The 72,089-nt window shown below is 35.3% G+C and overlaps 3 protein-coding genes, 1 long non-coding RNA gene and 1 other non-coding gene across 6 annotated transcripts; all 5 read left to right on the top strand.

The window, feature by feature from the left end:
* Positions 1–8,056: 8,056 nt before the first annotated feature.
* Positions 8,057–10,719, top strand: LOC141675307 (protein ACCELERATED CELL DEATH 6-like). The gene is made up of 3 exons (XM_074482025.1): positions 8,057–9,006; positions 9,115–9,647; positions 9,860–10,719. The coding sequence occupies exons 1-3, from the start codon at positions 8,367–8,369 to the stop codon at positions 10,502–10,504; spliced, it is 1,818 nt and encodes a 605-aa protein (XP_074338126.1). The 5' UTR covers positions 8,057–8,366; the 3' UTR covers positions 10,505–10,719.
* An 8,195-nt stretch (positions 10,720–18,914) lies between these two features.
* Positions 18,915–21,577, top strand: LOC141670402 (protein ACCELERATED CELL DEATH 6-like). The gene is made up of 3 exons (XM_074476227.1): positions 18,915–19,864; positions 19,973–20,505; positions 20,718–21,577. The coding sequence occupies exons 1-3, from the start codon at positions 19,225–19,227 to the stop codon at positions 21,360–21,362; spliced, it is 1,818 nt and encodes a 605-aa protein (XP_074332328.1). The 5' UTR covers positions 18,915–19,224; the 3' UTR covers positions 21,363–21,577.
* An 8,192-nt stretch (positions 21,578–29,769) lies between these two features.
* Positions 29,770–32,337, top strand: LOC141670396 (protein ACCELERATED CELL DEATH 6-like). Its single transcript, XM_074476215.1, has 3 exons — positions 29,770–30,719; positions 30,828–31,360; positions 31,573–32,337. The coding sequence occupies exons 1-3, from the start codon at positions 30,080–30,082 to the stop codon at positions 32,215–32,217; spliced, it is 1,818 nt and encodes a 605-aa protein (XP_074332316.1). The 5' UTR covers positions 29,770–30,079; the 3' UTR covers positions 32,218–32,337.
* Positions 32,338–34,243: 1,906 nt separating this feature from the next.
* On the top strand, positions 34,244–36,738 carry LOC141672273 (uncharacterized). 2 transcript variants are annotated; one of them, XR_012555427.1, is made up of 3 exons: positions 34,244–35,460; positions 35,816–35,990; positions 36,382–36,738. It is a non-coding gene; the product is annotated as an uncharacterized LOC141672273 (long non-coding RNA). The 2 variants fall into 2 exon arrangements; XR_012555428.1 differs by having other exon boundaries at positions 35,816–35,907; positions 36,382–36,735.
* Positions 36,739–42,731: 5,993 nt separating this feature from the next.
* On the top strand, positions 42,732–42,838 carry LOC141675391 (small nucleolar RNA R71). The gene has a single exon (XR_012556047.1). It is a non-coding gene; the product is annotated as a small nucleolar RNA R71 (small nucleolar RNA).
* Positions 42,839–72,089: the final 29,251 nt, after the last annotated feature.

The raw sequence follows: 72,089 nt of genomic DNA on the forward strand, positions 1-72,089 counted from the left end.
CCAATCCAGGTGAAGACCACTGGAAAGCAGTGAAAAACATCCTTAAGTACTTGCGAAGGACTCGGGACATTTTTCTTGTTTTTGGTGGTGAATCTGAGTTGAAAATAGAGGGTTATACTGACTCTAGTTTTCAATCAGAAAGTGATAGCAAATCCATGTCAGGGTACGTGTTTACTCTGAATGGTGGTGCGATTAGTTGGAAGAGTTCCAAACAGTCTACAACGGCTGACTCCACAGCGGAAGCAGAATATATAGCTGCAAGTGAGGCTGCAAAAGAAGCCGTTTGGATGAGGAAATTTGTTTATGAGTTGGGAGTTGTTCCTAGCATTGAAGAGCCTATTGTGTTGTATTGTGATAACAACGCAGCAATAGCACAAGCCAAGAAACCTAGGTCTCATAAAAATTCCAAACATGTCCTGCGGCGCTTTCATCTGATTAGGGAGATTGTTGAAAGAGGAGATATCAACGTCGAGAGAGTTGACACACATAACAACATAGCAGACCCTTTAACAAAGCCACTTTCTCAAAGTCACTTTGATCGTCATAAAGACAAGATGGGTATTAGATACCAGAGTGATTGGCTTTAGTACAAGTGGGAGATTGAAAGAGATATGTCCTAAGTCCAATCATGTATGAGGATTTAGGAATAACTTTTATGTAATCTATTTTGATTTCATTGATATTAGTAAAAGGCTTGTTTTGTTTTTATTGCGGGCTCTATCTATTTTAAGTGTTTAAATAAGATATACCACAGTTTAAAGTAAAGCTTTTTATGGATTGTGATGAGATCATAATAATGAGACCTAAAAGATGATAACTCTAAACTTAAATAGTTCCTGGTCGTAGGATTACTAACTGGTAATTAATAATCCACAAAGATCGGTATATACTATGTTTGCTTCATTAAGAAGGATGTATGTTCTCATAGACATTTGTGTGGTGACACTATAGCTAGTATGTAGGTGCTTATTATAGAATAAGTTCACCGAACATGACTCACATAGCTGAACAACTGATGGAGTTCACTCACGTGTCAGCAGTTGTTCACATAGTGATAGTTGTACAAGTATCCTTAGACTTGAGGTCATCATAGTCATCTTGTGTACACCGAACTATACTTTGGTTTAGTTCTTAGTCTCCAGGGACAATTATAAGGGCTTTACTGGGTATAGGAATTTATACACGAAGATAGTGTATGATCAATAAAGGATCTACCCCTTCCAGTAAAGGAAGAGAATGTTCAATGTTGATCCACTTATGCTAGTTCAGGAATCTCTAGCCAGAGTGAATGAAATTAGAAAGGAGTTTCTAATTTACATTAAATCGAACTAAGCATAGTGAATGGGAAAGCAAGTGATTAAATAAGATAGACTTGACACAAGTTCCATGCCTTAAATTTAATCGTGACATTGCAGGGTAGAAGGAATTAATTGTACGGTAGTTATTCACTAAATAGGTTCTTGGTATTCTAAGCAGTGAATTCGTATTATCCGGATAGTCGCGATATGCTGAGAAGTATCCCTCACGATGTAGAATAAATATGATTAATTAATCATATTTAATGAATTAGAGAATTTATATAAATAATGATAAAATAGTTTTATTATTATTTATTTCTACTACCGGCTTAATATTGAAACTACTGGGTCACACCATAAAAGAGAATGATTTAATGGTGGAGGAATTAATTAATAATGGCTGATAATTATTTATTTATGAAATAAATAATTAATTGGCAAATTTAATAATTGATTAAATGAGATTTAATTGATTATAAATTAATTAAGAAAAGTTCTTAATATTATTAATTAAGAATTTAATTTTTGGAAATTAAATCAAGAGAGAGAATTATTTCTAAAGTATTTAGAAAAAGGATTAATAATTAAAAGGTGTTTTAATTATTAGTGAGAATAATAAAGTGTTAATAATAATAATATTTTATGGGAAAATTTTCAGCTGAAAATTTTGCCTATAAATATACTATTATAAACCCTATCTTTGCCTCAACCTAAAAATTTACAAATCCCTAATTCTCTCCACCTCCTCCTCCTCCATTACATCGATTTCTTGGTGGATACCGGTGGAGTGTTTCACACTTGAGGAGCAGCTGCTAAGGATCTCCGCTCGTAGTTCTTGGATCGCTTTTAAAGGTTAGAAACGATCCCTCGATTTAAATTATGATCTGTATGCGTATTATATGGATTTTATATCAACGAAAATGTTTTACCATGCTTCTGTGATAGATAAAATCCTACAATAGCAACCAAGCACATGATTAAAAAACTACATACAACTATTTTGTAATCATTCCTCTGAGAAAGATGCTTAGAAAGATGCTTTGCTCGGAAATGTTAAGAGAGATTATTTGGTGAGCCAGCGGAGACCCTTGAGAGCAAGAAGAAGAAGAAAAGGTTATCATCTTTCTGTAAAATATATGTTTACATTTAGTGTTCTTTTTCATCGATAAGATGTGCTAAATTGTGTCATGTCATGTATTTTTACACAGAAAATGCAATTATATATAAATCTGATAAATAATGAAGAAAATGCTGCGAGTACTTCAAAGATATGATCTTCAATTTTTTGATTAACATAACTTAAACAAATATATTGATTTTTAGTAGATTACTCACCAAATAAGTGGTTTTATTGATTTCATTAGACGTTGTGATTTGACTCGTTTTGTGTTTAACTTTGATCTATATTGAAAATTAAATTAATTGAGTGACAACAATAATAAGTACTTCACATTCTTCTCTATAATAAGTCCGTATATTGAGCTTTTGAGGACCGAGAATGCTAAATGCTCCCTACAGCCTCTTGGAGAGTCAATCTATTCTTAATAATCTTGATGGCCGTTTATAGCGTTTTGGGATATTTCTCGAAAAGTTCTTCAAGGAGCTGACTGTGTCGTGACCTATCGATGACAACTATGAGGTAATTAACAGCCAAAGGATCGGCGAAGTCTGTGATCTCGGCAATGTGAGCCCGGAAACAAGTTACATATGCTCTCAGATATTCGTTCGAACACTGATAGACGGTAATGAGTGAGGCTATTATTTTTTCGCCTCATTTTTTGCTAAAGAAACGGGTTCTGAATTTGCTTTTCAAAATAGCCCAATAATCAATCGAACAAGGTTAAAGATTGTTAAACCAATTTAGCGTTGTGCCTTTAATACAAGTAGAGAAGAATCGACATCGAGCTACCTCTAAGTGGCTAAAGAAGTCCATTCTTCCGTCAAATAAATTGATGAAGTCTGATGGGTTCATAGATCTATCGAAGGAGTCAATAGGCGGGACTTTTAAATCTGTTTTAATTTTGGCATTTTCGATCTTGATTGAGAGGGTGCTTTTATCCGCTACTTTGATACCTCCACTTAGAGTTTGAATATAGTTTTTTATGAAAGTTAAGTCATCTGCTAACTTCGAGAGCTTTGAGGTCTGATGACGTTTCGAGCTCGCGTATTGACTCTCTTCCACATCGGAAGCATTGCCCTCTTTCATTTTTTCTTGTTTTCTTTTTGAATAAAAGGATCCTGCTGATTCTTCATACTCAGAGAAGGTCGACTGCTTCGATGGGAGCCAAATGGAGTCATATTCTTCAGTTTGATATTCTAGAGACTTGCTATATTCTGAGACCTCGGACAACTCGCGATGTAAGCGCATTATTTCCCTTTTATGTTTGATTTTTTTGTTAGCAGCTTACGCTCTCTTTCTAGTAACTCGAGCTCTTCGTCGTCTTCTGGAACTACATCATCTTCTTCCTCTACATCTTTGCCTTTAGCTCGCTGTTTCTTATCGAGATACAAACACATATCGCTGGACAAAACTTTTTATCCTGTAGAGGCTTCGACAAGCATCCTTTCACGGCCCTTAGGTCATTTTTTCCTGTCGACGGGATCTGACTGAGTTGACCTTTCACCGAAAACGACGTCCTCCTGATCAAATAGTAAGGCCTGGGGTTGCATCACTATTTTCTTTTTTAGATCTGATTTTTTGATATACTTTTGACGTCTTTGGTAGTCGGGGCTTGAACCTCGGGCACGTTTTTCGACATCTCTGTTTGATGTTGGTGGCATGGACTATTTTCTTCCATTGGTTTGTTTGAAAGAAGCTCCCCTCCTTCTAATGCCACTGTTGACCCTAAATCCCCAGCTAATTAGTAGGATAAGTATACTATATCTAGTAGTTTAACGATTTAGCAATTTAGCGGATATATAACACTATTTCTTTAATAATAGGATAAGGTGTAGTTGTAGTTTAGTGTTAGGAGTTTTCCCACATCATTTGTGGGAGGGGCAGTTTGCTAGAATATAAGCAGCCAGATAACTCCAATCAGTATGAGGCCTTTTGGGAGGTGCCCAAAAATAAACCCGTGCGGGCTCGGCCCAAAGCGGACAATATCATACTAATGTGGAGTTGGCATGCTCAGCAAGCCCAACAAGTGGTATCAGAGCTTCAGGTTGTAACGGTCCAGAATTATCTCAATTGGGCTCCAGAAGTGACCTAGGAAAAGGCAGACGAGCCTTCCAGTATGGGCCTGGGGGAGCAGATAGCCAGATGGATTTCCAGTACGGGTCAAGGGGGAGTCTGGTCACACTGAAGGTGGCAGAATCGAGAGGTGTCGGGCCCGATGTGTGAAGGGGGAGATTGTTAGGAGTTGTCCCACATCGTTTGTGGGAGGGGAAGTTTGCTAGAATATAAGCAGCCAGATAACTCCAAGCAATATGAGGCCTTTTGGGAGGTGCCCAAAAATAAACCCGTGCGGGCTCGGCCCAAAGCGGACAATATCATACTAATGTGGAGTTGGCATGCTCAGCAAGCCCAACAAGTGGTATCAGAGCTTCAGGTTATAAACGGTCCAGAACAATCTCAGATGGCTTCGGAAGTGACCTAGGAGGAGGCAGATGGGTTACCTAGTATGGGCTCAAGGAAAAGGCGGACGGGCCTTCCAATATGGGCCTAGGGGGAGCAGATAGCCAGATGGACTTTCAGTATGGGTCGAGGGGGAGTCTGGTCACACTGAAGGTGGCAGAATCGACAGGTATCGGGCCCGATGTGTGAAGGGGGAGATTGTTAGGAGTTGTCCCACATCGTTTGTGGGTGGGGCAGTTTGCTAGAATATAAGCAGCCAGATAACTCCAATTAGTATGAGGCATTTTGGGAGGTGCCCAAAAATAAACCCGTGTGGGCTCGGCCCAAAGCGGACAATATCATACTAATGTGGAGTTGGCATGCTCAGCAAGCCCAACATTTAGTAGGATAAGTAGACTATGTGTAGTAGTTTAATAATTTAGTACTTTTACGGATATATAACACTTTATTTATTTATTTTTTCTTAATAACCAAAATTAAGAAATTACCGTTGAACCAAATTATACCCCATTCCGGTTATTAAAATATAGTATATATATATACTAGTATATAACCCGTGCGATGCACGGTTGTTTTTATCATATATATTATAAATTCTAATTTTGATTATACCTCTTAAAGAATACTATTTTTTTTATAATTTTAGGGCCCGTTTGGGGTTTCTTAAAAAATGTAACTTATAACTTAAAGTTGAAAAGTGACATATAAGTGATATGAAAATTGTAACTTAAAAGTTATTTAGGTGTTTGGATAATTTTACGTATAAGTAACTTATAAGTTGATATTGTGTTTGGTAAATCATAACTTATAAGTTATAATTTTTTTAAAAAAAAGTTTTAAAAATTATATAATAATTTTTATACAAGAATTTAAAATTTAAAATTACTTATTACAATGATTTAAATACATGGACTTCAACTAAAAAATAAATTTTAAAGCATAAATATTCTCAATAAACTAAAAGTTTGAAAAATATATTCTAACATTATAACAATACCGAAACATCTATATCAATAAAATGATAAAAAAAATACTAACGACAACAACCTGAGTGGCGGCTCTCCTGAAACATATAGTAAAAATAGAATAAACCTACCTAATTTAATTGTTGATAAATAAAAGCTAAAGTTTAAAAAGAAAACCAGGATTAAATGAGAATGAAATGAAGAAAGTACATGCCTCCCAACTTATAAATTATGATCAGAAATGGTGAAATGGAAGCTGAAAAATGAGATTGCCAAACAGTACCGAGTAAAATGAATTGGGCTTTTAGCCCATATATGATGCAAATATAATCCCCAAACAGGCACTTAATATGTTGGCGGTAGAATTTGAACCTTATACCTCTTAAATAATACAAATTTTTAATAATAAATCTAACGTTCAACAACGACCGACAACTAAATTTTCAATATTTCGTTTTTAATATAATAGTATAGATAGAAATATAATATAAGTTTTCTATTTTAAAAATAATAGAATTGGCAGACGATTAATTTTAGGTGTCCTATTTTAAATATAATATTAAGTGTCATAATATAAGTGTCCTATTTTAAATATAATAAAATTGATAGGCGAGTAATTTTAGGAGTCTTGTTTTAAATATAATATTAAGTGTCCTATTTTAAATATAATAGAACGACCAACAACCAAATTTTTAATGTTCCGTTTTTAATATTACTAGTATAAATCCCGTGCGATGCACGAGCTTTCATTAATATTTTAAATTTTTTATTTATCAAGTTATATTATATTTTTAAAATATTTATATAAATATATAATGATTATAAATTTATAATAAAAATAAAAGAATAACATGTGGTCGTAATTTAGTAGAATAAATAGACTATTTCTAGTATTTTAACAATTTAGTAGTTTAGCAAATATGTAACACTATTATTTATATTTTTTAATAATAGGATAAGTTGTATTCGTAGTTTAGTAGGATAAGTATACTATATTTAGTAGTGGTTTAATAATTTAGCAGTTTATTAGATATATAACACTATTTATCTATTTTTGTAATAATCAAAATTAGGAAATTATCGTTAAACCAAATTATCTCTATTTCAGCTATTATAATATAGTTGTATTCGGTGCCCAAAATGGCTGGGACGGAGGGGTAGGACTTGGGAGGAAACTTCTTTACTGCTTTCGTAGTCATAAAATTTACAAAGGTACAAAGGTTGGAGATGTGGACAAGTTTATCACCTGCCTGGAAAAATTTACTAAAATGAAAGATCTACCTTTGTTAACAACTTTCAGCCAGTTGACCGATCCTCATAGAGATACATTTCTTCATGTGGCAGCTAATTACGGGCACGAGGAGCTTACTGGTTTCATCGTTCACCATTTTCGTACTTTAATCACATGCAAGAACCACAAAGCTGATTCTGCATTACATTTGGCAGCCAGAGGGGGGCATTTAGGTGGTGTTGATATCATTTTAAGTTTTCACCAAGATAGTCTGTATCGTAACTCTAACTGGGACGATTGTAGGGTGCTGACCGATGAAGAACGTGTGGCCTTAGTTAAACAAAGGTTAGAGGAGAAGGTACTGGTGAATGATGAGGGCAATACGGCTTTACATGAAGCATTGCTTAATGATCATAAACATATTGCAGAGTACTTGATAAAGCAGAATGTGGAAGCAGCTTATTATGTAAATAAACAAGGAAAATCGCCATTATATATGGCCATTGCAGCTGGCAACACTGAGCATGTCAACAATATATTAAATGGAAGATCAGAACGTATGCATCTTCTACGTGAACAACTTGTCCATGGAAAATCTCTTCCACATGCCGCCATAATGGGAAGGAATATAGGTACGTCTTGTCACATTGATTTTACAGTGTACATATCCACAAAAATGTTGAATAGAGTTTCTAATTATATGTGGATCGTGTCCCTGTATCTGGTCTGACTGTAAATTTTGGTCACTCATGTTTTCGCTACCTAGTCGTACTATGTTAATTTTAGCCAGGCAGCCTAAACAATAGATGACTGTATCAACCCATACAGCTTACATGGGATGGCTACATAAATTGAACTATTGTCTAAATCATTAGATGATTGTATCAACCCATACAGCTTACATGGGATGGCTATATATATTGCATATGTTTCTTTAAGCAGACATGCCATTATTGATAATTTTGATATAGCAAATGCATGTTAATATTGTTTTTAATAGATATTAATCTTCAATCGCAGTGATATTACAAAAACTAACAGAGAAAGAACCTAAGCTAACTCTTCTGAAAGACGACGAGGGACTTGATCCGCTTGAGTTTGCATCAGCAATAGGCTTTCTTGAGGGGGTCCATTTCCTACAATATGGGATAAAAAATCCATTACTGCTGAAAATTGAAGATGTAAAAAAATCTAAGCTCTGGGAAGGAAGACATAAAAGGTTGAAACAATTGCTGGATGCTGAAAAGGTTGAAAAATCAGATGAAGTTCCTAATCATGATTCAGATCCACATTTTATGAATCTTCGATTGTACATAGCTGCAAAGAAAGGAAATATTGATGGATTCATTAATGCTTTAAAGACCCCATCGACAATTTACAACCAGATGACTCCTCAAAAAAATACCGTGCTTCATGTGGCAGCTAATTTTGGAAACGAGGATCTCACAGGGTTTCTTGTCCACCATTTCCAGACCTTGCTCAGCAAAAGAAATCACAGGGGCGACACAGCCCTCCACATGGCTGCTAGCGCTGGTCACCTAGGCGTAGTTGATGTCCTTGTAAGATTCCAGATTGACCAATTGAAAAAGGACTCTTCACTTGATGTTGATTTAGAGAGGAATGATGAGACACCATATGGTAAATTGGGAGAAAGGGTTGATGTAAATGATGATGGTAATACACCTTTGCATGAAGCAGTGAAGAATAATCATGAAAAGGTTGCAGAGTACCTCATTGAAGCAAATATAGAAGATGCATTTTATGTAAATAAGCAGGGCAAATCAGCATTATACATGGCAATTGAAGCTAAGAAAATCAACTGCGCTAAAACTATATTAATCACCAGGCTCTCCTATACCAATCAATATATTCTAGATGAAGCAATTACAAAGGGAAAATCTCTGGTCCATGCCACGGTAACAGCAAGGAATATAGGTATTTCTACACACTTTAAGTTCTATTTTGTTATTAACTTATTATAGTTTGATTTATGTGATTTAACAATATTCTAGATTCATATATATTATTCATTGCAATCTCCAGAACTGTTGCAAAAAGTCGGAAAAATAAAGCCTGCAGTTATACATGTCAAAGATGAGTATGGGCAAACTCCACTTCATCATGCAGCAGCACTTAATTTTTTAGAGGGCGTCGAATTCTTAGTTCACAAATTTAAAATGGACATATATGAAAAGAATGCTTATGGATTCTACCCTCTGCATTCTGCTTCAAAAAACGGCCATGTTGGGATACTTAAGAAATTGCTTCAGCATTGTCCAGATGCGAAAGAGTTTGTGAATGATGATAATCAAAATATTCTTCACGTTGCAGCTATGTATGGGAAAGACAGTGTTGTGAGGTACATTCTTAGTACCCCAGAGCTTGATTTGCTTTTAAATGAAAAGGATAAGGATGGCAACACACCTTTGCATCTGGCAACAATCAATTGGCATCCAGAAGTTTTAAGTTCCCTGACATGGGATAAAAGAGTTGACCTAGGGCTTGTGAACCTCGAAGGTTTAACGGCTATAGATTCTGCTGAAGAAAAAATGGAAGCAATGACTTCCTATAGACAGGTATATATTTGCTGTAAAGTATACTTGGTAGCATTTATAGGATAATACGATCAATGTACTTTATTTTCGCCTAAAGTGATGTGTCCTTCACAATTATTCGGAGCAACAAAGTCTAAAATATATAAGGGAGATCCTATACATTGAAGAGATATATGTATGTAGCAAGAGAGGTCTTAATAAAAATAAAACTTACATACTTATGTCCTGTGTAGCGATTAACATGGATGGCACTAAAGTCTGCTGGAACTGAAAAAGCAAAGCTTCAGAACAAGCCCAAACTGGACAGACTAAAGTCTGCAACAAACGAGCCATATGACATGGATTACAGCAAGGATAGGGTCAACACTCTCTTGCTGGTGTCAACCCTTGTAGCTACGGTGACCTTTGCAGCTGGTTTCACTATGCCTGGTGGCTACAGCAATTCTGAGCCAGACGAGGGCATGGCCACTTTACTAAATAAGATCACTTTTCAGGTATTCGTGATTTGTGACACTATAGCATTGTATAGTGCCATTATGGTGGCTGTCACCCTGATCTGGGCACAGTTAGGTGATCTTACATTGGTGCTCAATGCTCTTAAAGTGGCAATACCATTATTGGGGATCTCTCTCACAATGATGTCGTTGGCATTTATGGCAGGCGTGTATCTTGTGGTTAGCAAACTCGTCTGGCTTGCCAATGTTGTTTTGATATTGGGAATAATATCTCTTGCATGTCTTCTATCACTCTTCATTCCACTCAATTTACCTTATACCTCCACCCATACTATATTACGTTACATCTCCTACTATCCTTTCTGTTTGTTAATGCTGGCTTCTGGGAGTTACTATGATCCAGTTGAGCATGATTCATATTAATTTCAAGTACTTTCAATCTGGAGACTCTTTTGTGTAGTCATGTGTGTACTTCTCTCATCCTCTCTTTTTCTCAAGACCTGCTACAATAAACTATTAAACTTCTTGAATGTTCTCCTTCAGTGTAACTTAAGCAGGTATTCAGTTCTGTATTGTAGTCTATATATGTTTTTTACCTATTTTTTAGTGAATGATATGATAAACAGGTAAGGATGATATTGAAGCAGCAGCAGAAATATGCCTGATGATATTGAAGCAGTGATCATCTTTATTCTGATCTGAAAACATAACCAAGAAGCTTGTAGTGTTTTATCTGCGGTGAAGCAATTAAATCAGCTAGCAATTAAATCAACCTATTTGTGTTTCTTGAATTTAAATTGGTCGATAAGTGCCCATCATGTTTATATTTGAATATAGGTATAGTAAACGAAGATTCGGTCCTATGTGCAGTTGTTTGCAACCAGTTGATTTAGAAGGGCTTCTGCAACTTATGGTCTCATTCGAAAATAGTAAGCCTAGACGACGAGGGCAGATTAAACATATCCCAGTTCAAATTCATCGAAACGTATATGAACAAGACATGAGCAGCAGAACAAAACTGTCTCATGAAGTAACATACCTGAACTTCATATGTTCAATTTGTAAGGGGCAGTTAAAATCTTAAAGTTCATTGATTAAATATGTAGATATCAGATGTTGCAAGAAGGTAGTCTCAGAAACACACAAGATGATAAGAGCAAAAAGTAAAGAACAAAAATAGAAGCTCCGCAGCCGGGGATCGAACCCGGATTATATCAACAATGATTATTAATTTAGCCAGTGCTACTGCGGATACAATATGTATGGCTTTGCAAACCCAATTGGTTTTAAAAAAAGAGAGATAACCCAAATGTGACAAAACTAAAGCGGAAGAACTCCTTTTTTTTTTTTTTTTTTTGCCAAAGAGAATTAGCCTACTTAGTTGTTCTTATAACGGAACAAAGATTCAGAACAAAAATCACTTTACAAAAGTGATAGCACTACAATTGGACATATATATTACAAAACGAAAAATCTGTAATATTGAGGGATTTCGCGACTTGTATTTTCGAATATTATATAGATTGATGGTAATACAAAGTGCCGATTAATAAATCGATTCATAATCACGCTGCTTATAAGCTTTTTAATATATGAGATGGATGCTATTGAGTTAGAAAATATGAAAAAATTTATAATCATTTGAATTGTGTTTATACCTATTTATATTATAAATAACAAACTTCATTGCGCGAATGAAGTGACGAGCACTTTAAATTCCTAGAAATCTCGTAAAAGCAAAGTCATACTCATAAAGACGGAGCCAACAGAGCCAGGGTCGAGTCGAGGGGTTAAAATTTTAAAGATTATTTGTGATTGTTGATCTGATACTTCATGTCTCTCCTAGTTTAAGGATGAGTTTAATTCATTTTTATAGAAGAGTAATGCTACATGTAAAGAATTGGTTACATAATTTTTGTACAAAATGATATGGAAGTGCCAGCTCTACGATATTAATGACTTTGTCCCTCACTATGGTTATAATTGTCCTGGAATTGTACACTTTTAACTTATTTTCATTTTCTGTATTTAAAAATTGAATTAATTTTTTGTTTTTCACTGACAAATTTTTTGTATAAATTTATTCATATATTTTCATATATGATGTATTTACTTTTTATTATTTAATAAAAAAATTACTTTTTTATATTTTTTATATTTTTATATTTTAATATTCTTAAAGTTTTTTTTTGAAATACGCCGAATAGATTTTAACTTTTTCTATTAAGTTCTTAAAAAAATTAATTTCTTTATAAAAATCACAACAAATAAGATTGATAAAAGTAAACAAAACTCTATGACATAAAGGACATTATTTCAAAAATATGACCGGAATTATACTTATTTGTTTAATTGTAACAAGGATTTAAAATTATTATCTTTTCTACAATAAAATTCAACTATTTTATACAAAATTATAATGCATGTTAAACAACATAATATTTATAATATTTGTAAGCTTTCTTTTAATAATGGCTGATAATTATTTATTTATGAAATAAATAATTAATTGGCAAATTTAATAATTGATTAAATGAGATTTAATTGATTATAAATTAATTAAGAAAAGTTCTTAATATTATTAATTAAGAATTTAATTTTTGGAAATTAAATCAAGAGAGAGAATTATTTCTAAAGTATTTAGAAAAAGGATTAATAATTAAAAGGTGTTTTAATTATTAGTGAGAATAATAAAGTGTTAATAATAATAATATTTTATGGGAAAATTTTCAGCTGAAAATTTTGCCTATAAATATACTATTATAAACCCTATCTTTGCCTCAACCTAAAAATTTACAAATCCCTAATTCTCTCCACCTCCTCCTCCTCCATTACATCGATTTCTTGGTGGATACCGGTGGAGTGTTTCACACTTGAGGAGCAGCTGCTAAGGATCTCCGCTCGTAGTTCTTGGATCGCTTTTAAAGGTTAGAAACGATCCCTCGATTTAAATTATGATCTGTATGCGTATTATATGGATTTTATATCAACGAAAATGTTTTACCATGCTTCTGTGATAGATAAAATCCTACAATAGCAACCAAGCACATGATTAAAAAACTACATACAACTATTTTGTAATCATTCCTCTGAGAAAGATGCTTAGAAAGATGCTTTGCTCGGAAATGTTAAGAGAGATTATTTGGTGAGCCAGCGGAGACCCTTGAGAGCAAGAAGAAGAAGAAAAGGTTATCATCTTTCTGTAAAATATATGTTTACATTTAGTGTTCTTTTTCATCGATAAGATGTGCTAAATTGTGTCATGTCATGTATTTTTACACAGAAAATGCAATTATATATAAATCTGATAAATAATGAAGAAAATGCTGCGAGTACTTCAAAGATATGATCTTCAATTTTTTGATTAACATAACTTAAACAAATATATTGATTTTTAGTAGATTACTCACCAAATAAGTGGTTTTATTGATTTCATTAGACGTTGTGATTTGACTCGTTTTGTGTTTAACTTTGATCTATATTGAAAATTAAATCAATTGAGTGACAACAATAATAAGTACTTCACATTCTTCTCTATAATAAGTCCGTATATTGAGCTTTTGAGGACCGAGAATGCTAAATGCTCCCTACAGCCTCTTGGAGAGTCAATCTATTCTTAATAATCTTGATGGCCGTTTATAGCGTTTTGGGATATTTCTCGAAAAGTTCTTCAAGGAGCTGACTGTGTCGTGACCTATCGATGACAACTATGAGGTAATTAACAGCCAAAGGATCGGCGAAGTCTGTGATCTCGGCAATGTGAGCCCGGAAACAAGTTACATATGCTCTCAGATATTCGTTCGAACACTGATAGACGGTAATGAGTGAGGCTATTATTTTTTCGCCTCATTTTTTGCTAAAGAAACGGGTTCTGAATTTGCTTTTCAAAATAGCCCAATAATCAATCGAACAAGGTTAAAGATTGTTAAACCAATTTAGCGTTGTGCCTTTAATACAAGTAGAGAAGAATCGACATCGAGCTACCTCTAAGTGGCTAAAGAAGTCCATTCTTCCGTCAAATAAATTGATGAAGTCTGATGGGTTCATAGATCTATCGAAGGAGTCAATAGGCGGGACTTTTAAATCTGTTTTAATTTTGGCATTTTCGATCTTGATTGAGAGGGTGCTTTTATCCGCTACTTTGATACCTCCACTTAGAGTTTGAATATAGTTTTTTATGAAAGTTAAGTCATCTGCTAACTTCGAGAGCTTTGAGGTCTGATGACGTTTCGAGCTCGCGTATTGACTCTCTTCCACATCGGAAGCATTGCCCTCTTTCATTTTTTCTTGTTTTCTTTTTGAATAAAAGGATCCTGCTGATTCTTCATACTCAGAGAAGGTCGACTGCTTCGATGGGAGCCAAATGGAGTCATATTCTTCAGTTTGATATTCTAGAGACTTGCTATATTCTGAGACCTCGGACAACTCGCGATGTAAGCGCATTATTTCCCTTTTATGTTTGATTTTTTTGTTAGCAGCTTACGCTCTCTTTCTAGTAACTCGAGCTCTTCGTCGTCTTCTGGAACTACATCATCTTCTTCCTCTACATCTTTGCCTTTAGCTCGCTGTTTCTTATCGAGATACAAACACATATCGCTGGACAAAACTTTTTATCCTGTAGAGGCTTCGACAAGCATCCTTTCACGGCCCTTAGGTCATTTTTTCCTGTCGACGGGATCTGACTGAGTTGACCTTTCACCGAAAACGACGTCCTCCTGATCAAATAGTAAGGCCTGGGGTTGCATCACTATTTTCTTTTTTAGATCTGATTTTTTGATATACTTTTGACGTCTTTGGTAGTCGGGGCTTGAACCTCGGGCACGTTTTTCGACATCTCTGTTTGATGTTGGTGGCATGGACTATTTTCTTCCATTGGTTTGTTTGAAAGAAGCTCCCCTCCTTCTAATGCCACTGTTGACCCTAAATCCCCAGCTAATTAGTAGGATAAGTATACTATATCTAGTAGTTTAACGATTTAGCAATTTAGCGGATATATAACACTATTTCTTTAATAATAGGATAAGGTGTAGTTGTAGTTTAGTGTTAGGAGTTTTCCCACATCATTTGTGGGAGGGGCAGTTTGCTAGAATATAAGCAGCCAGATAACTCCAATCAGTATGAGGCCTTTTGGGAGGTGCCCAAAAATAAACCCGTGCGGGCTCGGCCCAAAGCGGACAATATCATACTAATGTGGAGTTGGCATGCTCAGCAAGCCCAACAAGTGGTATCAGAGCTTCAGGTTGTAACGGTCCAGAATTATCTCAATTGGGCTCCAGAAGTGACCTAGGAAAAGGCAGACGAGCCTTCCAGTATGGGCCTGGGGGAGCAGATAGCCAGATGGATTTCCAGTACGGGTCAAGGGGGAGTCTGGTCACACTGAAGGTGGCAGAATCGAGAGGTGTCGGGCCCGATGTGTGAAGGGGGAGATTGTTAGGAGTTGTCCCACATCGTTTGTGGGAGGGGAAGTTTGCTAGAATATAAGCAGCCAGATAACTCCAAGCAATATGAGGCCTTTTGGGAGGTGCCCAAAAATAAACCCGTGCGGGCTCGGCCCAAAGCGGACAATATCATACTAATGTGGAGTTGGCATGCTCAGCAAGCCCAACAAGTGGTATCAGAGCTTCAGGTTATAAACGGTCCAGAACAATCTCAGATGGCTTCGGAAGTGACCTAGGAGGAGGCAGATGGGTTACCTAGTATGGGCTCAAGGAAAAGGCGGACGGGCCTTCCAATATGGGCCTAGGGGGAGCAGATAGCCAGATGGACTTTCAGTATGGGTCGAGGGGGAGTCTGGTCACACTGGAGGTGGCAGAATCGACAGGTATCGGGCCCGATGTGTGAAGGGGGAGATTGTTAGGAGTTGTCCCACATCGTTTGTGGGTGGGGCAGTTTGCTAGAATATAAGCAGCCAGATAACTCCAATTAGTATGAGGCATTTTGGGAGGTGCCCAAAAATAAACCCGTGTGGGCTCGGCCCAAAGCGGACAATATCATACTAATGTGGAGTTGGCATGCTCAGCAAGCCCAACATTTAGTAGGATAAGTAGACTATGTGTAGTAGTTTAATAATTTAGTACTTTTACGGATATATAACACTTTATTTATTTATTTTTTCTTAATAACCAAAATTAAGAAATTACCGTTGAACCAAATTATACCCCATTCCGGTTATTAAAATATAGTATATATATATACTAGTATATAACCCGTGCGATGCACGGTTGTTTTTATCATATATATTATAAATTCTAATTTTGATTATACCTCTTAAAGAATACTATTTTTTTTATAATTTTAGGGCCCGTTTGGGGTTTCTTAAAAAATGTAACTTATAACTTAAAGTTGAAAAGTGACATATAAGTGATATGAAAATTGTAACTTAAAAGTTATTTAGGTGTTTGGATAATTTTACGTATAAGTAACTTATAAGTTGATATTGTGTTTGGTAAATCATAACTTATAAGTTATAATTTTTTTAAAAAAAAGTTTTAAAAATTATATAATAATTTTTATACAAGAATTTAAAATTTAAAATTACTTATTACAATGATTTAAATACATGGACTTCAACTAAAAAATAAATTTTAAAGCATAAATATTCTCAATAAACTAAAAGTTTGAAAAATATATTCTAACATTATAACAATACCGAAACATCTATATCAATAAAATGATAAAAAAAATACTAACGACAACAACCTGAGTGGCGGCTCTCCTGAAACATATAGTAAAAATAGAATAAACCTACCTAATTTAATTGTTGATAAATAAAAGCTAAAGTTTAAAAAGAAAACCAGGATTAAATGAGAATGAAATGAAGAAAGTACATGCCTCCCAACTTATAAATTATGATCAGAAATGGTGAAATGGAAGCTGAAAAATGAGATTGCCAAACAGTACCGAGTAAAATGAATTGGGCTTTTAGCCCATATATGATGCAAATATAATCCCCAAACAGGCACTTAATATGTTGGCGGTAGAATTTGAACCTTATACCTCTTAAATAATACAAATTTTTAATAATAAATCTAACGTTCAACAACGACCGACAACTAAATTTTCAATATTTCGTTTTTAATATAATAGTATAGATAGAAATATAATATAAGTTTTCTATTTTAAAAATAATAGAATTGGCAGACGATTAATTTTAGGTGTCCTATTTTAAATATAATATTAAGTGTCATAATATAAGTGTCCTATTTTAAATATAATAAAATTGATAGGCGAGTAATTTTAGGAGTCTTGTTTTAAATATAATATTAAGTGTCCTATTTTAAATATAATAGAACGACCAACAACCAAATTTTTAATGTTCCGTTTTTAATATTACTAGTATAAATCCCGTGCGATGCACGAGCTTCCATTAATATTTTAAATTTTTTATTTATCAAGTTATATTATATTTTTAAAATATTTATATAAATATATAATGATTATAAATTTATAATAAAAATAAAAGAATAACATGTGGTCGTAATTTAGTAGAATAAATAGACTATTTCTAGTATTTTAACAATTTAGTAGTTTAGCAAATATGTAACACTATTATTTATATTTTTTAATAATAGGATAAGTTGTATTCGTAGTTTAGTAGGATAAGTATACTATATTTAGTAGTGGTTTAATAATTTAGCAGTTTATTAGATATATAACACTATTTATCTATTTTTGTAATAATCAAAATTAGGAAATTATCGTTAAACCAAATTATCTCTATTTCAGCTATTATAATATAGTTGTATTCGGTGCCCAAAATGGCTGGGACGGAGGGGTAGGACTTGGGAGGAAACTTCTTTACTGCTTTCGTAGTCATAAAATTTACAAAGGTACAAAGGTTGGAGATGTGGACAAGTTTATCACCTGCCTGGAAAAATTTACTAAAATGAAAGATCTACCTTTGTTAACAACTTTCAGCCAGTTGACCGATCCTCATAGAGATACATTTCTTCATGTGGCAGCTAATTACGGGCACGAGGAGCTTACTGGTTTCATCGTTCACCATTTTCGTACTTTAATCACATGCAAGAACCACAAAGCTGATTCTGCATTACATTTGGCAGCCAGAGGGGGGCATTTAGGTGGTGTTGATATCATTTTAAGTTTTCACCAAGATAGTCTGTATCGTAACTCTAACTGGGACGATTGTAGGGTGCTGACCGATGAAGAACGTGTGGCCTTAGTTAAACAAAGGTTAGAGGAGAAGGTACTGGTGAATGATGAGGGCAATACGGCTTTACATGAAGCATTGCTTAATGATCATAAACATATTGCAGAGTACTTGATAAAGCAGAATGTGGAAGCAGCTTATTATGTAAATAAACAAGGAAAATCGCCATTATATATGGCCATTGCAGCTGGCAACACTGAGCATGTCAACAATATATTAAATGGAAGATCAGAACGTATGCATCTTCTACGTGAACAACTTGTCCATGGAAAATCTCTTCCACATGCCGCCATAATGGGAAGGAATATAGGTACGTCTTGTCACATTGATTTTACAGTGTACATATCCACAAAAATGTTGAATAGAGTTTCTAATTATATGTGGATCGTGTCCCTGTATCTGGTCTGACTGTAAATTTTGGTCACTCATGTTTTCGCTACCTAGTCGTACTATGTTAATTTTAGCCAGGCAGCCTAAACAATAGATGACTGTATCAACCCATACAGCTTACATGGGATGGCTACATAAATTGAACTATTGTCTAAATCATTAGATGATTGTATCAACCCATACAGCTTACATGGGATGGCTATATATATTGCATATGTTTCTTTAAGCAGACATGCCATTATTGATAATTTTGATATAGCAAATGCATGTTAATATTGTTTTTAATAGATATTAATCTTCAATCGCAGTGATATTACAAAAACTAACAGAGAAAGAACCTAAGCTAACTCTTCTGAAAGACGACGAGGGACTTGATCCGCTTGAGTTTGCATCAGCAATAGGCTTTCTTGAGGGGGTCCATTTCCTACAATATGGGATAAAAAATCCATTACTGCTGAAAATTGAAGATGTAAAAAAATCTAAGCTCTGGGAAGGAAGACATAAAAGGTTGAAACAATTGCTGGATGCTGAAAAGGTTGAAAAATCAGATGAAGTTCCTAATCATGATTCAGATCCACATTTTATGAATCTTCGATTGTACATAGCTGCAAAGAAAGGAAATATTGATGGATTCATTAATGCTTTAAAGACCCCATCGACAATTTACAACCAGATGACTCCTCAAAAAAATACCGTGCTTCATGTGGCAGCTAATTTTGGAAACGAGGATCTCACAGGGTTTCTTGTCCACCATTTCCAGACCTTGCTCAGCAAAAGAAATCACAGGGGCGACACAGCCCTCCACATGGCTGCTAGCGCTGGTCACCTAGGCGTAGTTGATGTCCTTGTAAGATTCCAGATTGACCAATTGAAAAAGGACTCTTCACTTGATGTTGATTTAGAGAGGAATGATGAGACACCATATGGTAAATTGGGAGAAAGGGTTGATGTAAATGATGATGGTAATACACCTTTGCATGAAGCAGTGAAGAATAATCATGAAAAGGTTGCAGAGTACCTCATTGAAGCAAATATAGAAGATGCATTTTATGTAAATAAGCAGGGCAAATCAGCATTATACATGGCAATTGAAGCTAAGAAAATCAACTGCGCTAAAACTATATTAATCACCAGGCTCTCCTATACCAATCAATATATTCTAGATGAAGCAATTACAAAGGGAAAATCTCTGGTCCATGCCACGGTAACAGCAAGGAATATAGGTATTTCTACACACTTTAAGTTCTATTTTGTTATTAACTTATTATAGTTTGATTTATGTGATTTAACAATATTCTAGATTCATATATATTATTCATTGCAATCTCCAGAACTGTTGCAAAAAGTCGGAAAAATAAAGCCTGCAGTTATACATGTCAAAGATGAGTATGGGCAAACTCCACTTCATCATGCAGCAGCACTTAATTTTTTAGAGGGCGTCGAATTCTTAGTTCACAAATTTAAAATGGACATATATGAAAAGAATGCTTATGGATTCTACCCTCTGCATTCTGCTTCAAAAAACGGCCATGTTGGGATACTTAAGAAATTGCTTCAGCATTGTCCAGATGCGAAAGAGTTTGTGAATGATGATAATCAAAATATTCTTCACGTTGCAGCTATGTATGGGAAAGACAGTGTTGTGAGGTACATTCTTAGTACCCCAGAGCTTGATTTGCTTTTAAATGAAAAGGATAAGGATGGCAACACACCTTTGCATCTGGCAACAATCAATTGGCATCCAGAAGTTTTAAGTTCCCTGACATGGGATAAAAGAGTTGACCTAGGGCTTGTGAACCTCGAAGGTTTAACGGCTATAGATTCTGCTGAAGAAAAAATGGAAGCAATGACTTCCTATAGACAGGTATATATTTGCTGTAAAGTATACTTGGTAGCATTTATAGGATAATACCATCAATGTACTTTATTTTCGCCTAAAGTGATGTGTCCTTCACAATTATTCGGAGCAACAAAGTCTAAAATATATAAGGGAGATCCTATACATTGAAGAGATATATGTATGTAGCAAGAGAGGTCTTAATAAAAATAAAACTTACATACTTATGTCCTGTGTAGCGATTAACATGGATGGCACTAAAGTCTGCTGGAACTGAAAAAGCAAAGCTTCAGAACAAGCCCAAACTGGACAGACTAAAGTCTGCAACAAACGAGCCATATGACATGGATTACAGCAAGGATAGGGTCAACACTCTCTTGCTGGTGTCAACCCTTGTAGCTACGGTGACCTTTGCAGCTGGTTTCACTATGCCTGGTGGCTACAGCAATTCTGAGCCAGACGAGGGCATGGCCACTTTACTAAATAAGATCACTTTTCAGGTATTCGTGATTTGTGACACTATAGCATTGTATAGTGCCATTATGGTGGCTGTCACCCTGATCTGGGCACAGTTAGGTGATCTTACATTGGTGCTCAATGCTCTTAAAGTGGCAATACCATTATTGGGGATCTCTCTCACAATGATGTCGTTGGCATTTATGGCAGGCGTGTATCTTGTGGTTAGCAAACTCGTCTGGCTTGCCAATGTTGTTTTGATATTGGGAATAATATCTCTTGCATGTCTTCTATCACTCTTCATTCCACTCAATTTACCTTATACCTCCACCCATACTATATTACGTTACATCTCCTACTATCCTTTCTGTTTGTTAATGCTGGCTTCTGGGAGTTACTATGATCCAGTTGAGCATGATTCATATTAATTTCAAGTACTTTCAATCTGGAGACTCTTTTGTGTAGTCATGTGTGTACTTCTCTCATCCTCTCTTTTTCTCAAGACCTGCTACAATAAACTATTAAACTTCTTGAATGTTCTCCTTCAGTGTAACTTAAGCAGGTATTCAGTTCTGTATTGTAGTCTATATATGTTTTTTACCTATTTTTTAGTGAATGATATGATAAACAGGTAAGGATGATATTGAAGCAGCAGCAGAAATATGCCTGATGATATTGAAGCAGTGATCATCTTTATTCTGATCTGAAAACATAACCAAGAAGCTTGTAGTGTTTTATCTGCGGTGAAGCAATTAAATCAGCTAGCAATTAAATCAACCTATTTGTGTTTCTTGAATTTAAATTGGTCGATAAGTGCCCATCATGTTTATATTTGAATATAGGTATAGTAAACGAAGATTCGGTCCTATGTGCAGTTGTTTGCAACCAGTTGATTTAGAAGGGCTTCTGCAACTTATGGTCTCATTCGAAAATAGTAAGCCTAGACGACGAGGGCAGATTAAACATATCCCAGTTCAAATTCATCGAAACGTATATGAACAAGACATGAGCAGCAGAACAAAACTGTCTCATGAAGTAACATACCTGAACTTCATATGTTCAATTTGTAAGGGGCAGTTAAAATCTTAAAGTTCATTGATTAAATATGTAGATATCAGATGTTGCAAGAAGGTAGTCTCAGAAACACACAAGATGATAAGAGCAAAAAGTAAAGAACAAAAATAGAAGCTCCGCAGCCGGGGATCGAACCCGGATTATATCAACAATGATTATTAATTTAGCCAGTGCTACTGCGGATACAATATGTATGGCTTTGCAAACCCAATTGGTTTTAAAAAAAGAGAGATAACCCAAATGTGACAAAACTAAAGCGGAAGAACTCCTTTTTTTTTTTTTTTTTTTGCCAAAGAGAATTAGCCTACTTAGTTGTTCTTATAACGGAACAAAGATTCAGAACAAAAATCACTTTACAAAAGTGATAGCACTACAATTGGACATATATATTACAAAACGAAAAATCTGTAATATTGAGGGATTTCGCGACTTGTATTTTCGAATATTATATAGATTGATGGTAATACAAAGTGCCGATTAATAAATCGATTCATAATCACGCTGCTTATAAGCTTTTTAATATATGAGATGGATGCTATTGAGTTAGAAAATATGAAAAAATTTATAATCATTTGAATTGTGTTTATACCTATTTATATTATAAATAACAAACTTCATTGCGCGAATGAAGTGACGAGCACTTTAAATTCCTAGAAATCTCGTAAAAGCAAAGTCATACTCATAAAGACGGAGCCAACAGAGCCAGGGTCGAGTCGAGGGGTTAAAATTTTAAAGATTATTTGTGATTGTTGATCTGATACTTCATGTCTCTCCTAGTTTAAGGATGAGTTTAATTCATTTTTATAGAAGAGTAATGCTACATGTAAAGAATTGGTTACATAATTTTTGTACAAAATGATATGGAAGTGCCAGCTCTACGATATTAATGACTTTGTCCCTCACTATGGTTATAATTGTCCTGGAATTGTACACTTTTAACTTATTTTCATTTTCTGTATTTAAAAATTGAATTAATTTTTTGTTTTTCACTGACAAATTTTTTGTATAAATTTATTCATATATTTTCATATATGATGTATTTACTTTTTATTATTTAATAAAAAAATTACTTTTTTATATTTTTTATATTTTTATATTTTAATATTCTTAAAGTTTTTTTTTGAAATACGCCGAATAGATTTTAACTTTTTCTATTAAGTTCTTAAAAAAATTAATTTCTTTATAAAAATCACAACAAATAAGATTGATAAAAGTAAACAAAACTCTATTACATAAAGGACATTATTTCAAAAATATGACCGGAATTATACTTATTTGTTTAATTGTAACAAGGATTTAAAATTATTATCTTTTCTACAATAAAATTCAACTATTTTATACAAAATTATAATGCATGTTAAACAACATAATATTTATAATATTTGTAAGCTTTCTTTTAATAATGGCTGATAATTATTTATTTATGAAATAAATAATTAATTGGCAAATTTAATAATTGATTAAATGAGATTTAATTGATTATAAATTAATTAAGAAAAGTTCTTAATATTATTAATTAAGAATTTAATTTTTGGAAATTAAATCAAGAGAGAGAATTATTTCTAAAGTATTTAGAAAAAGGTTAATAATTAAAAGGTGTTTTAATTATTAGTGAGAATAATAAAGTGTTAATAATAATAATATTTTATGGGAAAATTTTCAGCTGAAAATTTTGCCTATAAATATACTATTATAAACCCTATCTTTGCCTCAACCTAAAAATTTACAAATCCCTAATTCTCTCCACCTCCTCCTCCTCCATTACATCGATTTCTTGGTGGATACCGGTGGAGTGTTTCACACTTGAGGAGCAGCTGCTAAGGATCTCCGCTCGTAGTTCTTGGATCGCTTTTAAAGGTTAGAAACGATCCCTCGATTTAAATTATGATCTGTATGCGTATTATATGGATTTTATATCAACGAAAATGTTTTACCATGCTTCTGTGATAGATAAAATCCTACAATAGCAACCAAGCACATGATTAAAAAACTACATACAACTATTTTGTAATCATTCCTCTGAGAAAGATGCTTAGAAAGATGCTTTGCTCGGAAATGTTAAGAGAGATTATTTGGTGAGCCAGCGGAGACCCTTGAGAGCAAGAAGAAGAAGAAAAGGTTATCATCTTTCTGTAAAATATATGTTTACATTTAGTGTTCTTTTTCATCGATAAGATGTGCTAAATTGTGTCATGTCATGTATTTTTACACAGAAAATGCAATTATATATAAATCTGATAAATAATGAAGAAAATGCTGCGAGTACTTCAAAGATATGATCTTCAATTTTTTGATTAACATAACTTAAACAAATATATTGATTTTTAGTAGATTACTCACCAAATAAGTGGTTTTATTGATTTCATTAGACGTTGTGATTTGACTCGTTTTGTGTTTAACTTTGATCTATATTGAAAATTAAATCAATTGAGTGACAACAATAATAAGTACTTCACATTCTTCTCTATAATAAGTCCGTATATTGAGCTTTTGAGGACCGAGAATGCTAAATGCTCCCTACAGCCTCTTGGAGAGTCAATCTATTCTTAATAATCTTGATGGCCGTTTATAGCGTTTTGGGATATTTCTCGAAAAGTTCTTCAAGGAGCTGACTGTGTCGTGACCTATCGATGACAACTATGAGGTAATTAACAGCCAAAGGATCGGCGAAGTCTGTGATCTCGGCAATGTGAGCCCGGAAACAAGTTACATATGCTCTCAGATATTCGTTCGAACACTGATAGACGGTAATGAGTGAGGCTATTATTTTTTCGCCTCATTTTTTGCTAAAGAAACGGGTTCTGAATTTGCTTTTCAAAATAGCCCAATAATCAATCGAACAAGGTTAAAGATTGTTAAACCAATTTAGCGTTGTGCCTTTAATACAAGTAGAGAAGAATCGACATCGAGCTACCTCTAAGTGGCTAAAGAAGTCCATTCTTCCGTCAAATAAATTGATGAAGTCTGATGGGTTCATAGATCTATCGAAGGAGTCAATAGGCGGGACTTTTAAATCTGTTTTAATTTTGGCATTTTCGATCTTGATTGAGAGGGTGCTTTTATCCGCTACTTTGATACCTCCACTTAGAGTTTGAATATAGTTTTTTATGAAAGTTAAGTCATCTGCTAACTTCGAGAGCTTTGAGGTCTGATGACGTTTCGAGCTCGCGTATTGACTCTCTTCCACATCGGAAGCATTGCCCTCTTTCATTTTTTCTTGTTTTCTTTTTGAATAAAAGGATCCTGCTGATTCTTCATACTCAGAGAAGGTCGACTGCTTCGATGGGAGCCAAATGGAGTCATATTCTTCAGTTTGATATTCTAGAGACTTGCTATATTCTGAGACCTCGGACAACTCGCGATGTAAGCGCATTATTTCCCTTTTATGTTTGATTTTTTTGTTAGCAGCTTACGCTCTCTTTCTAGTAACTCGAGCTCTTCGTCGTCTTCTGGAACTACATCATCTTCTTCCTCTACATCTTTGCCTTTAGCTCGCTGTTTCTTATCGAGATACAAACACATATCGCTGGACAAAACTTTTTATCCTGTAGAGGCTTCGACAAGCATCCTTTCACGGCCCTTAGGTCATTTTTTCCTGTCGACGGGATCTGACTGAGTTGACCTTTCACCGAAAACGACGTCCTCCTGATCAAATAGTAAGGCCTGGGGTTGCATCACTATTTTCTTTTTTAGATCTGATTTTTTGATATACTTTTGACGTCTTTGGTAGTCGGGGCTTGAACCTCGGGCACGTTTTTCGACATCTCTGTTTGATGTTGGTGGCATGGACTATTTTCTTCCATTGGTTTGTTTGAAAGAAGCTCCCCTCCTTCTAATGCCACTGTTGACCCTAAATCCCCAGCTAATTAGTAGGATAAGTATACTATATCTAGTAGTTTAACGATTTAGCAATTTAGCGGATATATAACACTATTTCTTTAATAATAGGATAAGGTGTAGTTGTAGTTTAGTGTTAGGAGTTTTCCCACATCATTTGTGGGAGGGGCAGTTTGCTAGAATATAAGCAGCCAGATAACTCCAATCAGTATGAGGCCTTTTGGGAGGTGCCCAAAAATAAACCCGTGCGGGCTCGGCCCAAAGCGGACAATATCATACTAATGTGGAGTTGGCATGCTCAGCAAGCCCAACAAGTGGTATCAGAGCTTCAGGTTGTAACGGTCCAGAATTATCTCAATTGGGCTCCAGAAGTGACCTAGGAAAAGGCAGACGAGCCTTCCAGTATGGGCCTGGGGGAGCAGATAGCCAGATGGATTTCCAGTACGGGTCAAGGGGGAGTCTGGTCACACTGAAGGTGGCAGAATCGAGAGGTGTCGGGCCCGATGTGTGAAGGGGGAGATTGTTAGGAGTTGTCCCACATCGTTTGTGGGAGGGGAAGTTTGCTAGAATATAAGCAGCCAGATAACTCCAAGCAATATGAGGCCTTTTGGGAGGTGCCCAAAAATAAACCCGTGCGGGCTCGGCCCAAAGCGGACAATATCATACTAATGTGGAGTTGGCATGCTCAGCAAGCCCAACAAGTGGTATCAGAGCTTCAGGTTATAAACGGTCCAGAACAATCTCAGATGGCTTCGGAAGTGACCTAGGAGGAGGCAGATGGGTTACCTAGTATGGGCTCAAGGAAAAGGCGGACGGGCCTTCCAATATGGGCCTAGGGGGAGCAGATAGCCAGATGGACTTTCAGTATGGGTCGAGGGGGAGTCTGGTCACACTGAAGGTGGCAGAATCGACAGGTATCGGGCCCGATGTGTGAAGGGGGAGATTGTTAGGAGTTGTCCCACATCGTTTGTGGGTGGGGCAGTTTGCTAGAATATAAGCAGCCAGATAACTCCAATTAGTATGAGGCATTTTGGGAGGTGCCCAAAAATAAACCCGTGTGGGCTCGGCCCAAAGCGGACAATATCATACTAATGTGGAGTTGGCATGCTCAGCAAGCCCAACATTTAGTAGGATAAGTAGACTATGTGTAGTAGTTTAATAATTTAGTACTTTTACGGATATATAACACTTTATTTATTTATTTTTTCTTAATAACCAAAATTAAGAAATTACCGTTGAACCAAATTATACCCCATTCCGGTTATTAAAATATAGTATATATATACTAGTATATAACCCGTGCGATGCACGGTTGTTTTTATCATATATATTATAAATTCTAATTTTGATTATACCTCTTAAAGAATACTATTTTTTTTATAATTTTAGGGCCCGTTTGGGGTTTCTTAAAAAATGTAACTTATAACTTAAAGTTGAAAAGTGACATATAAGTGATATGAAAATTGTAACTTAAAAGTTATTTAGGTGTTTGGATAATTTTACGTATAAGTAACTTATAAGTTGATATTGTGTTTGGTAAATCATAACTTATAAGTTATAATTTTTTTAAAAAAAAGTTTTAAAAATTATATAATAACTTTTATACAAGAATTTAAAATTTAAAATTACTTATTACAATGATTTAAATACATGGACTTCAACTAAAAAATAAATTTTAAAGCATAAATATTCTCAATAAACTAAAAGTTTGAAAAATATATTCTAACATTATAACAATACCGAAACATCTATATCAATAAAATGATAAAAAAAATACTAACGACAACAACCTGAGTGGCGGCTCTCCTGAAACATATAGTAAAAATAGAATAAACCTACCTAATTTAATTGTTGATAAATAAAAGCTAAAGTTTAAAAAGAAAACCAGGATTAAATGAGAATGAAATGAAGAAAGTACATGCCTCCCAACTTATAAATTATGATCAGAAATGGTGAAATGGAAGCTGAAAAATGAGATTGCCAAACAGTACCGAGTAAAATGAATTGGGCTTTTAGCCCATATATGATGCAAATATAATCCCCAAACAGGCACTTAATATGTTGGCGGTAGAATTTGAACCTTATACCTCTTAAATAATACAAATTTTTAATAATAAATCTAACGTTCAACAACGACCGACAACTAAATTTTCAATATTTCGTTTTTAATATAATAGTATAGATAGAAATATAATATAAGTTTTCTATTTTAAAAATAATAGAATTGGCAGACGATTAATTTTAGGTGTCCTATTTTAAATATAATATTAAGTGTCATAATATAAGTGTCCTATTTTAAATATAATAAAATTGATAGGCGAGTAATTTTAGGAGTCTTGTTTTAAATATAATATTAAGTGTCCTATTTTAAATATAATAGAACGACCAACAACCAAATTTTTAATGTTCCGTTTTTAATATTACTAGTATAAATCCCGTGCGATGCACGAGCTTCCATTAATATTTTAAATTTTTTATTTATCAAGTTATATTATATTTTTAAAATATTTATATAAATATATAATGATTATAAATTTATAATAAAAATAAAAGAATAACATGTGGTCGTAATTTAGTAGAATAAATAGACTATTTCTAGTATTTTAACAATTTAGTAGTTTAGCAAATATGTAACACTATTATTTATATTTTTTAATAATAGGATAAGTTGTATTCGTAGTTTAGTAGGATAAGTATACTATATTTAGTAGTGGTTTAATAATTTAGCAGTTTATTAGATATATAACACTATTTATCTATTTTTGTAATAATCAAAATTAGGAAATTATCGTTAAACCAAATTATCTCTATTTCAGCTATTATAATATAGTTGTATTCGGTGCCCAAAATGGCTGGGACGGAGGGGTAGGACTTGGGAGGAAACTTCTTTACTGCTTTCGTAGTCATAAAATTTACAAAGGTACAAAGGTTGGAGATGTGGACAAGTTTATCACCTGCCTGGAAAAATTTACTAAAATGAAAGATCTACCTTTGTTAACAACTTTCAGCCAGTTGACCGATCCTCATAGAGATACATTTCTTCATGTGGCAGCTAATTACGGGCACGAGGAGCTTACTGGTTTCATCGTTCACCATTTTCGTACTTTAATCACATGCAAGAACCACAAAGCTGATTCTGCATTACATTTGGCAGCCAGAGGGGGGCATTTAGGTGGTGTTGATATCATTTTAAGTTTTCACCAAGATAGTCTGTATCGTAACTCTAACTGGGACGATTGTAGGGTGCTGACCGATGAAGAACGTGTGGCCTTAGTTAAACAAAGGTTAGAGGAGAAGGTACTGGTGAATGATGAGGGCAATACGGCTTTACATGAAGCATTGCTTAATGATCATAAACATATTGCAGAGTACTTGATAAAGCAGAATGTGGAAGCAGCTTATTATGTAAATAAACAAGGAAAATCGCCATTATATATGGCCATTGCAGCTGGCAACACTGAGCATGTCAACAATATATTAAATGGAAGATCAGAACGTATGCATCTTCTACGTGAACAACTTGTCCATGGAAAATCTCTTCCACATGCCGCCATAATGGGAAGGAATATAGGTACGTCTTGTCACATTGATTTTACAGTGTACATATCCACAAAAATGTTGAATAGAGTTTCTAATTATATGTGGATCGTGTCCCTGTATCTGGTCTGACTGTAAATTTTGGTCACTCATGTTTTCGCTACCTAGTCGTACTATGTTAATTTTAGCCAGGCAGCCTAAACAATAGATGACTGTATCAACCCATACAGCTTACATGGGATGGCTACATAAATTGAACTATTGTCTAAATCATTAGATGATTGTATCAACCCATACAGCTTACATGGGATGGCTATATATATTGCATATGTTTCTTTAAGCAGACATGCCATTATTGATAATTTTGATATAGCAAATGCATGTTAATATTGTTTTTAATAGATATTAATCTTCAATCGCAGTGATATTACAAAAACTAACAGAGAAAGAACCTAAGCTAACTCTTCTGAAAGACGACGAGGGACTTGATCCGCTTGAGTTTGCATCAGCAATAGGCTTTCTTGAGGGGGTCCATTTCCTACAATATGGGATAAAAAATCCATTACTGCTGAAAATTGAAGATGTAAAAAAATCTAAGCTCTGGGAAGGAAGACATAAAAGGTTGAAACAATTGCTGGATGCTGAAAAGGTTGAAAAATCAGATGAAGTTCCTAATCATGATTCAGATCCACATTTTATGAATCTTCGATTGTACATAGCTGCAAAGAAAGGAAATATTGATGGATTCATTAATGCTTTAAAGACCCCATCGACAATTTACAACCAGATGACTCCTCAAAAAAATACCGTGCTTCATGTGGCAGCTAATTTTGGAAACGAGGATCTCACAGGGTTTCTTGTCCACCATTTCCAGACCTTGCTCAGCAAAAGAAATCACAGGGGCGACACAGCCCTCCACATGGCTGCTAGCGCTGGTCACCTAGGCGTAGTTGATGTCCTTGTAAGATTCCAGATTGACCAATTGAAAAAGGACTCTTCACTTGATGTTGATTTAGAGAGGAATGATGAGACACCATATGGTAAATTGGGAGAAAGGGTTGATGTAAATGATGATGGTAATACACCTTTGCATGAAGCAGTGAAGAATAATCATGAAAAGGTTGCAGAGTACCTCATTGAAGCAAATATAGAAGATGCATTTTATGTAAATAAGCAGGGCAAATCAGCATTATACATGGCAATTGAAGCTAAGAAAATCAACTGCGCTAAAACTATATTAATCACCAGGCTCTCCTATACCAATCAATATATTCTAGATGAAGCAATTACAAAGGGAAAATCTCTGGTCCATGCCACGGTAACAGCAAGGAATATAGGTATTTCTACACACTTTAAGTTCTATTTTGTTATTAACTTATTATAGTTTGATTTATGTGATTTAACAATATTCTAGATTCATATATATTATTCATTGCAATCTCCAGAACTGTTGCAAAAAGTCGGAAAAATAAAGCCTGCAGTTATACATGTCAAAGATGAGTATGGGCAAACTCCACTTCATCATGCAGCAGCACTTAATTTTTTAGAGGGCGTCGAATTCTTAGTTCACAAATTTAAAATGGACATATATGAAAAGAATGCTTATGGATTCTACCCTCTGCATTCTGCTTCAAAAAACGGCCATGTTGGGATACTTAAGAAATTGCTTCAGCATTGTCCAGATGCGAAAGAGTTTGTGAATGATGATAATCAAAATATTCTTCACGTTGCAGCTATGTATGGGAAAGACAGTGTTGTGAGGTACATTCTTAGTACCCCAGAGCTTGATTTGCTTTTAAATGAAAAGGATAAGGATGGCAACACACCTTTGCATCTGGCAACAATCAATTGGCATCCAGAAGTTTTAAGTTCCCTGACATGGGATAAAAGAGTTGACCTAGGGCTTGTGAACCTCGAAGGTTTAACGGCTATAGATTCTGCTGAAGAAAAAATGGAAGCAATGACTTCCTATAGACAGGTATATATTTGCTGTAAAGTATACTTGGTAGCATTTATAGGATAATACGATCAATGTACTTTATTTTCGCCTAAAGTGATGTGTCCTTCACAATTATTCGGAGCAACAAAGTCTAAAATATATAAGGGAGATCCTATACATTGAAGAGATATATGTATGTAGCAAGAGAGGTCTTAATAAAAATAAAACTTACATACTTATGTCCTGTGTAGCGATTAACATGGATGGCACTAAAGTCTGCTGGAACTGAAAAAGCAAAGCTTCAGAACAAGCCCAAACTGGACAGACTAAAGTCTGCAACAAACGAGCCATATGACATGGATTACAGCAAGGATAGGGTCAACACTCTCTTGCTGGTGTCAACCCTTGTAGCTACGGTGACCTTTGCAGCTGGTTTCACTATGCCTGGTGGCTACAGCAATTCTGAGCCAGACGAGGGCATGGCCACTTTACTAAATAAGATCACTTTTCAGGTATTCGTGATTTGTGACACTATAGCATTGTATAGTGCCATTATGGTGGCTGTCACCCTGATCTGGGCACAGTTAGGTGATCTTACATTGGTGCTCAATGCTCTTAAAGTGGCAATACCATTATTGGGGATCTCTCTCACAATGATGTCGTTGGCATTTATGGCAGGCGTGTATCTTGTGGTTAGCAAACTCGTCTGGCTTGCCAATGTTGTTTTGATATTGGGAATAATATCTCTTGCATGTCTTCTATCACTCTTCATTCCACTCAATTTACCTTATACCTCCACCCATACTATATTACGTTACATCTCCTACTATCCTTTCTGTTTGTTAATGCTGGCTTCTGGGAGTTACTATGATCCAGTTGAGCATGATTCATATTAATTTCAAGTACTTTCAATCTGGAGACTCTTTTGTGTAGTCATGTGTGTACTTCTCTCATCCTCTCTTTTTCTCAAGACCTGCTACAATAAACTATTAAACTTCTTGAATGTTCTCCTTCAGTGTAACTTAAGCAGGTATTCAGTTCTGTATGGTAGTCTATATATGTTTTTTACCTATTTTTTAGTGAATGATATGATAAACAGGTAAGGATGATATTGAAGCAGCAGCAGAAATATGCCTGATGATATTGAAGCTGTGATCATCTTTATTCTGATCTGAAAACATAACCAAGAAGCTTGTAGTGTTTTATCTGCGGTGAAGCAATTAAATCAGCTAGCAATTAAATCAACCTATTTGTGTTTCTTGAATTTAAATTGGTCGATAAGTGCCCATCATGTTTATATTTGAATATAGGTATAGTAAACGAAGATTCGGTCCTATGTGCAGTTGTTTGCAACCAGTTGATTTAGAAGGGCTTCTGCAACTTATGGTCTCATTCGAAAATAGTAAGCCTAGACGACGAGGGCAGATTAAACATATCCCAGTTCAAATTCATCGAAACGTATATGAACAAGACATGAGCAGCAGAACAAAACTGTCTCATGAAGTAACATACCTGAACTTCATATGTTCAATTTGTAAGGGGCAGTTAAAATCTTAAAGTTCATTGATTAAATATGTAGATATCAGATGTTGCAAGAAGGTAGTCTCAGAAACACACAAGATGATAAGAGCAAAAAGTAAAGAACAAAAATAGAAGCTCCGCAGCCGGGGATCGAACCCGGATTATATCAACAATGATTATTAATTTAGCCAGTGCTACTGCGGATACAATATGTATGGCTTTGCAAACCCAATTGGTTTTAAAAAAAGAGAGATAACCCAAATGTGACAAAACTAAAGCGGAAGAACTCCTTTTTTTTTTTTTTTTTTGCCAAAGAGAATTAGCCTACTTAGTTGTTCTTATAACGGAACAAAGATTCAGAACAAAAATCACTTTACAAAAGTGATAGCACTACAATTGGACATATATATTACAAAACGAAAAATCTGTAATATTGAGGGATTTCGCGACTTGTATTTTCGAATATTATATATGAATGTGTATTAGAAAATAAAAATATATATTATTTTATATTTTTATATGATATACTACTAATTGTTATTAATTTGGAGTTAGTGAGCAAGAAATTGAAAACTCATAATTTATGAGAATTAAAAGAAAAGTGACTAATTCATAACTTTTACGATTAATCACGTGAGTACATGATTAAGTGACCCGTATGTGTTGATACAATTAAATGAATAAGCTGAAGATGTGACCGATAAAGATGTCGGATTTTTGTATATATAACGAAAATGAAAAAGTGAGAATATTTACTATTTAATATGAAAATTAAATGGAAGCATGTAGCTTCTATTGAGGAATGTGTGATTATGTGAGGTTTGACTCAATTGTGTTCGAAAATATTTATCATATTAATTGTCGAGTCGTATTGTTTTGTTTCTAATTTTAAAAATGATTTGTGGAAGATTTATTTTCATAAATATTGAAATTACCTTTAAAATTATTTTCATGACCTTATAATTTCAATAAATATTTATAGGAATTTATGAAATTTAGAAAGTAGTATTTCGTCAATTATTTATCCCTAAATGGTTTTTTGATTGTATTTAAGTGCAAATTTAAAAGTAAATTCAGGATTGTTTCAAAAATTATGAAACTTATATTTTTGTAAATTTTAAATATTTCGAAAATTTTAGAATTATTTTGGAAATTTTTCGGGTTATATTTACCCGCATATTTGTTCGTTAAATCGCAAAATGCAGGTCTGATGCACAATTCAAAAATATTTTTAAAATCATTAAATTTTTATTTTACTAATTATTCCGAGAATTTTAAAACTATTTTGATAATTTTTCGGGTTATTTTCACCTACAAGTTTGTTCGTTAAGTCGCAAAGTACGGGATAAAACCAGGTTGCAGGAACGTTCGTATTAATCCAATTGATACGTGTCTGTTTCTCAGAAGGGATGTGCTACAGGGCAGAGCAAGAAAGGAAAGAAGGAAAAAGAAGGGATAAACACAGACACACCCACACAACTCACTATGTTCTCTCTTCAATCTCTGTTCTCTCTCGCTCATGTCTCTCTCTCCTCAATTTATCTTCCACGCCTCTTTCATCTCTCTGTTCCCTCTCCCTCCTCCCTGTTCGGTTTCCGGTTTCCTTGATTTCGTTTCTGCTCATTTATATATATATACACACACTTATGCTTGTGTGTGTATACCAGTTGAGGGTGTTGTGTTGCCTTGTTTCTGGGTTGCAAACTGTTTTTTTCCCGTTTGCTATTTTTCGATTGTGAAGTTGTTCTGCCAGTTAATTTGTGCGAGTAGTAATTTGGGATTTTTGTATTTTTGCAAGAAATAAATTTATTTGATTATTTCAATGAAATAAATTTATTTGCGATCGAAAAAATTTATTAATTATCGGTGGAGTTCGTGTTGGAAACCCGAAATAAACGGGCACCACCGAATTTTGCCATCGTTAACGATGAGTTTCGGCGAGCCGACGGTGGACCGTGATGTATTAACTGAGTCCTACAAATTTATAAAATAATAGTTTGTAAATTGTTTTCGGAGTTCGAGTTAGTTGTTTGTAAATATTATAATTGTAATTAGCGATTGGGTTGTGAATTGTGGTTGATTTGGATTGTTAATTGTGTTGATGGTTGTTGAGCGTGTCGATATGATATCGACTAGTAATCCAATAAATAGAGTAAACGTTGTCCGATTTCCGAGAAATTAATTTCGGAAATACGGGAACGTATCCTGTAATTATCGGGAATATCAATCGATTGTATAATTATATATTTATAAATATTTTACGAAAACTACTTTCATATCATGGTGAAATATTTTGCGAAAAGAGTTTGATGACCATATTTTCTGTAACGAAGATTATATGTATTTCTGAAAATAATTAATGAACTGAATTTCAAAGTACGTGAGCCCCTATCTGTTTGTATGTTGAGATAGTACGTATAAAAATGAGTCAGGATTTGATATCGTATGGGTAGAATAGTTTTAGACGTTCAAGGTGAATGACGATTGACTACAAAGATACTAAAATAGTGTATTTATGTGTGCAGATTCGGAAAGTGAGAAAACTCCGTTTCGGAAAGGAAAGGCCCCACTAGGTGATAGGAAAGTAGGTTCTGTGGTCAAGAAAGGGAACGAATAAGGCAAGTAACATTTCAACCCTTGCCTCCTATGTTGTGATTCTATGTTACAACTGAATACCTACCGTCACCCTTCAATTAGCCTTGTAGATTGATGTAACTTGTTTCTTTCATTTTTGTTAAATATTATACCTTATTTCAGATTCAAATTCTTTCAAGTTGATAATACCTTTGATCCTCTGAATGATGATTCTTTTGGTATACCCTACCCTTGCAATGTAACAAGGTTTTATGAAATTGAAATTAAAAATAGTTTCAGACTTGAAAAAGTCTTAATGATTTCAAAGGTATGGTAAAGATTTTAAAATGAAAAGCATATTGGAAATGAAGGATTTATATTCATTGATTTTTTTTACAGATTTTCAATAATTGGAAGTGTAAGTAGTGGTCGAGTGACGCCGGTCCATTATGAAGACCAGTGAGGACTGATACATTATGAACACCAGTGAGGTTGGCATTTGAAAGGCTGAATATATAGGCTTGTGGGTACCCTATCCACGTCTAGAGGGGCTGTAAAGTTCGGTATAGGGATTGTGCGTGGCTGATCACCCTTGCAGTCCAGAGCGTCATGCACTCCATTTGAGTAAAATTGTTTTATGTACATTAGTGTTCAGATAATTAAACCATTTTCTTGAAAATTAAATGATTTCATGAATGAAAGAAAAGTGTTAATGAAAAGAACTGATTTGAAAAGTATTGCTTTGATAAAGGAAAGTTTTATGAAAGTTTTGAGCAAGGAAATATTTTTATAAAGTAATGGTTGTAAAGGGACTACCTTGGAATGAACCTGCTCTTGAAATCTCTTTTAAGACCCTTCTAACCTTGGCCCTTATCTTATTCTGTTAAATAGTTTAGCATGTTTGTTTAACTTAGTTACTTGCTGAGTTTCTGTGGCTCACTTTTTTATTTATCTAACCTTGACAGTTAAGCATGAGGAAGATGGTCAGGCTTAGGCACGGCTGTTAAGAATATCTATAGTGGTCCTCTCCGTATTGTTAGAATCGCTATACCAGCTGAGGTAGGGAACACGCATGAAAAATAGTTGGGAGCAAGCTATGTTGAATTAGATCGCTATTATCAGTACCTTTGGGTTTGGTTTGTATAATTCCCTTTCGGAGTTATAACTATGATATTCAGTAAGGGTTTGTAATAATTTTTATTGTTCCTTAGTAGTTGTAACTTATTTTATACCATAATTTGTTTAAGATCCTTGTGCGTAAAGGGGTTGAATAATTATATTTTGATAATATTGTTAATTGTGAGAAGTGACTCCCCAATTTAGACCCCAGATTGGGAAGACGTTACAGGTTGGTATTAGAGCTACAGGTTTTGGTCCCTGAAACAAGTTAAGATAAGATTATTTTAGGGAGACCCCTAAGTTAAGTGTGTGTTTTCAACTCATATAGAGTTTAGTTGAGACCCCTTAGTTGTTTTAGATTTAATATAATTAGGGTAGTAGTTGGTTTGCAGCTGGTGGTACTTAAGGGGATATTTTCCCAAAATTATTTTCCTTGTTTGATCATGTAGCCATGTTATCGTTTTTCTTTATCCTTCATTTCGAACGTGGTTTTAAAACCTTGACCATTATTCTTCTACGCATTTCCTTCTCATAACATTATAGTACTTTGGTGTTCACTTCATACATGTTTACATATCGTTTCAAATAATACCTATGCTTCACAATAATCCCATGAACTCTTACCCTACGATCCCAATGATATGACGAGCAACTTATGTAGCAATAGGGTTGCATGTGGTAAACATTTTAAATATTGAATTCTAAAAAAGAATTGAAAAAGGGAAGAAGCAATGCTTAACAGTTATTAATGAGGAAGAAGAAAGTCTATAAGATGTTATTTTATGATGTATTGTCATGCTAGCATACTGCTTAATAAGTTGCTTGTCTATTCATCAGAAAAAGATGTCAACTACACTAACCAACCCAGATTAGGGTAACCAGACTCAAGGTCAGGATCAAGAGAATCCTACCATGACTCAAATTCTCCACCTTCCTCAGCTGCAAACCGCTGCTTTACACCAGCAGCCCTAAGCTCCTCGATTCGGAAGCTTTAAAGCTTTCCAGTCCCTTCACCCACCGGAATTTACGGGAACAACAGATCCACTTAAAGCGAAGTCTTGGATAAAAAAGATAGGAAAAGCCTTTGTTTTGGCAGAGGTTGGTAAAAATAAGAAGACTGAATATGCAAGTCTGAAAGATGAGGCAAATTTCTGGTGGGAATCCACCAAAAATTTAGAATAAGATGGTGTAATCACGTGGCAAAGGTTTTGTTCGCAATAAAACACACGCGGAAATACACGCTAGCGTACGTGATCACAAGTAGTATAAGATTTAAGTCGAGTTCGTTCCCACAGAGACTGGTTTAGGTTAAGTTTAGATTATGCACTTATGCAACAATGTATGATTATTGTTCACAGCTAAGACAAGTAACAATTTTGAGTTGATTAACTACTTAAGAGATTATACTAGCATGCATTAACTAAGAGATTAAAAGTGATTTACTTATATGAGAATAAAATATGGGATTCTAACTTTATTAAATACTTCATTCAAAGTTTATGTCTTTATAAATAGTAGGCGATGGTGATGATAACTAATCAGATAACACAAAACTAGTATACGCTATCTTTCGATATACGTATACCCTACTACTAAGCATCCACAATCAAGATAGAAGTTAAGTAGACATCAATTATGCTTAGACCCTATATGTCTATAGATTTTGAAACATAACGGTTGAAGATCAGGTTATCTATTATGATTACATAGGGTGTGTAAGATGGTTAAAATTATACTATGAATCATGCATGTCAATTCATACATAAACCTATGCTAGCATGGCAAGTTCTAAACATCTATATTCACTATCGCTTCAATAGAGATTAACAAACAATCTTAGATGTTAGCTACGCATCAAAGACGAATAAGCACAACCAAACTAGGAAATCATAAATCACCACACACTAAAGATTTAGAACAATCAACTATTGAAATCTATAAGTAAATCCGCTAGAACCCCATGAAAACGATTAGTTCATGATCGAACGCATCGTCACCATGGGTTCCAATGAAAATATGACAATAAATAAGTTCAGAAAACTACGCAAGAATATATAAAGTACTAGGGTTTAGAATAAGAACAAAACAAGCATCCAAAGTATCACCTATATCGAAGAATACAAAAGTATGAAACTAATTCTTCTTCTCCTTAGTTGTCTCATGTGCTCTAGGTCTTCTTAATGTTCTCCCTGGCTTCCTTCTTGATAAAAACATCTTTTTATCTTTATATATATGCCCCAAGCAGACCTGGACTCTTAAAATCATCAAATTCCACACAAATCAGGATTCTGTACCATTCTGAAGGGCTCGGGCGCTCTGGAATAGGCGCAGGCGCGCTCTGTTTCTGCCAAACGGGCGCGGGCGTGCTCTTTTTCTGCCAAACGGGCGTGGGTGCGCCTCGCCTTTGTGATTTTCCGCAGTTTCTTCTTTTGGCCGTATCTTGAGTTTTGTTCATCAGAATTAGGCGATTCAACAATCCGCGCGAAGATAACGAGATTCTCTTTAATTTGAGAATGGTCCAGACTTCAAAATTTGATCTCTTATTAGCATAAAATCATTGTAAAGCTCCTTTCCACATCCTACTAGTGCCCTGCAACGCAATTACACAAAACACATCAAATATACCAAGTACTTGAGTCCAAAACACCAACTTAAGCCGAAATGAAGCATTCCAAGTGGATATAAATTCCACTTATCACACCCCCAAACTTAAATTGATGATTGTCCTTAATCATAAACAAACTCACACTAAAAACAAAACAAATTCTTGAATGCAACTACGTGAAAATGCAACGATCCCCTCGGAATAACTATAACCAATCAATAAGCAATGTTTCTAGGAATGCAATTATTCGAAACAGAGTTCAAATAAATCCCACAAACCAACTTACAAGTCAGAAACGTGCGTGTGTGCGATGCTTAACAGATATACTCTCATCACTGGATCAATAATCATATCTTATTCCTTGCCAAAATAATCACAAGTTTATAAAAAGAATGAACGATAGACACATAATGACTCACAACACCTCAATTTTACTAGAGTTAGACAAGGATTCATGCTATAACATAGAACAAATCACAAAATAAATGCTTATTTTACCATGCAATGAATGAGGTCCCAAAAGACTTATACAATAATACCCATGTAGCGAGCGTTAGGTTAGCGGATCCCAGACTATACAAGCCTTAGGTCACTGGCACAAAGTCCCCTATAACTTAATTGCTCGAGTATTAAAGAGCTCCCCTACAACACAATGTTTTTATTTTCTTTTATTTTCTTTTTTTTCTTTCATTTTTTTCTTTTAACGATTCTGAATGAGTGTGTTTCGCTTCATCTCATTCAACCCTAGACTACTCATAAAAATATGAGACGGCTACTAGCTATTTGACGCCTAACTATATTCACAACAAGCAATGAAATCCATGTTTTTCCCTAGTTTAAAAAAAACAGTGTTACTTCGTCATTACGGGAATAACACAAATTTCAAGTATTATCAAGTGATTAAATCTCAACAAGCAAACAAGTATGATCATGATCTAGTTCGAAAGCAACCTATAAGACTTGTGAATGAATTCTGTTTCTGAGCATGCAATTCAAATCATTAGGACTTAAACATCCCTTTATTCGACGTCACCACACTCAAATTAACATCAACAAATCAATCAGAAACAGCGCAACCTAAGGGATCATGTTATATGCATGCAAATGCAACTACATGAAACATAATAACATGACAAAATATGCAAAAAAAATAACCTAAATAACAAATCATAAAAACATATGAATGAAACGGCAAATACTACAAATAAACATGCAATATGAATCTATATGGACACACACAAACTACTAATCCTTACATTATCACCCCTAAACTTAAAATTTTCAATGTCCCCATTGAAGGTAATAATAAGGATACAAGGCATACCTATCTAGCGGAAGGATCACCCTCTTCGGGTGGAGGATTGGGTGGCCAATCAACCTTGACACCAATGTCTCGGAAAATAGAACCGAGAGCGTGTGTCAAATCTTCAGCAAAACATCGGTGAATGTCATGCATGGCCTCAATATGCCGAATTAACCTTCTATACTGCGCATCACCAAGACCAAACCTATCAACTATCTGTGGTGTACGAGACGGACCATCTGTAAGCAAGGAAGGAACCGTCCGATCGCCCTGTAGATTATCATAGATATATTTCAACCCCTTATCAGGGGGTGCACCTAAAAATGCATCAAATGATTTGGCAGCGGTTTGAGCCCAATTGTGGGAGCTTCTTCAATAGACGGATCGAGACGCTCCTGAGAAATTTTCAGCTCTACTAACCCAAGAGAATCGAATGGCATATCCAACTTTCTCTTCCACGAAGGTGCATTCAAAACCAGCAGTTGCTCGGCTCCTTCTTCATCTTCAATAACTGATTCCCCTATTAAGGATCTCTCTAAGGTATCTGACTTTGGCAATTGCTCAAGCTCCGAATTCGCGACAGAGTCGACCCGCTCTACTTTAAAGACTCCTCTTTATCTGTGGGTAAATTTATTGCCTTGAACACATTAAAAGTGACCTTCTAATCTTGAACCTTCATCTTAAGCTCTCCTTTTTGCACATCGATCATAGTTCGGCCTGTAGCCAAGAATGGTCTTCCCAAGATGATGGGAATCTTCTCATCTTTCTCAAAATCCAGAAATTCAAAATCAGCAGGGAAGATGAGTTTGTCCACCTTGACCAAGACATCCTCCACTATACCTCGTGGATAAGTGATGGTCCGATCGGCCAACTGTAAGGACATGTTTTTCGGTTTTGACTCAAGCAAACCAAGTTTCTTGAAGACAGCTAAGGGCATCAGATTGATGCTAGCTCCCAGCTCACATAAACACTTGTCGAAAGACAAGTTTCCAATATTGCAAAGAATAGTGAAGCTTCCATGATCTTTAAGCTTCGCAGGCAATTTCTGTTGCAGCACAACACTGCACTATTCCGTTAGAGCAACGGTTTCCAACTCCTCAAGCTTCAACTTCCGAGATAGAATACCCTTCATGAAATTAGCATAGCTTAGCATTTGTTCTAGAGCTTCTACAAAAGGTATGTTGATATGCAGCTTCTTGAAAACCTCCAAAAACTTGGCAAATTGCTTGTCAAACTTATGCTTTTAAAGCCTTTTAGGAAACGGGGGTGGCGAATAGCCTTATTTCTCCCATGTATTCTGCTCAGGAGTAGTGTTTTTAGCAGAATTTTTCTTCGTTGCTTCGCCATCCTTTTTTCACAACTGAATCAGTACTTTTTTCACTTTCTGAAATTAGCAAGGGCGCGAGCGCGCTTGATATGGGCACGGGCGCGCCTGCATTTTGATATTTTTTTCAAAATCTTCATCTTGATGATTTTGAGGGTTTGCGACCTTTCCAGACCTCAAGGTGATTGCATTAATCTGTTCTTTGACTTCCCTTTTGCCTGAATTAGTTTCTGTATCACTAGGAAGAGTTCTTTGAGGTCGATTCAACAGTACATTGGTAATTTGCCCTATTTAGTTCTCCAAAGTCTTGATTGAAACCGAATGGCTTTTGCACATACGCCTCAACTCCTCTAATTCAGATTTTTTATTAACAGATGGACCTGGACCTCCATGAGATTGTTGTTGCATACCCTGTGACTGAAACTGATGTCTTGGTGCAAACTGTTGCTGGAAACCAGGAGGATTGAATTTCTTATTTCCAAACTGCTGGTACGACTGTTGCATTGCATTCTGATTGTTGCTCCAGCTGAAGTTCGGATGATTATGGTTGTTAGGATGACATGTGACAGGAAATGGTTACTGCAACTTTTGAAAGTTGCTCATAAACGGAGATGATTCACAAGATACAGCACAATGCTCTGTCGCATGTAGACCTGCACATAGCTCACAAACACTGGTTATCTGATTAACTTCATAGTTGGCCAGAGAATCGATTTTCATAGCTATCGCCTTTAGCTGAGCGATGATAGTCGTAGTTGTATCCACCTCAGGAACTCCTACTACCTTTCCTTGTGGCATTCTCTGGGTTGGGGTCTGATATTCATTCGCAGCCATCATCTCGATCAGCTCATAAGCTTCCTCATAGCTTTTAGCCCATAGAGTTCCACCTGATGTTGCATCAAGCATAGGTCTCGACTATGCTCCCAACCCATTATAGAAGCAATTTATAACCATCCAGTTGGGCATTCCATGATGCAGACACTTTCTCAGTATCTCCTTATAACGCTCCCAAGCTTCACATTGAGATTCCCCTGATTGTTGTGCAAGCTAAGTAAAAGCATTCCTGATTGCAGCTGTCTTTGCCATAGGAAAGAATTTAGTGAGAAACTTTTGAGCAAGATCTTCCCAAGTAGCAATCGAACCAACTGGTAGAGAGTGTAACCAGCCCTTAGCCTTATCCCTTAGAGAGAATGGGAAAAGCCTCAATTTCACAGCATCTTCAGAGACATTGTTGAACTTGAAAGTGTCACAGATCTCAATGAAGTCCCTAATATGCATGTTAAGATCATCTGTTGGAGCACCCCCAAACTGAACTGAGTTCTGGACCATCTGTATCATGGCAGGCTTGATCTCAAAGGTATTAGCCACGGCTGGCCTGACAATGCTTGATTGAATGTCCATGATCTTTGGTTGAGAATACTCTTTCAACGTTTTCGTTATTGCTGCTGGATCTCCTATTATAATGATTACTTCTTCTTCTTCTTCACTTTCTTCTTCAACTTTATCAACTTCTTCAAGAACTTCTTCTTCCACTTCTTCAATAGTTTCCTTAAGAGATTGAGAACGTGTTCGCTTACATGCTCTCTTGAGTACCTGAAACACAACAAGTAAACCGTGAAAGTAAAAGAATCTGAGACAGTGAATTTTAATGACCACTGATGTCAAGCACATAAACTAAAAATTAACACCGAGTCCCCGGCAACGGCGCCAAAAACTTGTTTGCACTAAAACACGCGTGAAAATACACGCAAGTGTACGTGATCACAGGTAGTATAAGATTTAAGTCGGGTTCGTTTCCACGGAGACTGGTTTAGGTTAAGTTTAGATTATGCACTTATGCAACAATGTATGATTATCTTTCACAGCTAAGACAAGTAACAAGTTTGAGTTGATTAACTACTTAAGAGATTATACTAACATGCATTAACTAAGAGATTAAAAGTGATTTACTTATATGATAATAAAACATGGGATTCTAATTTCATCAAATACTTCATTCAAAGTTTATATTTTTATCAATAGTATGCAATGATGATGATAACTAATCAGATAACACGAAACTGGTGTACGCTATCTTTCGATATACGTATACCGTACTACTAAGAATCCACAATCAAGATAGAAGTTAAGTAGACACCAATTATGCTTAGACCCAATATGTCTATGGAATTTGAAAACATAACGGTTGAAGAGCAGGTTATCTATTATGATTACATGGGGTGTGTAAGATGGTTAAAATTACACTACAAATCATGCATATCAATTCATACATAAACCTATGCTAGCATGGAAAGTTCTAAACCTCTATATTCACTGTCACTTCAATAGATATTAACAAACAATCTTAGATGTCAGCTACGCATCAAAGATGAATAAGCACAACCAAACTAGGAAATCATAAATCATCACACACTAAAGATTTAGAACAATCAACTATTGAAATCCATAAGTAAATCCGCTAGAACCCCATGATAACGATTAGTTCATGATCGAACGCATCATCACCATGGGTTACAATGAAAACATGGTAATAAATAAGTTCAGAATAATACGCAAGAATATATAAAGTACTAGGGTTTGGAACAAGAAAAAAACAAGCATCCAAAGTATCGCCTAAATCGAAGAATACAAAAGTATGAAACTAATTCTTCTTTTCCTTAGCTGTCTCATGTGCTCTAGGTCTTTTTAATATTCTCCCTGGCTTCCTCCTTGATAAAAACATCTTTTTATCTTTATATATAAGCCCCAAGTGGACCTGGACTCTTAAAATCATCAAATTCCACTCAAAATAAGATTTTGTAGCATTCTGGAGGGCGCGGGCGCTCTGGAACATGCGCGGGCGCTCTGGAACAGGTGCGGGCGCGCTCTATTTCTGCCAAACGGGCGCGTACGCGCTGCCTTGGGCGCGGGCGCGCCTGGCCTCTGTGATTTTCTGTAGTTTCTTCTTTTAGCTGTATCTTGAGTTCTGCTCATCAGAATTGGGCGATTCAACAGCCCACACGAAGATAACGAGATTCTATTTAATTTGAGAATGGTCTAGACTTCAAAATATGATCTATTATCAGAATAAAATCATTGTAAAGCTCCTTTCAACATCTGACTAGTGCCCTGTAACGCAATTCTATAAAACATAATAAAAATACCAAATACTTGAGTCTAAAACACGAAATTAAGCCGAAATGAAGAGTTCCAAGTGGATATAAATTCCACTTATCAGGTTTACTGAACTATTTATGAAAAAGTATATACCTCAATATTTACAAGATCGGTGTGAAGTCACGTTCTTAGAATTGAAGCAAGAAGGTATGACTGCAGCAGAGTACGAGGCAAAATTTTCGGAACTAGAAAGGTTTGTGCCAGAAAATGTGGATACGGAGCGTAAGAAGGCAAAACGGTTTCAAAAAGGACTTAAAATATGGATACGTAAACAGGTGGTAGTTTTCGAACTCTAGACATATGTTGCAGTGGTTTAGAAGGCTATGATTATAGAAGGTGAAAGTGAAATGTCAAATAGGGAAAATGATAACAAGAAAAGAAAATTTCAAGGTTTCGAATAAAGTCAAGGGCAGGGAAGTGGAAAATCGAAGGGAAAGTTCAATAAGGGTTCTGACAACCCGACAAATAAGGGATTCCAAGGTTTCAAACCCGAAAATGTTGGACAGGGTAACCGTTTCTCTACTCAGAATCAGCAACAGAAAGGCAATAGACTCCCGGCCCTATAATATAAGACATGTGGAAAGAAGCATTCTGGAATCTATAACAAGCCTAACATCACATGCTTCAAGTGTAACAAGAAGGGACATTATTCTTTAGAATGCACCAGTTCTTTGGACAAGAAAGGTGTGAAATGTTTTAAGTGTGGCAAGTTGGGACATATGGCTAGAGATTGCAAGGAACCTGTTCAATAAGCAAATGTTCTCAGGATAACTGGACCACCACCAGCAGCACCTCAAGTGCAACCAAGGGCTCAAACTTTTAATATGACGATGAAAGATGTTGTTCAGGACTCAGATCTGATTGCAGGTACGCTTATTGTGAATTCTTTAGATGTAAAAGTATTAATGGATTCAGGAGCTACCAAGTCTTTTATATCCAAGAACTTTGTTGATAAATTGAATTGTGCTACTCAACCTTTAGAACCCAACTCGGTTATAGAAGTGGCTAATCAGGATGGAGTCTCTGTCGATAGAATTTCTCCTAGTTACGACATTGAGATAGAAGGTCAATATTTCTTCGCGAACTTGATACCTTTCAAATTAGGAGAATTTGATATCATCTTGGAAATGGATTGGCTAGCGTACCATGATGCTCGAATTGAGTGTAAAAACAAAAAAGTGAGGTTAAAGTCCAAGGACGATAATGAAGTCATCTTTCGAGGGCGGAAACAAGAGAATAAGTTTCTGATAATGATTCAAGAAAAAAGATTATTAAGATAAGGATGTGAATCCTATTTAACACATGTAATGGATTATAGTAAAGAACCACCTAAGATAGAGGAAATTCTGATTGTTAATAAGTTTCCCGACATTTTCCCATAAAAATTACCAGGATTGCCACCGGATCGAGAGATAGAATTTATGATTGATTTGGCACCCGACACTGAACCAGTATCGAAAGCTCTTTACCAGATGGCACCTGTAGAAATAAAAGAGTTAGCTACGTAATTGCAGGAATTATTGGACAAAGGGGTGATTCGACCAAACGTATCCCCATGGGGCGCACCGATTTTATTCGTCAAGAAAAAGGATGGAAGCATGAGGTTGTGTATTGACTATCATGAACTTAATAAGCTGACTATTAAGAATAAATATCCATTACCACGGATCGATGATTTGTTCGAACAATTAAAGAGAGCGACATATTTCTCTAAGATTGACTTAAGATCCGGTTATCACTAGTTGAAGATTAAATCGGAAGATATACCTAAAACGACATTTCATACGAGATATGGGAATTACGAGTTCTTAACGATGGCTTTTGGGCTGACCAATGCACCTGTCGCATTTATGGATTTGATTAATAGTTTTTAAGAAATATTTAGACAAGTTCGTGATCGTGTTTATCGATGATATTTTGATTTATTCTGTAACGGAAGCTGAACATGTCGAGCATTTGAGGATAGTTTTGGAAATTTTAAGAAAATAAAAGTTATATGCCAAATTCTTTGAGTGCGAGTTCTGGCTAAAGGAAGTTCAATTTCTTGGGCACGAGGTAAGCGGTGAAGGCATCAAAGTGTACCTCACAAAGATCGAGGCAATAATGAATTGGGAAAGGCCTAGGTAGCCAACAGAAGTTATAAGTTTTGTGGGACTAGCTGGATATTATCGAAGATTTATACAAGACTTTTCAAAGATAGCGGTTCCGTTGACAAAGTTGATCAGAAAGAATGAGAAATTTGTATGGACGAATAAGTGTGAAGAGAGTTTCCAAGAACTAAAGAAGAGGTTAGTTTCAGCATCTGTGTTAGTTTTACCAGATGAAGGAGGTGAATTTGTGATCTATAGTGATGCGTCTCACAAAAGACTAGGATGCGTGTTAATGCAACATGGAAACGTGATTGCGTATGCTTCTCGACAACTGAAGCCTCACGAGCAGAAATATTCAACTCATGGCCTAGAGTTAGCGCCAATAATATTTGCGCTTAAGATTTGGAGACATTATTTATAGGGAGAAAAGTTTGAATTCTATACAGATCAAAAAAGCTTGAAGTACACCTTTACCCAAAAGGAGTTGAACATGAGACAAAGACGATGGCTGGAATTGATCAAATACTATGATTGAACGATAAATTATCATCCTGGAAAGGCGAATGTCGTGGCAGATGCCTTGAGTCGAAAGGAAAGATAGAACATGTTAACATCATTAGAAGAGTTAATGAAAGAATTTAAAAAGTTGGAAATTGAATTACGAATCCCTGAGTCAAGAGATATCGTAATGTATCCAATGATGTTTCAGCCTGAGTTGTTAGAAAAGATTCGACGATGTCAAGAGCAGGTGATGATTCAAGAAAGAGATAAATTGACCGGAGAAGAGATAAAGAGTCAAAAGGATAGTGAAGGTATATTGAGATTTTCTTCTCGTATTTGGATTCCTAATGTCACATAATTGAAGCACGAAATTTTATATGAAGCTCACAATTCAAGGTATTCCATCCATCCCGGGAGTACCAAAATGTATAGGGATTTAAAGGAAAACTTGATGGCCAAATATGAAGAAAGAGGTCGCACTACGCCATAGATAATCTAACTGAATATTTGAGTAGGGGTGTTACCTTAGATTATTTTACTATAGATATGAAATTTTCACCCTATCACAACACCTACAATTTGCGGGTTACTAAAGTTACAGGACTGTGTTGCCATAGGCCATTGAGGTGTTAAGTAAAGCTAAAATGATATAATGTGTTGTTATAGACTAAGAATAAAAGAAAATATAAATTTATACCAAAAATAAAATTTGTTTTTATAAATATTTTATTTGGATAAATAATTCATGGATTCGTCTTGGAAAGTAATATTATATCAAATAACTGACTTATGAACATTTTGTAACAAGTAAAATAGTTTATTTAAATATCAAAATTATTTATTAATTATTTTGATAAATTTAAATAATTTTGATAATAAATTACTCAAACTAATAAATTTTGATTGAAATTACTTAAACTTTTATTTGTCAAAATAACAGTTTGTAATAGCCATGAACTTTTAAAATTTATTTAAATCAATAAATTTATTATCATAAATACAATGCGTATATTTTAATTTTTTTTTAAAATATTTATATTCAATATGAGAAAATGAAAAGAATGAATGCCCAAAATACACAACTTTCCACCTTCAACTGCCCAAAATGCCCAGATGCGCGCGAACCGCCCAAAATACCCACGAAATACGCATTTCAGGGATGCATATTCAGTCTTTTAAATTTTAACAAAAAATATGCATGTTGAACATGTGTATTCACTTTTGATTTTACAAAGAATACGCATGTTCAACATGCGTATTCATAAAAAAACAAAAAGTGAATACACATGTTGAACATGCGTAATTTTTGTTGAAATTTTAAAAACTGAATCCGCATTTCCCACATGCGTATTCACTGGGTAAAAAAGACATAACATCCCGCCAATAGGTATTTTGGGCAAATTTTCAAAAATGGTGGGCAATTTGGTTTTTCCACCCAAATGAAAAAGAGATAAAATCAGGGGAGGCGGCTTAATTTGGTTCAAGGAGCGGCAAAAAAATTTTTTGTACATATCAAAACCCTCCGCTTTCACTCATCTCTTTCCCCCATCTCTTTACTCCACCTCTCTCTCTCTCTCTCCCTATCTTCTCTTAATGTGTATTTATAATATATATACATATCTAAAACAACTTTGATTTGATCCTTCTTTGATTAGTTTTGAAGTTTATCAGATTTAGGTCTTTTCACTATTTATTTAATTATTTTAGAGTCTTTCTTTTTGGGGGTGATTTTGAATCTTTAATTGAAAATTAGGGCTTTAGCTCGGGCTGGATTTGGGGATCTGAGGCTTTAATTTGAGATATTATTGTCATATGTATTGTCAGTATTGATAAGTTCTTGGTTTGGGATTGTCTCAACCTTCTTGTGCTTGTTCCTGTTTCTACTTCCAGTATGCATCTCTCCTTCTTTTGCATCATTGTATCCTCTATGTTTTTTATAACATGAATTAGTTAAAACAGATCTCCAATTTTCCATGCTCAAAGCCAGTGATGACTTGATTATATGTCACTAGTTAGTCTAGATCCTCATTATTAACCTTTGAAAATATTAATTAACTACTCGTTCCGTATGATTAATGTTTATAATTGTCTAGGAAATACTATGGTTGTATTCCTTCTCTTTTAAGCGTTATGATATTATTTTACTGTGTTTAAAAAACATATAGTATTTACACTTTTCTAGGTAAAAAGTTTATGATATAGATAAGGTAAGCAGGTATGAACTTCCATGTTTACTGTATGTTCTCACCACTAGGCTTCTAGTACTAAATTCTACAACACTAATTCTTCCAACAGATAAAGCTCAAGGTAAAAATCCTATGTGGCTCGCCAAGTGGAGTAGTGGCTGCTGAAGCCAGAAAAGCTCAAACACGCTAGCTTATATTGGATAGTAATTTATAATCAGACCCTCGTAGATTAAATTTTTGCATTAGAGTTTTCCTGGTTAAACTTGTTTGTTATTTTATCTAGCATATAATATCAATACATGTTTCCTAATACTTGTTTGTTATTTGTGTTGATATGATATATGTTGTTTGTGTTAATACGATATATGAAATGCATTAAGTAAAATGCTAACTAGCCGTCTCTTAATCGTAGTATTTCCCATATAGAACAGTGCATGTTGGTGAAAACTAAAAATTTCACTTGCTTCTGAATGATTTCTTGTTATAATCCAATATTTCTAGCTTGTACATAGGAGTAGGATATTCGTTGCTTATAAATTTTAATCACTGCAGAGGAGTATGATAGTTTAACTTGATATGGCAGGGTGCAAATTTTGCTAAATGGAGATGCTATAGATCAAGCTTCACTATGTCATTTAGCCAAAGCTCGAAGGAAACAAATACAATCTTACTTTTGTCTTGAATGCATGGTATTCAGCGCCAAAGTGTCTACTTCTTGTGCTCCACTTGAATAATACTTGTATAATAAGCAGGTGCAATGGCAATATGTCAATGCCCAAGCAGATGTTGCTCTATATTCTCAGAAAGTGATATCAGAGGTTTGGCTTTATATCTTATAGGAGCACCATATTCTTCTTGGTTTGCTGTATATAATCATTTTAATTCTTAGTTGCCAATGAATGCGTAGTAATATCATAATTTATTTTGTTTCGTAGTTACCAGCGTGTAATAATATGAAAAACTAGAAGAGATGGTACATTATTACATAAAACTAGAAGCAATTGCTGAAAAACTTTGCTATTAATTACAAGTGGATGATTTTATATTGTGCTAATAATTTCTTTAAATATTTTCATTGGTGTCAGAAACACTAAAATACGATTCACCTGGTCATTTGTAGTGTAAATAGAATTATAAGGCTTCTGATTAGGCCTCCCAAATTGTTCAGACATCTTATCTTCATCAAGAAGTGAATTAGCATTCCTTGCTACAATACCCCAGAGCCCTCCTTGATCATTTATTGTTATTAATGATATATAATCATATGTAGCAGGGCCCTATTACATATCACAAGATAGGGTTTATTATTACAACTTATAAATGATTGCATAAGAGAATATTGATCATACATTATACTGGTTTATGAGTAACTGTGTCCAAACAATCGATGCTTTAAGTATGCTCTGTTGTAATTTGATAAATCCTAAGAATACATAATTAAAACAAATATAGAAATATATATTACTTGAGAAGAGGATCAGCTCCAAGATTTGAGGCTGAAGCTAAAGCTAGACTCAATTTTATAAGAACAAGTAATGCATTTTCTCAGAATTGCAATATAATGGTTAAACAATTTTTTATACCTCTGAACTGATATTCCTGGTTTACTGTAAGTATTAATAGGAAGTTTTTTTAGGAACAACTTATAGCTTTTGGGCTAAGGTGAATTTGAGCTCATCTGGTTTTTGCTTACTCCTTCCTTTCTGTTGTGCAGTAACATGTATAATAATCTACTAGAATTACTGTCTTTTGCTCATTATTTTATATTAATTGATCCTATTGATGTCCTTTTTATTGGTCATTTCAAATTGTTTATATAAGTATCCTATACTTCTGTCCTACTATTTTGGTCATTAAGGAATTTCTTTTCCATTTCAGCTATCAATCTTATTAATGAAGCTGCTGCAAAACTCAAAATGGAGATCACCTTTAAGCCTACTGAGTTGGATAAAATAGACAGGGCCATACTCAAGATGGAAATGGAGAAACTCTCTTTGAAAAATGATTGATCTAAATCGTGCCGTCGAGCTGAAATATGGAATTTTAATGTCTAATTAGAAATTTATTCATTTTGTTGTAATAACAATTCATGAGTTTGTATTTATTATTTAAACTGAGTTATTACTCTAATTATTCTTGCAGTATTTTTATTTATATTTTAGATTGAAATACTTGTCTATTTATTATTATATTTATGAAAATTAAAGAAAAAACAAGCAACAAAAGAACTATAGAATATAAATTTTAAAAAATTGATATATGGGCCCCACCTGTGGGCTCCACCATCCTAAAAGAAATTCAAAACTCTTTTGTAACATAATAATTATGTTATTATAGGGTCCAAAAAGTGTTGCTATTGAGATTTATAGTAACAGAATATGGTATGTTGGTTGCAATAGAGTATTTTGTATATTGCTATACATACATATACTAACTAGCTACGAGTTGTTAGAGCGAAAATACGTGCTAAAATTCACGCAAGTATACACGTTCGCAAGTAGTATAAGATATAAATCAAATTCGTTCCCACAGAAACTGGTTTAGGTTAACTTCAATTTATGCACTTATGCAATAATGGTATGACTATCGTTCAATGTTAAAACAAATAACAAATTGAGTTTTGATTACACTAAGAGATTATACTAAATAGCATTAACTAAGAGAAATGAGGTTGAATTACTTATATGAGACAAACATGGGGTTATAACTTCATTAAATACTTCATTCAAAGTCATTGTTCTTAACCTTAGAATGCAATGGTGATGACAACTACTCAGAGAACACAAAACTAGTATACGCCAATTTTAGTTGTACGAATACCCTACTACCAGACATCCACAAAAGAGATAGAAGCTGAATAGACACCAATTATGTTGAGACCCTATATGTCTATAGAATTTGACAACATAAAGGTTTAATGAACAAGTTATCTATCGTGATTACATAGGCCAAGTAAGATGGTTAAAATTACCTAATAATCATGTATAACACATACATGAACCTATGCTAGCATGGCAAGTTCTAAATTTCTATATTCACTTTCGCTTCAATAAAGATTAACACGCTATCTTATATGTTAGCTACGCACATAAGACGAATAAACACAACCAATACTAAGATATCAATCAATCACCACACACCAAGATATTGAAATAAATTAACTATAGAAATCCATAAGTAAATCCGTTAGAACCCCACGATAACGATTAGTTCATAACCGAACTCATTGTCACCAAGGGGTTCCAATGAAAGCATGATAATAAACAATATAAGAGCACTTGGGTTCAAAGACAAATCGAAAACGAACATCCAAGTATCAACTATATTAAAGAAAATAAAAGTCTTCTTCTCCGTAGCCTTCTCATACTCTCTAGGTCTTCTTATTGCTCTCCCCTCGCTTCTTGTTGTTAAAAACATAAATTGATATATATAGGCTCCAGGATGACTAGGACTCTCAAAATCTTCAATTTCGACTAAAATCGGGATTATGGTGCCGAAATAGGGCACGGGCGCACTATTTTTGGGCGCGGCCGCGCTGGAATAGTGATTTCAGCGGCGCGGGCGCGCTGGTTCTGGCGCGGGCGCGCTGGCCTTCTGGAAAATTTCTGACATTTCTTCTTTTGGTCGTATCTTGAGTTCTGCTCGTCAGAATTAGGCGATTTAACTGCCCACTCGAAGCTAACGAGATTATCTACAACTTGAGAATGTCCTAGGCTTTCAATTATGATATTTTTTTTCCAGCATATTTCTTTGAAAATCTTCTTTCTTCCTTTAACTGATGCCTGAAATGCAATAACACAAAAAAACATCAAAAATACCAACAACTTGAGTCCAAAACACCAATTTAAGCCTGTAATGAAGTGTTCCAAGTAGATATAAAATCCACTTATTATGAGTCAACATAGCTCTGATGTTGTCTTAGCCTTTTTGGGCCTTTAGCAACATTTTTTTGGTTCTGTAGCAACACGGTTTGGGGGTTGCTTAAAGCAATCTATGGCGTAGTGTCGCAGAATGGGTAAGCAAATGTTACATGTGTCAAAGAGTCAAATCAGAACATCAAAGACCAAGTGGATTGCTTCGACCACTAGAGATTCCTGAATGGAAATGGGAGCATCTCATTGTGGATTTTGTGGTGGGACTACCAAGAACTAGAGCTAATCATGATGCTATCTGGGTAATTGTCGATCGATTGATCAAATCGGCAAATTTTCTACCGATCAATGAAAGATTTTCGTTAGACAAGCTTATTAAGTTATATTTGATGAGATCGTTATGCGATATGGGGTACCAATGTCTATCGTGTCAGATAGAGACGCCAGATTTAATTCGAGGTTTTGGCAGCAATTCCAAGATCATTTGGGAAACAAGTTGAATATGAGTACTGCTTATCATCCGCAAACAGGTGAGCAAATCAAAAAAACTATCCATATAATTGAAGACATGTTAATAGTTTGTGCGTTAGACTTTAAAGGAAATTGGGATGAATATTTACCTCTGGTGGAATTCTCTTACAACAACAGTTACCACGCGAGTATTGGCATGCCTCCGTACGAAGCTCTCTATGGGAGAAAGTGTAGATCTCCTGTGTATTGGGACGAAGTTGGTGAATGTAAACTTTCGGATCCAAAATTGATTCAATAGATCAAAGAAAAGATGGAACTGATTCGTAAAAGATTGATCACCGCTCAAGATCGACAAAGAAAGTACGCTGATCGAAACCGAAAGGATATGGAATTCGAGCATGGAGAGAAGGCATTGCTAAAAGTGTCACCATAAAAAGGATTATCTAGATTCGGAAAAAAAGAAAAGCCGAATTCAAGATAAATCGGACCTTTTGAGATATTAAAGAGAGTTGGAATGGTTGCGTATGAGTTGGCTCTACCGCCGTAAATGCAACACATTCATAAAGTCTTTCCTGTATCTATGCTTAAAAAGTACAAACCAATCCTTTAGAGATTCAGCCAGATCTGTCTTATGTAGAACAACCGATAGAAATATTAGATCGAAAAAGAGGGCGCTTAGAAATAAGATAGTGCCGTTAGTGAAAGTTTTGTGGAGGAATCCCAGAGTTGAGGAAGCAACTTGGGAGCTTGAAAGCGAAATGCTAGATAAGTATCCTCATTTATTTACTAAGGTGTAATTCTGGGCACAAAATCCTTTTAAGGGGGGGATGTAATATCCAGGGATTTCGCGACTTGTATTCTCGAATATTATATATGAATGTGTATTAGAAAATAAAAATATATATATATATATATATTATTTTATATTTTTGTATGGTGTGCTACTAATAGTTATTGATTTGGAGTTAGCGAGCAAGAAATTGAAGATTGATAATTTATGAGAATTAAAAGTGAAATGAGTAATTTATAAATTTTACGGGTAATCATGTGAATACATGATTAAGTGACCCGTATGTGTTGATATTATTAAATGAATCATGTGAAGATGCGACCGATAAAGATATCAGATTTTTGTATATATAAAGAAAATGGAAAAGTGAGAATATTTATGATATAATATGGAAATTAAATGGAAGCATGAAGCTTCTATTGAGGAATGTCTGATTATGTGAGGTTTAACTCAGTTGTGTTCGGGAATTAGTTATCTTATTAATTGTTGAGTCGTATTGTTTTATTTTAATTTTAAAAATGATTTTATAGAAGATTTATTTTCATAAATATTGAAATTATTTTTAAAATTATTTTCATGGCCTTATAATTTCAATAAATATTTATAGGAATTTATGAAATTTAGAAAGTAGTATTTCGTAAATTATTTATCCCTAAATAATTTTCAGATTGTATTTAAGTGCAAATTTAAAAGTAAATTCAAGAATGTTTCAAAAATTATGAAACTTATATTTTCTTAAGTTTCGAATATTTAGAAAATTTTAAAATTATTTTGGAAATTTTTCGGGATATATTTACCCGCATATTTGTTCGTTAAATCGTAAAATGCGGGTCTGATGCACAATTCAAAAATATTTTAAAATTTTTGGAATTTTTATTTTACTAGTATTTAATTATTTCGAGAATTTTAATACTATTTTGGTAATTTTTCGGGTTATTTTCACTCACAAGGTTGTTCGTTAAGTCGTAAAGTACGGGATAAAACCGAGTTGCAGAAACATTCTTATTAATCCTATTGATACATTTCTGTTTCTCAGAAAGGATATGCTACGTGGTGGAGCAAGAAAGGAAAGAAAGGAAAAAAAGGATATACACAAACACAGGCACACAACTCACTATGTTCTCTCTTCAATCTCTGTTCCCTCTCGCTCATATTTCTCTCTTCTCAGTCTCTCTTTCACGCCCCCCCTCATCTACAGAAACAGTACATTAGAGAATGTCCTAACATGATTCGCTGGATCTCCTGTTCCATCATAGGCCTTTATAGTCGGTATCTTGAATGTCCTTGTAATATGGGTGTTCATGATTTATGACGTAAAAGGCGGTTTCCGAGGGGAAGCAATTCAAATGGGTTTTCCCGCGGAGTTCGGGTGGTTCTTGTTGGATGCCTAGCCAAACTCCTCTCTATACCCTTCCTTAACCTTGGGATTTATGCCTCATGGGCACGTATCCTTTCCTTGAAAGTCTGAGATGCTACTTCCTGAACTTCTTGAAATCCGGGATGCCTGACCCCAACGAGTTCAAGGTGCCTACCTCCAAATGGCTTTTTATTCCTCCTTCGTCTCCTGTGATGGGTATCTTCTGGTAGGGTCCGGGCATATAAACGCAGCGGAAAAACAAGAAATTTTAAATTCCTACCTCAGGATCTATGTATAATGAACGGATGATTATGGAGAATAGGATCATGTACCTTAATAAAGCTTTCCTTTTGAATATGATTAACGTTCTGGTCTTGATGAACCACAGCAGCCCTCCTTACGAAGATCTTCTCTCCAAAGGTATCCACACGAACGTCCGATCATCCAACAATCACCGGAGCCGGTACTAGCCGATTTTGGTTGCCTTCGTCTCTCTAGCCTCTCTAAGATGTAAAGCTGCTAGGGTTTTTTCTCCAAAAACGTGATGCAACCACCCTTAAAGTTATACATCTTCATGTATATTTAGGGGGGAGAGAGAGGATTAAGGCCTAACCCTAAACCTAATGGGCTTCTAAAAGACCCATTCTGATTTGGGTTAATATTATTATTAAATTCGAATTCTAATATATTTACAATTAATCAAGTCTCTCTTAATTAATTTAATTAAATTCGAATAAAGAATAATAAAATATTTAAATTCATAATTTAAATAATACTTCGTTTAAACGTTCTTTGTGTGACCCTTTAGGTTATTATTACGTTGGAAATAATTTTATTTTTCAATAATAAAATTATAAACAATGAGTGACATCTATTAATACATCATTGCTACCCAAGTAATAATAATAGTTGGTGATTCAATTAAACCTTTCGTGAATAATGTACAATGTAATATAATCCCTTTAGCCTTATATTCTAGATCAAACTCGAGGCATGTATTGTGTCATCCCCTGCAAGGGTTTAATCCTTCTTTCCTTGATCAATGAGTAAACTATTAAACAAATCATTATTTGAGTACGGCCGTGCATTTTATAGTCTTACTCAATCAAGAGGCCAATAATATAATTCCTTTAATAAAGGAGGGCTAAATCCCATCTAGATCATTCATATTTCTCATACGATTCATAATATACCCAATCACTACTTTTATGATTACCCGGTCAAGGATAACTTTCAATAGTATCAAAGTATATTAATTCTCGTATAGAAATATAATGATTTCAGGTCTAAGGACCAATACATCATTATCATTGTGAGATTAACTTATGACACATTAAACATGTAGTATCTCACAATAGGTCAATCCAACACCATGTATTTAATACATGTGTCTGTGTTTTGACTTTAGTATCACCATATGTATGATCAGTGAGATGTGATCATCAGTCAACAAACACACTAGTCTTAACATATTTATTATCGTCCCTTAATAATAATACTCGACTAGGGACCTTTAGGAATAATTATACTATTCTCATAATCTCATTTCTAAGTCACGTACTTAGAGATATAGATTTACATATTATATTTCAAGGGCATTTATTAATCTAACATTTTATCACAAAAAATAAAGATATAATAAATTATTAAAGAATAATCCATAAAATCATAAATAAATATAATAGTGTTGTCTCTAGTGCACAAACACTTACAATCTCCCATTTGCACTAAAGCAAATCACCCATGTATCTAATACCCATGAAACTAGTATGACCTTCATGCTTTTGCTGAGATAAAGCCTTAGTCAGTGGGTCTGCAACATTATCATCAGTATGCACTTTACATATATGTATATCTCCTCTTTCATTAATCTCTCGAAGAAGGTGATATCTCCTAAGTATATGCTTTGCCCGGAATGGGACCTTGGTTCTTTAGCTTCTGTGATGGCTCCATTATTATCACAGTAAAGATCAACTGGATCTGTGATCGATGCAACCACACCAAGTCCCGTTATGAATTTCCGTATCCAAACAGCCTCCTTGGCTGCTTCACTGGCAGCAATACACTCAACTTCTATTATAGAATCAGCTACTGTCTCTTACTTTGAACTCTTCCAGCTTACAGCACCTCCATTAAGGCAAAACACAAAACCTGACTGAGATATTAAATCATCTCTGTCTATTTGGAAGCTGGCGTCAGTGTAACCCTTTACAACTAGCTTCTCATCTCCTCCATACACCAAGAATGAATCTTTAGTCCTCTTTAAGTACTTAAGAATATTCTTGACAGCTGTCCAGTGACCCTCACCAGGATTAGACTGGTATTTGCTCATCATGCTCAAGGCATATGAAACATCAGAACGAGTACATATCATCGCATACATAATAGATCTAATTATCGAAGCATATAGAACTTTTCTCATACGTCCCTTATCGTCTAATGATTTAGGGTAATTGTCTTTTGAGATCAATATCCCATGAGACATTGGGACATATCCTCTTTTTGCCTCTTGCATCCTGAAATGATGCAATACTTTGTCAATGTATGTACTCTGACTTAGGCCGATTAATTTCCTTGATCTATCTTTATAGATCTTGATCCCTAATATATAGGTAGCATCGCCTAAATCTTTCATGGAGAAACTATTTCCTAACCAAGTCTTAACAGTCTGTAGAGAAGGTATGTCATTCCCTATTAGTAATATGTCATCTACATATAGTACTAGGAATGCCACATGACTCCCACTAACCTTCTTGTAAACACATGGTTCATCTTCGTTTTGAACAAAGCCAAATTCTTTGACTGTTTAATCAAAACAACGATTTCATCTCCTTGAGGCTTGCTTCAATCCATAAATTGATCGAAGCAACTTACAAACCATCTTAGCAAACTTAGGATCGACAAAACCCTCAGGTTGTATCATGTATACATCCTCTTCAAGGCTCCCATTTAAGAAAGCGGTTTTGACATCCATTTGCCAAATCTCATAGTCATAGTAAGCAGCGATTGCTAGCAAAATCCTGATGGACTTGACCATAGCAACCGGTGAAAAAGACTCATCATATACCATGAATTTGTTTGAAACCTTTTGCCACTAATCGCGTTATATAGGTCTGTACTTTACCATCCATGTCAGTTTTCTTCTTGAAAACCCACTTGCACCCTATAGGTTTTACCCCTTCGGGTGGATCAACTAAAGTCCATACTTTATGTTATTCCCTAACAATACAACAAGAATTACAGAAGGGGGCTTGAATGTAATTCTGGCTACTTTTTTTAAATTAATGAAAAATGGTTTTATCTTAATAATGTATAAGTGTTTAATTTGCAAGGTACGGAATGAAGAATTTAGTAAATCAAAACACAAGTAATAAAAACACAAGTCTTTAAAACTTCCTGGTGGATTTGAATGTATCCACTAGATATATATATATATATATATATCGAGAGAACCCTGTGAAGCTTGAATAGCTCACAACTGCTTACAAATATGAACAACTAAACTTGCAGAGAAATGCTACAAATACAGCTTACAATTGTTTCTCTGAGAATGTATTTGCTTATTCTTGTTGTTGTTCTATTTGCTACTTCTTGGTTTATATATTACCAAGATTACAAAGTAATAAGACAAGATAATAAAACAAAACTATCAAGTCTAATACTATGCTACTTCACTACTCTATTCCAGTATCTTTGAATATCTTCATAATAGCATGTAAATGGTAATGCTTCTTTGTTCTCAATTTCCTGCTAAACAGGCTTCCACATTCCTTTTGTAAACACCCAACGCATGTGACTGTCTTGTCACTGTCAACAGATATTTGAATTGATCATCTGTCGGGTACATGCCTATTATCCGTCGGGTTGCTTTGTTGAACATCCGTCGAGTGGCTTGTTATCCGTCGGTGTTGCCTTGTTGATTATCCGTTGGGTAGCTTTGTTGATTATCCGTCGGGTAGCTATATGACACTTGAGTTTATTTCATTTATGCAGAATTACAAGACATCTTATATTTACAGTTAATCAACTTATTCTGCATATCTAATTAAAGTCAACATGACTTTTATGCTACTACAGAATCTATACAAAGGTGTTTACAGAAATGTGCTACATGACTTATTATTATATAAGCTACTCATTCGATGGATATCAAATCATCATCCGTCGGGACTATATTGAGTCATCTGTCAGGACTATATTTGGTCATCCATCGAGTGCTACATATTCCACTAAGTGAATCTACTAAGGTGTTTTGTTAATGTAATCATCAAGTTCATAACATATTCCTAATAATCTCCCCCAATTTATGTCTACTATAATTATAGTCATAAATTAAGAGAAACTTAATGATAACAAAACACCCCAAAAAATACAGATTTAAAAGATAGTAGATAAAACTAAAAAGTGCGGCAAAATTTACTGAAGAATTTACAAGTCAAAGTGTACAAAGATTTGCTCACAATCATTTTCAAGGTGCTCATCTAGTTTGAGCAGATTGATCTGTTTCCTTGAAGATCTGGATTTCTTTCCAAGCTTCCTGTTATTTTCTTCTATCTGATTTTGGAGCTGTCTGTGGAATTCAAGTTCGTTAGGTTCTGACAGATCTAGCATTTCTTGCATTTCCAATAGATTCTCATTGCTAGAGATGCTCAGCTGGTCCTCTAGTCTGAAGAATCTTCTAACTCCCTTACTATCCAAGAATTCCATCAGCCAGTAGGGCCTTCGATGCACTCTACTCCCTATGTAAGAAATAGTTAATGTCTTCGGGAGTGCATCTTTGGCTCTAATACTCCTCAATTCTTCAATCTTCTTTTGAACTAGTCTTCTAGCTGTCACATTGAACCCAAAGTTCTATTTGAAGGATGAATAAACTTTTATCAGTACAGATTGGCTCTCTTGAAGAATCCTGTGCAGTGGCCATGTTATCTCTTTTCCTCCCTTGTACTTGAATACTATCCTTTCAGGTAGATTCCTGTAAGCATCAATTCCTTTAACTTCTTCCAGTTCATCTAGATAAAGGTTTAGTTCAGAGAATTCCTTGATGTCACAGATGTACATGAAATCTCCCTTGTTGACTTTGGTTTAAGCTTTGGTTAGAGACTTGGATTTGAGAGATGAAGGCTTCACTTTCTTGACTGCCCTTGACTTTGTTCTCTTTGGCTTCTTAAGGATTGGCAAATTGAAGTCAGGAATTGGCAGGCTTTCCCGGTCTATTGGTTCATCCTTAGGAATAATAGGTTCACCATGAATGTTCCTATAAGGATCCACTACTTTAATGTCTTCAAATACCACTGAGGGTTTTGATGTCTGAGTTGTAGTTGAAATAGATTCTTTGGGAAACTGATCTTCCAATTCCTTATCAACAAAGTTCAATTTCCTTTTGGTTCTTTTGGCCAATTCCTTGTATCTGTGGGATCTTTTCTGTTGTGGTTCAACTTGCATCTTTGGATCTTGAGATTCAGTAATTTCAGATGGTTGAGCAAAAATTTGTTGAGTGGGTTTCACAGCTTGCAATTTGGCCAAGATAACAGCTTGCTCCTTCTTTTATTTGAGCCTTTTAGCATCTAGAGCGGATTGCTTCTTTTCTTGCTTTAATCTTTCCTTTTCTTCCCTTTTTGCTTCAACAAATTGAGGGTGTCCAGCCACCACACAAATTTCCTTATATTCCTGAAAACTTTGGCAATTCTCCTTTTCAAAACTGAATCAACTGGATCCTTGTAGAATTCAATAGATCTTGACAACAGTTTATTCTCATCAGGCTTTGGTATCTCATACACTGTATCCAACGGATTCTTTATTGAAGATTTTGAGTAGTTCACCTTTGGTTTCATGATGAGATCTGCCTTTGGAGATTTGATGCAGGATGTCTGGCCTCTTTCCAGATAATTCATGCTCATTTCATTCATAAAAATTTGATTGACTTGATAATGATGAATGACTGATTTTTCTGGCTTCTTTGCTAAACCAAATTTCTGTTGAATATCCTTATCAATTTTCTCACCGTTTATTGGACTAAACTGCTTCTTTTCAGCTGCTTTCAAAGTAGCTGATGCTTCCTTTATCAAATCAATGCTATCCTTGGATGGTGGCTTTGTGAAAGTAATTGTAGGTACAATTACTTTGCTAACTTGAATGTTGAGCTGTTTCTCCCCCTCACTTGAGCCTTTCTCCCCCTTTTTGTTATCATCAAATTGTGTGGGAGGGAGTTGAGCAGCCACCAACTGTTGGAGTAAAGCAGTCTGAGTTTCTTGATTGGTAAGTATCTTGGCCATTGACTTCTCTACATCAGATAATCTTGAGTCCATGGCCTCAACTTTTCTATTGAGATCAGCCTCCTTCCTTAGCTTCTGAGCTATTTCAGTCATGGTGGTTCCAGGAAGTCTAGCATCCAACCTTGCTATGAAATCCTGTTTTACTTCAGAAATTTCTTGCTTGATTTCATCCACACTTTAACTGTGTTGGAGAGCTTGAATTTTATGCAGCTGGAGTGCTTCAAGGTGTGCTATAAGTAGTTTTTTTGTGCTGGCATTAGTAGATGCCTGAATGGCTGTTTGGGTGTCATGAATCAGCTTGAAAAGTGTTGATTGGAGATGTGAGTAGGAACATTCTTTTGTTAGCATCCAGGCAGGAACATCTGCATCTCCCCCTTTGCTCAGGCTTTCTTCCTCATCATCCCCACCAGCATCCCCAAAGAGTCTTCATCCAGTTCAAAATCACTGCCAATGTTAGAAGGCATAGCAGTGATTGCATCATTTGCTCTCTGTAGAGATTGTGTAGTATGCACCAAGTTTAGCATCCTTTCAGCCTCCTCATTGCCCTGTACAACTAGAGTTTGGTAAACTATAACAGGGTGAGTAAATGTCTCAGCATCTAGGGGAATAGAATTTATAACAGTTTGATATTCTTACTGAAATAGCTTTCCCCTTTCTGCATCATTGACATTCATTGACTCACTTGCAATGGTATCCATCCTTATCACTCCTGTACCTGCATTTCTCTCATGATCTCTCTTTTGTTTCATTAAGGTCTCACCTTGGCTCCTCACCCTCACACCCTCACCTTCACCATTTAAGGTGGGACTCCTCACACTCACTTTTGCCAGTCCTGAAAAAATAGATTGTATAGGATCACTCTTTTTCTCTCCTTTTTCCTGGGAGCAACCCAGACTCTCACTCAAGTCACTACCTTCCCTCAATCCTAATAGTGATTGTACAATTACTAAGTCATCTACACTTGTGACAATGTTTGAAATTTAGAGTTGTGCAAAGACACCCGGCGGATGAGAAATATCCATCGGGGTAGTAATTTGTCTAACCGACGGATGACTGCTGTTAGGCTTATCCGTCGGGATACAATCACTACTCGACGGATGAACAATATCCATCGAGTAAGTAGAAATGACTAAGTTTGGAGTGGAGACTATTGTGGACTCTGTGCTGATTGATGAGAATTTTGGCACAGATGTCTCAACAGCCTCAGAAAGAAATGGCAAGTGAGCCAACAAATCATCTAGAAGATGATGCTCACTTGCATGGATTTTTGACTTCTCCAACAGAGTAAAATATGGAGAATTTGGAAATAATGTGTTAATCATGTCAACATCCAAAGAGTGTGTGGGAGAATTTGGTGTTTCAGGTGCTTCAATTGTAAGAGATTTTGGTCGTGACTCCACATTTATTGGAGCCACATCAACCTGACTTTGAGATGGTACAGTGACTGGGTCTTTAGCTCCAGGTTGCACTGTTGTGTACCCTGTGCATCCCCAAGGGTTTTAGATTTCTTCTTTCTTGTGTAGGTTTGTGGTGAACTTGTGTCCCTATCCCTTTTGTTCTGTGCTCCTGGTTGGGAGCTTGTTTCAATAGTTACATCCTTTTGGGAGGATGAAACTAGAATTGAGCATTTATCCTTATTAACAACCACAATTTATTGGGAAACTGTGGTGTGGCTTGGTTTGGGTACACTATCCTCACAATCCTTATCCTCAGGGCTTCTTTGATTTTCACCATGTCCCTCACCTGTCTTTCCTACCTTCACACTCCCCTCTTTGTGTTTAGTGGATTTTACAACTGACATCTTTTGAGAGACACCAGAGGGGGCTTTCCTTGTCTTTGATTTTGAAACTTTGGATTTGGTATCTTGGGTAGGCATCTGTCTGGTCATTGACACAGATGCCATTGCTACACTAGAAGGCAAATAAATTGTTGAGGTTGGAAGAGTAGAGACAATGGAAATTACCTCACTTACCTAAGGTGCCTCCATTACTGGAAAGTAGAAGAGTGGCACCTCTTTGTGATGATCTGCTCTATTTAGATCTGCAATAATTCTCCCATCTTGAACCCAACAATCTAATTTGTTGGTTGGCTTCTCAAGTACAATATTCTCAGAGAGGTGATTAGCAAGCATCATTAAAAATCTAGCATAATAAACATTCTTGCCCCTCTTATTAAGCTCCCCTAACTTCAACCCCAACTCAAACATGACTAGATCACTAAAATTGAAATATTTATCAGTCACTAGAATGTAAAGCATGTTGAGCATGGAGATATTGACAGAGTCAAAATTGTTATTTTTACCAGAAAATACCTTAGTAACTACATCACATAGATAACTCCATTTTTTCTAAGACCCAATCTCCTAATTTCACTTAATTTAGAGATGGTGAGTGCATAACCCATGGAGTTTAACATATTAACAATATCAGTGTCTGTGTGTGGAGTAGTGACAGTGTTATCAGGAAACTTAAAACATGATTTCACAATGTCATTATTAACATAGAATTCCTTACCTTTAATAGTGAAAGTGATGGTCTTATCCGTTGAGTTGTACACAGCAGTCATCCATATTTCTTCCACAACCTCACAGTAGATAGTGGGTGACTCCAACATTGCATACTTGAGCTTTCAACCTCGCACAAAATCCATCATTTTGTGGTAGTCGCCTGACTGTTGAATCCCTTTGTTCACTAGAGCTGTGAAGTTGTTCTTCTCATAGATTAAGCCAGTTTGAGACATGATTTTGACGACTGGTGCCATTGTTAGAGAGTAAAAGTTGCACACAGAGAGAGAGGGTAATTCCTTTTGAGAAAGAAGTTAGAGCAGATGAATTGAGAATGATAAAAGAAAAGAAATGAAAATGAATTTAGCGTTTATACTATCTCAAAAATAACTGTCAAAAATAATAAAGTAGAATAAAGTGACCAATAAAAATTGCCCAAAATAGCCGTTTAAAAATAAACTGTAAAAATTCCATCACTTATCTGTCGTGTTATGCTTACAGACTATAAGTATACCCGATGGATAAAGTTCAGAAAATCAACAGCTAAGAATGAGACAAGTCGACGGATGAGGATAAATCAGTTATCCGTCGAGATATAAAATATTCCAGAAATATAATTGATTTTATAACAAATTGTATTTCGACGGATGATCAAACTCGATGGATAATGATCATCCGTCGGGATGTAAATTTTGACTTAGCCAAAATTTCATCCAACACTGAAAAATCAATTAAATTTCTGGCTGCATTACAACTTGCAAAAATACCTTAAAAGATTCAAGAGTAATTAAGCATACCTAACTCACTTACCAACCTTGAAAAGGTGGTTTCATCCAGTGGCTTGGTAAATATATCTGCAAGCTATTTTTCACTTGGAACAAAGTGTAGTTCCACATTACCATTCATTACATGTTCCCTTATGAAGCGGTACTTGATGTATATGTGCTTTGTTCTTGAATGCTGTACTGGATTTTCAGTGATGGCAATTGCACTTGTGTTATCACCGAAAATAGGAATTCTTTCCACTTGCAGACCATAGTCTAGCAATTGATTTTTCATCCACAAAATCTATGCGCAGTAACTACCAGCAACAATGTATTCAGCTTCTGCTGTAGAAGTAGAAACTGAATTTTGCTTTTTACTGAACCAGGACACAAGCTTGTTTCCTAAAAATTGACAGGTTCCTTTTGTACTTTTTCTATCAATTCTACAACATGCATAGTCTGCATCTGAATAACCAGTTAGATCAAAACCAAAATCCCTAGGATACCAAATGCCAAGTTCTGGTGTTCCTTTGAGATATCTGAAAATTCTCTTAATAGCAATTAAATGAGATTCTCTAGGGTCAGCCTGAAATCTAGCACCAAGACATGTAGCAAACATTATATCTGGCCTACTAGCTGTCAAGTATAGAAGTGAGCCAACCATGCCTTTATAACTTGAAATATCCACAGACTTTTCTGTAGTGTTTAATTCAAGTTTAGTTGCAGTGGTCATGGGAGTTTTTGCAGATGTGCAATCCATTAGTTCAAACTTCTTTAAAAGATCATAAATGTATTTAGTTTGACTAATGAATATTCCATCACTAACTTGCTTAACTTGTAAACCAAGAAAGTAAGTTAGTTCTCCCATCATGCTCTTTTCATACTTACTTTGCATCAATTTGGCAAACTTTTTACAAAGTTTTTCATCTGTAGTGTTAGGTCACACATACACTGTAGAGGGGGTGAATACAGTGTATAGTACACTCAAATCGAACTTTAAGAACTTAAGTAACAGAAAACAAACTTTATTGAAACAATAAACTCTGTTATAGTATGGAACTGTTACCTCTCAGTGATGAACAAATATCACGAGAGCTGCTAGGGTTACAATGAATAATCTTTTCTAATAATGATAACACTTATAGTGTAAACCCTATGTCTGTGTTTATATACTACACAGTTACAAGATAATCGCTAATTGATATGGAATATAATTCTGCTTCCTAAAATATATCAATCAGATATCTTTTCTTCCAAGTATTCCATTCTTCACGGAATTCCTTCTTCATGCATATCTCTTCTTATGTTTATCTCGATCTTCTTTCCTTTACTCAGCTACTGTCCTTATCTGATTGTCCTTCAGCACTTAAGTTCTGATATCTATCTTTTGATGATTATCTCCTGATAATATAAGTACTGATATCCTTAAGTCCTGACTTCCAGTATAAGTACTGATCAACAGTTAAGTACTGATTTATCCTGTTCACGTAAGATCTGAAAGCTAAACATAAAACATATTAGCCATGACATTATCAAATATATCTAACAATCTCCCCCAACTTGTAAATTAACAAAATATACAAGTTTAACAGATATTTGATGATGTCAAAAACATTAAGTACAAATGCATGAGAAATAGACTAGATAACTACAACTTACAGTCCTTAAAGTTTTTACCAATTTCAACTTCTGATAACAACTTCAATCTGTATAAATATCAGAATTTAAGCAGTTGTAGATCTTCGACTTGGCTTCTTCATTTTCTGATCTCTCTGATGTCAGGAGTTGTTCTGAGATAGTTCTTCAACAAACATTTCTCAGCATATCTTAGTTCATCAATCATTCTCCTTTTAACACCTTTAAGCTCTGCAGTATCTTCACCAGTTTGAAAGATTGCAGCTCTGAGATCATTAATCTTTGCTTTTCTTAACTCCTGATCTAGTCTTATGACATAAGCTTTATCTGACTCAAGATTGAATTCAAGTCCCTTAATACCAAGATACGTTCTGATCTGTGCAGTATTAGGCTTCATATCAACAATATCACCATTGTGATCTCTGTACTTTGGAACATATATGCTGTCAGACTTAACAGAATAAAGCCTTTTCTGTCTCTGAATCTGTTCTTTTAAGTAGTTTGCAGCAGTCTCTGTTATTCTGTCATCCACTTGAAGTAAGAAAAGTACATGCTCCAATTCTTCAAAATACTTCAAAGGAATGGCATTTTGTCTTATATGATAAACCCTACCATCTGTCATGAAATACAACATGATGTATTCTTTCAAGTAGGTATGGTAAACCATCTGTACAGATTCCAGTTGATTCAATCTCTCAGGAGTTGCTCCAATACCTGGTTCACTCAAGGAAGTTGGATCATTGGTAGTGTTGTGTACTCTTCTTTCATCAGCACTTCCCAATCCAGTTTTATCTCTAGCTTCCTTTCCAGTAACTACTCTTGCTTTAAAACCACTTGCAGTAGTCTTCAAAGATTGAGTCTGTTTTGCTTTAGTGAATCCTGGTAGGAGTGTCTTTAATCTATTTTCTGATATCAAGTTAACTTGAGCACTGTCAGAGGTTACTTGCTTCTTCTGAATATCAGAACTTACAATTTCTTGACTCTAAACAACTTGAGCCATGTCAAAGGTTGTTTTAAGAACTTTTCTTGTAGTCAGAGCAAGATCAACTTTTCCATCAGTAATTTCTTCTTCCTCAGGAGGTACATAAGGCTTGATAGGTTCACCAACCTTTTCTTTACCCTTGGATCTTGGATCTATCTGTGGTTGTGATCAAGCCAAAGTTGCTTCAGTATGTGTCCTTTCTTTGATCACAATGCCTTTAGGTTTTGGAAGTAACTTTTTACCAGAAGCTTCAGATTTAGATGTGACTTTCTCTGATTTAAGTCTGGCTTCTTCTTCCTTTAAACTTTCCAAGTCCATCCCTGGATTTTCTTGAAGAAATAACTGTCTTGACATTTCCTCATCAAGATCTAGAAGTTCATCAGAACTTATCCTTTTACCAGCAGCAGAACTTATTCTTTTCCCAGTATCAGAACTTGTTATGTGACTAGCTTGTCTTGATGTAAACCTTCTACCTTGACTATGACCACTACCCATTCCAGAGGTTCCTTGGTCATCTTTTCCATCATCCTTTCCTTTCAGTGTCTTGTTGGTTGTGCATTTGGACTTAATTACCTTCTCCCCCTTTTGGCATCAGCAGGTAATAAAAGAGAGATAAGTAGTTCCACTGAGGTCAGGATTTCAGTAAGTTGCGATTGCTGAGAAGCTTGATTTGTCAGAATTTGATCAATCTGAGCTTGTTGTTTCTCTTGAGTTTTCTCAATATAAGCAACCCTGTCAATGGTAGGTTGGAAGAACTTTTTCTTATCAATTTTCCAAACTTGTTCCTGTTTGATAAAGTTCTCCTGAATCTTGTGTAGCTCTGCATGAGTATTGGAATGAAGACCTTGTAGATGTTTAGTACTCAATGCAGTGACTCTAAGCTGGGTTTTAAAATCATCAGAATTTAACATGTCATCAGCTTTAGTCAAGTGCTCAGCAAGATGTAAAGCATTTGGAACACATGAAACTGAGTTCCATTCCTTAGTCCACTCCTGACCTACAGGAGTTTCACTCCAAGGCACTGGTGCATCCCTGATAACAAACTCCTTTACCAGTTCAGACTTAGGAAGAGTCGGTGGAGGAGTATGTCCTGAATTACCTGCTTCATCAGCATCTACAGTTGTAGCAGCTTCACCAGTATCTCCAACATTTGCAGTATCAGAACTTAAAGAATCAGTATCTTCTGATAAGACAACAGTGTGAGTAGCAATGGAGGCTTCAGCATCCTCTAATTGCTGATCTGATACTAAGTTCTGATCAACAGCCATATCCTGATGCTCACCTAAAATCTGATCATCAGCATCTTGATGTAGAGAAGGTGTTGTTGATAACTCTGGAGTTTGAACAGCATCAGTAACAGGTGTTGTGGAAGGATTATTTGCTGTTGGAGCTTCTAAGAAAAGAATTGCAGGCACAACTAAGTTCTGAATATCAATTTCAGCACTTGTGCCTGGATCAACAAGAGACACAGATGGTGAGTTAGCCTTGTCAGATACAGCTTCCTGAGATGGAGTTGATGGAGAAGAAGTGACTGGAGCAAATTCCTTGCCTTGTGAGATCAGAGATTCCTGATCCCCTTCCTTAGCTGCTTCCTCCTCATCATCTGAAACTGTCCTTTGTGCCCTCTGTTTCTTGTACTTCCTTGTTGATTTGGATTCCTTGGGAGTTTCAGGAACTATCATACGTCTAAGCCTCTTGAGAAGCCTAGAACCCCCAATTTCAGAATCCTTCTGAGAAGTTGCTTTCTCAGCTTCAACCACCACAGGTTCTGAAGAAGGAATCTGTTCCTCAGAATCTGATTCATCTCTCAAAGTAAATCTCCTCCTCTTTTGAGGTGTTTGAGGAACAGTCTTTGTTCTCTTTGGCTTTGAGGATGTAGGCTTCACAGTAGGTGCTGAAGAAGAAGGTTGAGCAGTCTGTGAAGTGGAGAGATAGGATTGGAGATAAGTTCTGAGGGTAGGTTGAGTAGAATGAGAGGTAGGTACTGAGGTTGATGGATTTTGGGTGGTTGGAGGTGGTTGGACATCAGAGTAAACAGATCTATAGGTATCAGGATCAGCATTTACCAGGATCTGTTTTACAGATTTAGGAATCTATAATGGTCTAACCATTTTCTTCTTAGTATCAGCATTTACCAGATCATTAAAGTACCTTTTTGCAACCTTAAAAGGTGGGGTTTGAGTGCTGACTAAATGAGGTTCATCAGTACAGTAAGTGTAAATAAGTTGACAGAATCTAGCAAAATAAACAACATCTCGATCCTCTGTCATCCTATCCCCAATAAAACCAATTATTCCAGTTGCAAAATCAAAATGAGTTTGATGGATAATAGCATACCCTATGTGCTGACTCAAAATTGGGATAGCATCAAAATTTGAACATTTGTTCCCAAAGGCTTTGGTGATGCAATCAAAGAAGAAACTCCATTCTCTTCTGATATTAGCCCGTTTCAACTGTCCAAGTTTCGTCAGACTCTTTTCATATCCCAATTCAGCCATTAACTCCTAAAGGGCTGAGTCCTCTGGAACTGAGAAAGTACAATCCTCTGGAAGATGTAAAGCCCTGCGTACTGTACCAGGAGTGACTACAAAAGATGAATCACCCACTTGAAAGATAATACTGGGAGTTCCACGGTTACCACCATCATCAAAAATGCCAGTCCTCCAGAACCTCAGAACTTGTTGACTTGAAAATAATTCAGGCTGAGTTAAGGCGTACCCAACCTCACTATGTGCAAGAAGATCTTGCACAAAGTGCAATTCAGATGGAGCTTCAGCATGATCAAGAATTGCAGCATAGTTGTTTGGAACAAACTTTGCTCCATCAATGATTAAATCCTTTGGTGCCATGTGAAAAAATTGAGAATTAAGTATGCCTGATAGGTGTTTGATATAATGTCTGTATGAAAACAACGGAAAAAGTAAAGTGAAGGAGAGTAAAAGTAAGAAGAGAGATAAAAGATGAAGAAATTAAAAAGATTACAGAAATCTTCTCTCTGCTGTACTTATACAAAAAAATATTACCGTTGGACACCTGTCAGACATGCAGTAATAACGGATAGCTACTGGGCTCGAGAAAACAGGAATGATTACTTACCCAGTTGCCTTGTTTCAAGGAAAAACCGTTCCATTAATCAAGAGAAACCGTTTTAATTCAAAATTTAAACCGTTAGCACTGATTGATTTATTTTTCACTGTAACATTAATATTCTGAAAATAAATCATGTTAAAAATGACCGAGATAATTTCGATGAATAAGTGCTGACAGAGAATCAGAACTTAAATAAAAACAAAATTTAAATGGTCATCAGAATATCAATCAGGATTTATCAACAGAAGATAAAATAACTCAGAGACAAAATCTTGAAGTAAAAACAATTTTCATTAATATATCAAGTCAATACATTTATGAAATGGAAATTACATCAATACAAGATTTTCCCTAAGCTTCTAATCCTAACGTCAACAGCTTTAGTCCTAGCTAAGAAGCCTGACAAAGCTGATGATGAAGAAGAACAGGAAGAAGACGAGATTAAGTCATCTTCCTCTTCCTATCTTCGACGAACAAGATGGCGAGTCGTATGATTCGCTCTTGCTGACAGATACGACGAAGGTGAAGGTCTCTTCGAACGGCCACCAGATCACGTTTGATAACCTCTGGAAATTGAATCCAGAGATTGTGAGGGATGTTGGTGATAGGGTAGGGAGTTGGAATTCCATTCAAAAAGACATGCACAGTCTCAT

The sequence above is a fragment of the Apium graveolens genome, chromosome 7 (genome assembly GCF_009905375.1).
Source record: "Apium graveolens cultivar Ventura chromosome 7, ASM990537v1, whole genome shotgun sequence".
NCBI classification, from domain to species: domain Eukaryota; kingdom Viridiplantae; phylum Streptophyta; class Magnoliopsida; order Apiales; family Apiaceae; genus Apium; species Apium graveolens.

What these genes read in the sequence shown, in the direction of transcription:
- LOC141675307 (XM_074482025.1), top strand. Translation starts at nt 8,367, where the DNA reads ATGAATCTTCGATTGTACATAGCTGCAAAGAAAGGAAATATTGATGGA. An exon ending in GGTAACAGCAAGGAATATAG is followed by an intron (nt 9,007 to 9,114) that starts GTATTTCTACAC and finishes TGCAATCTCCAG; the next exon opens with AACTGTTGCAAAAAGTCGGA. An exon ending in CAATGACTTCCTATAGACAG is followed by an intron (nt 9,648 to 9,859) that starts GTATATATTTGC and finishes TGTCCTGTGTAG; the next exon opens with CGATTAACATGGATGGCACT.
- LOC141670402 (XM_074476227.1), top strand. Translation starts at nt 19,225, where the DNA reads ATGAATCTTCGATTGTACATAGCTGCAAAGAAAGGAAATATTGATGGA. An exon ending in GGTAACAGCAAGGAATATAG is followed by an intron (nt 19,865 to 19,972) that starts GTATTTCTACAC and finishes TGCAATCTCCAG; the next exon opens with AACTGTTGCAAAAAGTCGGA. An exon ending in CAATGACTTCCTATAGACAG is followed by an intron (nt 20,506 to 20,717) that starts GTATATATTTGC and finishes TGTCCTGTGTAG; the next exon opens with CGATTAACATGGATGGCACT.
- LOC141670396 (XM_074476215.1), top strand. Translation starts at nt 30,080, where the DNA reads ATGAATCTTCGATTGTACATAGCTGCAAAGAAAGGAAATATTGATGGA. An exon ending in GGTAACAGCAAGGAATATAG is followed by an intron (nt 30,720 to 30,827) that starts GTATTTCTACAC and finishes TGCAATCTCCAG; the next exon opens with AACTGTTGCAAAAAGTCGGA. An exon ending in CAATGACTTCCTATAGACAG is followed by an intron (nt 31,361 to 31,572) that starts GTATATATTTGC and finishes TGTCCTGTGTAG; the next exon opens with CGATTAACATGGATGGCACT.